The sequence below is a fragment of the Bidens hawaiensis genome, unplaced genomic scaffold (genome assembly GCF_021521415.1).
Source record: "Bidens hawaiensis isolate Kalapana, Puna unplaced genomic scaffold, B.hawaiensis_p1.1 tig00034657_1, whole genome shotgun sequence".
NCBI classification, from domain to species: domain Eukaryota; kingdom Viridiplantae; phylum Streptophyta; class Magnoliopsida; order Asterales; family Asteraceae; genus Bidens; species Bidens hawaiensis.
In genome coordinates this window covers 8049-80137 of record NW_027496009.1, presented here as the reverse complement: position 1 = coordinate 80137, position 72089 = coordinate 8049, and the positions used below count along the sequence as shown (strand labels likewise).

Here is a 72089-nt window from a genome sequence, read left to right as displayed (position 1 = left end):
CAATCAGCCAGTGTCCCAATGGTAGATTGTTATGTGCCTTATGTTCAAGGCTTGATACAAAACTACTATCGAGCCGAAGGTCTCACCGAAAGCAGTCTCTCTATTCATACGGGGTGAAGGTAAGACTGTCTACATCTTACTCTCCTCGAAACCTATCATAGTTTTGCTATTGATGAGATATACTGAGTACGATGATGATGATATCATTACATATCAATGTAAATTTTATATGTATTACACAAGTAATTAATTAAAATAAAATAAACTATGAAAATACACGATATACTTATCCTACATTGTTAATAAAAATCATTTTTTAGGAGATAATGAATAATGATTTTGTAATATAATTATTATTAACAGTAATTAATTAAAAAGATGCAATATTTAAATATGAGACATTTTAATGCATTATTAAATTATTAATTGATTTAGTATTCAAATAATTTAAAATTTGAGAGAATTAATGTTAAAATGATAAGTGTCAAAACAAGTGTTTTTATTACAAAGTATAGATATATACAGATAAAGATATAGATATAAATATAAATATATAAAACTAAATGAATTGCAACGATAGGATTGAATTTGAATAAAATTTTCTTAATTAAAAGTTAAAAAAAATAAAAATAAAGTAAATTAACCTAATTACCACTACATATAACAAAACAAGTTATAGCTATCCAGAATAATCCAAATGACACATTTAACCCGTTTTCATAAAATCATGATTACAAACATGTATTACGAAAAAGCATAATTAAAAATATAAAGATTCAATATTCATGATATACAATATTTATAAGGGATATGTATTCCTTGAAAAGGCCCGTTAGCTAGACTATATTTCACAATTCACATGACAATTGATTATTGCAATTTTTTTCTTTTAAAACGTAATATTTTATAAAACAATAAAATATGTTATTACAACATGTTTATTTCTATCTATGTTTTGGTGTCAATTTTATTTGAAACAGGGTTGTGGGTAATACCGTAATAATGTGCATTTATCAAAATACAAATTGTTTTTCACTGTTCGACGACTCGACACTGTCACCGTAACGTACACCTGTGTCTTGTCTCTCAATAGCTAGTTATCTTATAATACTTTTTATAGTTTATTCCATATAGTTTTCTTTCAAAAATCTTAATAATATAATTTAATATTTTCTTATCAAACATTTTAATCAAGTTCGAACATAATATGAAGTAATTCTATACTAAATTAACTTGCTCACTGGACAATTTACGTTCAATTGGTTTACAAGATTATCATAGTGTACATCATGACATGCATGCATGTTTGAAATTGGTGTGGACATATTAAAGTAGTAACTTTGTAGTATTATAACTATGATAATTAAGATAAGTTGTTTGAAGAAACGTGCATCGACTTACTTGTATTCGATCTACGTTCCTCGGGTATGAGTGTGCTATATCACCGATGGTTTTCCGAGATACGAGTTCTTCCACCTACAAAACGAACAGCACCGTGAGCTTACCCCTCAGAAAGGGACAGAGGGGTCCTCTTTGGGGTAACCCTCCGGTGTGAGAATAAGATATTGCAGGAGAAGATAAGAATGTGAAAATGAGTAAAGGATTCAGAATATATTTCTTGCTTGACCCCAACTGTGGAGGTGGTGTGGTATTTATAGTATTAGGGTTTCCAATGATTGGGCTCAGACCCAATTAGGGCCTTTTTGGCCTCCTCCTATTGCTTCGCGCCACGTGTACTTAGGACACCTGGTGCTTTTTCATTGATTATTCTCTGACTAAGGTATTTTACCTGACCCATGTGTCATCACGTGGTGGCACATGGGTTTTGCTGAGTTGTCCACCCTTCATTGGCAGCTGTCAACATCAGCACATTCTTTATTCCTTAAAAGATACCTTCTGGAAGGTTGTCTGATGAGTACAATCATGGTTGTCCTTATCCTGATTTGGATTAGACTATTGTCTCATTTGTTGTGTTGTCCTTTATGCGCCTATCCCGGGGATGCGCAAGGTCTTCTCTTTATTCTCACGCGCAGATGTTTCATGCGCAGATGTGATATGCGTGAGCATGTGATATGCGTAAGCATATGTAATATGCGTGAGCATATGTGATATGCGCCACGCGCAGATGTGATATGCGTGAGCATATGTGATATGCGTGAGCATATGTGATGCGTGAGCATATGTGATATGCGTGAGCATATGTGATATGCGTGAGCATATGTGATATGCGCCACGCGCATAGGTTTTGGCTTTGTGTCTTCATGACATCCTGATTTCAAGCCTCTTGCCTATATCTTGTGGGTTGACCCGCCCCGCTCGATGTTAAGGCGGGTGCATACCCCTTCAAGCCCCCCCAGTCTAATGTGTGTCTTGTCTCGCGCGAGCGAGGTAAGATAGATATTAGACTTAATAGTTTGCTCTTTTAACAGGGTTTGTCTTTTCTTTTTCATTTCTCATATGTGCGTTGGGCGAAATTCTATCCCTTTGGTTAAAACGAATCGTCAATGCACGTGGTTGGTTGATGCTGACATGCATCAGAGATGGAGACGTTATGTGTCAGACCTTTTCGCGTGCTCGAGGTGCTACAGTTGCCTTTCACGTCTCCTCATACAGTGTCAGGAACACGTGTCGCGCTTATGTTGGCCTACGCCTGCGCGTGGGGGCGCGTGAGCGTAGATCTGATTATTACTTGTTTCTCTCTCTCCCCTGGGCCTATAAAACCAAACCTTTTGAACGGTTTATTCCTCATCTCCATTGTCATTTTCAGAGCTTTTGCTTCTTCAATTTACATTCCGATTAAGAGCCATTATCTTTGCTTCCAGATTTCCGTGCTTAAAGTAACCATATTGTTCGATTCGCAATTGTATGTCTGATAACCCAGACACCACAATTTCTCCTAGTAAAGGCCGTGTAAAATCAGTGGTTATGTCTACTTTGAAGAAGACCGGCAAGGGTAAACGGGTTGCCGAGGCCTCGTCGGAGGAGGGAGGGAAGAACAAGGCGGTGAAGAGATGGGATGAGATTCCCTGCAAGTTGAAACAATCTGACTTTGATAATCTCGTCGCCTCTCAGGGTTTTCTCCCTAAGTATGGCTGTCTGCTCCCGGCGACCGGGCAAACGGCGGCGGATCCTCCCGCCGGCTATATCTCTTTATACTCTCATTTTTTCACCCACTGTAATCTTTGTCTTCCAATGACGAGGTTTATAGGTGCGCTCCTCCAGTTTTACGGGATTCATATATCTCAGGTTCATCCATGTGAACTAGTGCGCATGACTCATTTTGAGTTCATGTGCAAAGCTCAGCTCGAGGAGCCCACCCCTCGGCGCTTTCAATATTTTTATAAGCCGAAAATCCAAGATTCTTGGTTCTCATTCACACCTCGCAGTCAGAAGGTTAAGTGCTGCACTGTTTCCTTCAAAAGCCTTCATGACTTGGCTGAAAAATTCTTTTATATCAAGGCTGGTGTGATTCCCATCCGCATGACTATGCGCGTGATTACTTCCGCGCCCGCGGATGATGACGTTCTTAAGAATCCATCTGGCGCGTGGGTTAAGAAGTTATCTGCTGAACCATCCCCCGCCAGGAAAATTTGCGAGGAAGCGTTGGTGGGGGTTGGCATGAGCAAGAGGTGGATTGACAGCGGGACTGAGCCTGTCATCCATGTTGATGGCTCAGGTGGGTTGTTTGTTGTAGGTTCCCAGCCGGATCTACACGAGATATCGCGTACTACGTAGGTGCGGAATCCCTACGTAAGACGTTACGAGTATAGAAAACAATACGAGCTAACACACGATACGATAACCAAACACACGTTGTATTCCAACCGTAAACACGTGATACTATGATCACTGGATACAAAACTCTCTGACTCGAATACACGAATAAACTCTGATCTATCAATAAGCCGTATACAAGATAGCTTATATAGACACGACAACTTCGCCTGGCATGTTCAGGCGAAGTTGTCCCTAACTTCGCTTGTCTAACAAGTTCGCCCATATAAGCGAACTTGTTAGTAACTTCGCTTACATACAAAATTCAAATCTAACTAACACGATTACAGACACTCGACACTGAACTACTGACATCATGCACCAACAGACTCCCCCTTGGCAGTAGCTTCATCTCTTTAGCTTCAAACACGTGTCTTGTAATCTTCAATCTTCTATCTTCAAGCATGCACTCCTTCTCGAACACAAACCGAGACAACTCTTTGATATTTCCTCGCTTCGTCTTTCCAAGCAGGAATATAAAATATCTTCTTATCATTCAACACCTGCAAATCAGCTTGCGATAAGTTTACCAAGTGCATCGGATCGTACACTCTAAGCAGCTCTTGTTCATCTTCGTCTTCCATCACTGCCTCAGCTGTCTCACAATCTACAAACCACCACTTCAGGTCTTTAAGCACATCCTTGGGCATTAGCTTCATCGGTACTTCTTTCAAACACCGGATCGGTTTATACTTCATAATCATCCAAGGCTTTCCGTCTGCTCTCAAACCTCTAACCTTGTCTTCAACAAGCTTTCCCTTTTGTGGTTTCAACAGCTCAAATTTCTTCTCTTTTATACTCTCTTTCCACACAATTTTCCCAATGACTCTAGCCATATTATCGTCACTTCTGTTTATCAATCCCAATCTGGCTAAGTCTTTCACTTCACATTCTGGCAGTGTATTCAACGATCTTAACATCCTTTTAAAGTACTGAACACCGTCATACCTTTTAATCACGAAGAGCCTCAACTGCTCATCATATATCCAGCAAATAATTCCTTTCTTCGCTTCAGCATAGCCTTTAATGTTGTAACTCTTCTTAAACATTGTAGGAACCGCTGGTTTCTTCGTTTTGACGAACCACTGAGCATAGCCTTCATTCCATCTAGGCTGCTCTTCCCATTCAGACTCATCACTTGCCATCTCTTTACTCATATCTGCTTTCTCAACATCTGGAATGTCATGCTCAATATTTTCCTCAAATATCTCTCCCTCTTCTATCTCTGTATCAATCACAATCTCTTCACCAATCTTCTCTATCACATCACTCGGTAGTACATCATCATCCATCTCCTCTACATCCACCACCACCACATCATCACCACCAGCTGCAGTTGTCGACTCCCCCTGAGTTGTGGAAGTTCCAAAAGCTTGATCAGTTCTTGGCAACTCACCACCTGCATCTTTCGATGCATTGGGATCATCGTCTCTATCATTTCGTCTCTTGGTCCTCAACTCATCGCCTTTACAGCTCGTCTCCCCCTGAGATGCCAAGAACTCCTTGAAAGCATCTATGATTTTTCCATGTTGTACCAGTAGGGACGACTGCATCTGATTTTCTGCAACTAGGCGTTGAATAGCCTGGGTCTGGATAAGATTAATCCTTGACTGCTCTGCCACGACCCGTTCCAGTGCTGCTATTCGTTCAGAGTCTGATAGGGTTGCATCGAAATCGAACCTCATATGTGATATATCTTGAGGTACTGAGGAGGGATTTCCGATGTCACCGGGACCTCAGAAGTAGAAATAGACGTAACCGCAGGTGGTATCGTCACCGATAGCCCTGCAGTGGCCACAACAGTCGACTCTATAAATTGTGCCACGACCTCCGATGGAGTAACGGTCGGAGTCGGCAATGAAACGATCTCAAGAGTCGAAAGTTGGAAAGTAGTGGGTGGGAGGCCAAATGTAGATGAGGTAGCCACCACGGGAACAACCGTAGCGCTTGGCCCTGTAACCTGTAGTGATGAGGGAACCATTGTCATACCGGATAGTGCTGGTGGAGTGAAACGTACCACCCTAGAGCTCTCACCGGCTCCTGATCCTGCACCTATCCGTTCCCTTCTTGACCTCCGGATCAACTGTTGTACCTCTTCCTCATAATCAGACTCGCTGTCATCATCTGTTCTCTTTCTTTTCCCATGTAGTCTTTCTCGAGTTACCATAATCCTTCTTGCCTCTGCCACTTCATCATCAGAATCAGAACCAGCCATACCCGGATCTTGAACCTGATCGGTAGGTGTCTCCTTTCGTACCATGTTCAGTTCAAACGTTCTTAGCTTGTTAACTGCTGTCTCCAGGTCATAGTCAGCAAAGTCTTTGTCTTCTCTCATCAACACAGTATACATCTCCCATTTCGGTGGGAGAGCATCAAGAAGCTTTTCAACTATCTCATCTTCTTTGTAAACAATTGAATAGTTGCTGAGTTCAGTCATCAGATGATAATATCTAGTGATGATATCATCAAGTGATTCATTCTTCAGATACTTGAAGACCGAGAATTGGGTTTTTAGAAGTTTAATTTTCGAGGCACGAATTCCCACATTACCCTCAAACCGGTTCTCAAGTGCTTCCCAAAGCTCTCTAGCAGTTTTATACTTTCGGAAGGTGTGAAGTATCTCTTGTGGAAGAGCCATTGTAATTGCTGCATGAGCTTTGCTTTCTGCCTCATACATTTTCTTCTCTTCTTCTTCCATCTCTTTGTATTTCTTGATCTGATCACGACCCTCATACTCAGCAGTAGGTGGAATGTAACCATCTTGTATGCACACCCACATCTTGGCATCTTGATACTTGACATATTGTTCAAAACGATCTTTCCACGCTACATAATCAGTTTTCTTAAGCATCTTAGGTGCCTTTGTAGCCGAACCCGCTTCTACTTCCATCTTTACCAGTTCGGTAATGTTTATCGAAGACATCTTTTTCTAACTCAAAGAAATCCGAAAATAAAAAATTTTATTCTCAAACAGCACTGTAGGCGAAGTTGTGGATAACTTCGCTTAAAGCATAACTTCGAGTGAATTTGTAACTTCGCTCACTTTCTTAAATTCGCCGGATTGGCGAACTTGAGAATAACTTCGCTTAAGTTGAGCGAACTTGGGAGGTAGGCGAAGTTGTGGGTAACTTCGCTTGAGGTAAGCGAACTTGAAGAGGTAGGCGAAGTTGTGGATAACTTCGCTTAACCTTATATCTTCGCCGAAACCCTACTAACAGTGACGGCAACTTCGCCTGATGAACACGAACTTTCTGCAGATTTGATTTCTGGGTTTTTCGAGGTTTGTGAAGGTGTTATGGGTTGTTTATGATTGTAGGAGGAGAGTATAGCACAAAAGCTCAGAAAACTCGTCCCGCGAATAGTCGAACGGAACGATTTCTATACCCGCGTGATAAACCCGAACCACACAATCGAGCAAAAGCTCTGATACCAATTGTAGGTTCCCAGCCGGATCTACACGAGATATCGCGTACTACGTAGGTGCGGAATCCCTACGTAAGACGTTACGAGTATAGAAAACAATACGAGCTAACACACGATACGATAACCAAACACACGTTGTATTCCAACCGTAAACACGTGATACTATGATCACTGGATACAAAACTCTCTGACTCGAATACACGAATAAACTCTGATCTATCAATAAGCCGTATACAAGATAGCTTATATAGACACGACAACTTCGCCTGGCATGTTCAGGCGAAGTTGTCCCTAACTTCGCTTGTCTAACAAGTTCGCCCATATAAGCGAACTTGTTAGTAACTTCGCTTACATACAAAACTCAAATCTAACTAACACGATTACAGACACTCGACACTGAACTACTGACATCATGCACCAACATTTGTTCATTGCATTAATTTTGCGCGAGTATAATTCGTTTTGCTGATATCACTTGTCTTGTTTTATGCAGAAAGCAAGGAATACATCCACGCCGCCTATGACGAGCATACGGAAGGTGGCTCTGTCGCGCTGAGCGCTGGGGAAGTTGCTTTCCCTAATCGCTTCGATGATATGTTCATCCCTGTCGATTTAGAATTTTGTTTTTACAGCGATGCGCCTGGTAAGCCTTTATATTTGTGCTTAGGCCCTTAGAGTACCAAATTTGGTTTTAACATTTCTGTTGCGCGTATTGTAGATGCGCTCGCTAATTATGAGTTGGAGCTTGTGGAAGAGGAAGTGGAGGAGGAAGAAGCTGAAGCGCAAAAACTCAAGCGCAAGGCTAAAGGCAAAACTGGCGCAGGGGCTAGTAAAAAACAGAAAAAAGATGATGCCTCTGTTGCCCAGAATCTTCCTCCTACTCAGGCGAAGGGACTTGAGAAAACCAAGGGTTTTACTTCCAAGTTTTCCTCGTCTTCTTTGCCTCTAGGTGTGGGCAGTCCTCCCGTCCACACGAGGTATGGTGCCGCCACCTCGTCTCTGCGCGCGGCGGACAAGGGAAGCGGTGCTGTGCCTGCTGTTTCGTTTTCTCCAACAGGTATACTTTCTTTATTTTTTGTGGTTTTATGAGCGTGATTCTGATAGTCATTAATGAAGCTTTGTTAACTCAAATGTTTGTAGAGCCGGCAACGTTGGTGGCTCAACCTCAGGCGCAGCAAGGTGCCGAGGCTACGCCGAAGGTTGTTTTGAAGTCCCCTATTTTACCCTCGAAAAGGGGGAAATGGACTTCATGGCGATGTTTAATTCGCGGACTGCGGTGCGCCAAGGTATTTATTGCGCTTTGATTGTCTGATTTTTTCCTTTAGTTCAAGTCATGAATCATTTCTCCTTGTTGGTTTTTTAATAGGAATTATAGCTGGCACACAAGCTGCTGGTGGCACTGCTAGCGCTGGCGCCGTTAGTTCTGCTCCTGCTCCAACAAGTACTGAATCTCCTCTCATTGGGATCACTAAGGAGCAGGAGACTATTTTACGCGCTGATCTAACAGCGTCAAGACCTCCCTCACCTCCTCCTGCGCGCAGCCCTCCTCGTGAGACTATTTTTGATTTTTCCAAGTCGCAGGAGAAGAGACCTGTTATAGAGGATGATGAGAAGGTTAATTTTGAAGATTCTGATGGTGGCCGCGTAAGCCCTATAGCGCCACGAGATTTCGTGGCGCAGCCTTTTTCTCATGGGGCGGGCAGGAGCTCGCCAGCTGGCGCTAACCTTTCTGCCAGTTCTCCGCAGGTATAAGTTTATTTTGCTCCGCTGTGCAGACTTCCAAATTAGTGTTTAGATAACTAAAACCTTTCTTTGCGTTGCTTTGTGTTTGTAGGGAGCCGATCACATATACCGCCCGAGCTGGAATATCACTGAAGAGAGCTCATTCCAATCCATGGGCGTATGTGAAGACTTTTGGGCTCACTCTGTTCCTCCAGCTGAAAGGAGGTTTCAAGAGGACCGCGCTCGCGTGGACTTGCGTAATGACCACCTTTTTGCTGGGTCTGCGTTCTTTGCTGCCTCCCAAGAGCTTCGCAATGATTATATAAAGGTACGTGATACCCTTGTGGAGGCCAAGCAAAAGGCTAAGATTTCTGCTTGGAATCTTTCTGATGCCCGAGAGAGGGCTGAGAAACTCCAAGCAGAACTTAGCGAGAACCGGGCAAGTGCCAACGCTGCTTTTGTGAAGAGCGGGCTTGAGCTGCAAGCTGCGCGGGAGAAGCTGCAAGCGGCAGAGGCAGACGCAGCCAAGTACGCGCGTCGAGTGCGTGACCTGGAGTTGGAAGCAGAGGCGCGTGACCAAACTATTGCTCAGGTTAATACTGACAAATCTTTATTGGAGAGTGAGGTTGCGCGCCTGAAGAAAGAGCTCGATGCTGCGCGAGCGGAAAAGAATGAAGCCTTGGCGGCAGCGGCGTCTGACAAAGAAGAGCTAAAACAAGCCAAGGAAACTGTTGAGTTGTTAAACTCTCAGATCCCTGCTCTTGAGACGTCTGTTTCTTCCCTCGCGCAGGACCGTCAATGGCTGATTTCACAGGGTGTGACTCGTTGCGCTTATGCGATGAAATACTCAGACGAGTTTCAGACCCTTGTGATGGATTGTAATGCGGCGTCGCGCTTGGTGGGTCGAGCTGAAGGATTTAAGGATGGTTATGAATATGGCATGCTAAAGAAGAATCCATCCGACTACCCTTATCAGCTCGACGTTGTCTGCGCTGACATGGCTGAGGTGGGGGAGAAGTACCTGAATACTCCAATTCCCATCCTTGAGCAGGTATTTTAACCTTAATGATTTTACTTGACTTATTTTCATAATCTTTGTACTCATACTGTTCCTTGTGACTTGCAGATAGCCGCGCTTGCCGACCAGCCCGATCTTGGCGCTTTAAAGAAATTACTTGATGAATGTGAAGGGACTGGTGGCAATGATGATGGCGCGGGCAACACTGCTTCTGCCAGCGGCTCTGGCGTGGCCAAAGAACCTACTCCTGACACTATCATAATAGAAGACGACTATATTCAAGACGAACAGCTTGATTATGGTAAGTTTGGAGATGACGAGGAGCGGGCTGCGCCAGATGCTGAGGGAGGAAGTAATGATGAGGACGATGATGAGGCTGATATTGATATAGAGACTTGAAAAGCCCTTCTTGTTTTTTTTTTTTTGTATTTGTAGTTTTTACCTCATCATTTGTAAATTTGTAAACTTCTATGTTTGTGGAATGAAATTTTGTTTTTCCCTTATTCGCATCTTGCGCATTCCCAATTCGTCTCTTTATATTGCATGTTTGTGCTTGTTGAATATAAGGTATGCTTACACATTGAAACTTGGACAAGGCTGTAAGGAAACTATTTTATTTAATCCTTAACAGTTGTCATATTTCAAGTTATTTTGCAATATTCTGAATGTGCTGACACGTGCCTTAGCATTTCATTGTTCCTCTTTTGCGCGACGTTATCGTGCATTTATTATAGGGAATTATGAATGAGTTTTTTAGCCTTTACGTGTCAGTATGTGTTACTCTGCTTATATCCATTATAATCCCATGCGCGGCCCCGACCTGAGACCTAGACAACTATGCTTTGGCATGTGCTGTGCCTTAGTTGTGCTTAGGTATTTTTATGGTCCAGCTGCGCAATACGTAGGATGGATGCTATGAGTAATTTGAGCTAAGGCTCATATTATTGGGCTAAGGCCCTGAGCTAAAGCTCATATTATTGGGCTAAGACCCTGACGTTTTAGAGTTAAAACTCGTTAACGCGTTTGAGCTTGAAGCTCGCGCATGTATGTTTTACTTCGTTTTATTTTTAGTTTGATGTCAATACAATGTTGTCATATTGCTCAAAATTAATAAAGGGAAGTGTGAAACATGTATGCAAAAGGTAATAAAACGCATATTAAGAGAAAATAGCGCGTATCATTATTCATAATGGCTTAAAAAGCCTTGATTACAAACTTGACAACTTTTATATGAAACATTTTCTAAGTTGTGCTGCGTTCCATGTGCGCGGGATCTTCTTTCCATTTAAATCTTTTAAAGCGTATGCGCCTTTTCCCAATTCTTCCGAGACTTGATAAGGTCCCTCCCAGTTGGGAGACATCTTTCCCGGGGGTATTGCTCGACTAGCTTCATTGTTTCGGAGGACAAAATCATTCTTCTTGAAGTGGCATTCTTTCACGCGCTGATTGTAATATTTTTCTAGTTTTTTCTTGTATTTGGCTTCACTGATGATAGCCGCCTCTCTGCCCCCTTCAAGTAAATTGAGATCCAACCTCCTTTCTTGCTCATAATCTGTCTTACTCATCATGAGCACTCTATAGGATGGGCATCCAATTTCTGCTGGAATCATAGCCTCCGTTCCATAGGTTAGGCTGAACGGGGACTCGCCATTGCTGGTTTTGCTTAATGTCCTGTGCGCCCACAGGACATTAGGTAACTCCTCGACCCATGCATGGGACTCTCCCTCCAACCTTTTCTTCAGCCCATTCAGCAAGCTCTGGTTCGCGCGTTCCACTTGGCCATTCCCTTAAGGGTGGTATACTGAAGTGAAGACCTGGTTGATGCGCAATTCCTTGAGCCAACTGGATATCTTCCTGTCAGTGAATTGTTTGCCATTGTCGCTCACGATTTCCATGGGCAGGCCAAAACGGCATACGATGTGGCTCCAAATAAATTGCTTCATTACCTCGGCTGTGATTTTTGCCAGTGGCTTGGCTTCAACCCACTTTGTGAAATAGTCTACTGCCACTACCAAAAACTTTACTCGCCCTGGCGCTTGCGGCAAGGGACCCACAATATCGATTGCCCACTTGTGGAAAGGCCATGCTGAGGTCACCGGAATCAAGTTGTTCTTTGGTCGCATGGTATTTGGCGCATAGCTCTGACACGCTTTGCATTTTTGGATCTCTTTTAACGCGTCCAAGTACATGCCTGGCCAATAGTAACCTGCGTTCATTGCCTTGGCGACCACCATGCGTGGGCCAGCATGTATTCCGCAGATTCCTTCGTGTATCTCTCTGATCACATAGCTTGCTTCCTCAGCGTCTAGGCATTTCATGAGTGGTCCAAGATAAGAGTGTCGATATAACGTACCATCGAGCAGTTCGTAGTTCTGCGACTTGTGTCTTATCTTCCTCGCCTGTGCGCGATCGTCCGGTACCTTTCCCTCCTTCAAGAATTCCATTATTGGAGTTATCCATGATGAAGGTGTTGTATGAATTACAAGAACAGACTTCGCTCCCACTGACGGGTGGCTCATTACTTCCACCCTGACATCTTTGCCAAAATGATCGGAGCTGGTTGATGCCATTTTGCTTAGCGCGTCGGCGGACTTATTTTCACTGCGCGGAATGTGTATGATTCTGAAAAAGTCAAATTGTTCGGTGAGTTTCTTCGCCTGCTCTAGATACAGAGGCATGGTGTTCTCCTTGGCATCATAAAGGCCATTGACTTGTGCTGCTACCAGGTATGAATCTACATGAGCCTCTAGCTTTTTAACTCCGAACTTGTGCGCGATGCGCAAACCAGCCAGCAGGGCTTCATACTCAGCTTCATTGTTGGTGCTCTTGAAATCCAACCTGATTGCGTAGGTATACTCATGATTTTCCGGATCCACCAGTTTGAGGCCTGCGCCGGACCCTTCGTTGCTTGAAGCTCCATCAGTGAATAATCTCCAAACGTTTTCTTCATTATTGGCTTGCGGAGGGTCTACTTCGCGCTGAGCCTCTTCGACTTTTCCTTCAGGGATTTCTGCGATGAAATCAGCTAAGACTTGTCCCTTGATTGCTGGACGAGGCTTATAGGTGATCGTGTGCTCCCCTAATTCCAGCGCCCATTTTGTCAGCCTTCCTGAGAGCGCGGGACGCCGCAAGACTTGCTGGATGTTATAACCAGTCAGGACTTCAATAGAATGACCATTGAAATATCTGTGAAGCTTGCGCGACGCATGCGTTAGTGATAAAACTAACTTTTCTATGATGGTTTAGCGCGTCTCAGGATCTGTCAGCACCCGACTTACATAATAAATTGGTGTTTGGATTCCCTTGCGATCCACCAACAATACTGCGCCAATGGCGCGTTCTCCTGCTGACAGGTATAACGTTAAAGTTTCACCAGGTAGTGGAGCTGTGAGCGCAGGCAGATTTATCAGACATTCTTTTATCTCACTGAAAGCTTGCTCGGCCTCAGGCGTCCACTTGAATTGGCTTTTCTTTAAGCAATTTCTCAATGTGTTAATGAATGGGGTAGATTTGCTTGCATGGTTTGCTAGGAACCTGTTAATTGATACCAATCTACCACTCAACTTTTGAACTTCCTTCATGGTGGATGGTGAGGGCATGCTGAGGATAGCCTCCACCTTCTCTGGGTTCACCTTGAAACCATCCTTGGTGACCATTACGCCGAGAAATTTCCCTTCTTCCACGCCGAATGTGCATTTGCTCGGGTTGAGCTTCATGTTTACTTTCTTTAGGCGCCGAAGGGTTTCTTCGATGTCTTTGAGCATTTGTTTTTCCTCCCTGCTCTTAATCACCAAATCATCCACGTAGACTTCTAAGTTTTTTCCAATCTGCTCGTTGAAAATTGCATCCATGAGTCTTTGGTAAGTGGCTCCTGCATTCTTCAAACCAAAGGGCATTTTTGTGTAACAGAAAACACCCTTGTCAGTTCTGAAAGCAGTCTTGTCTTCATCCTGCGGTGCCATTTGAATTTGGTGATAGCCCTTGTAGGCATCCAGGAAACATTTGAGCTTAAATGGCGCCACAGAATCCACCTTCGCGTCAATGTTTGGGAGGGGGTAACAATCTTTTGGACACGCTTTGTTGAGGTCTTTGAAATCAATGCACATTCTCCATGACCCATTGCTCTTCTTTACCATCACAGGATTGGCTACCCATGTTTGGTATCGTATTGGGCGAATGATATTCGCGCGCAGTAGATCTTCTACTTGCTCATTCATGGCCTTTGCCTTCTCGTCTCCCATGACTCTTTTCTTTTGAGCAATTGGCTCTACATACTTGAATGTGTTGAGAGAGTGCTGCGCCAGGTCTCGCGGAACCCCAGTCATATCAGAATGTTGCCACGCGAAGACTGACGTATACGTTGTGAGCAATCTTTTCATTCTTACCCTTGTGTCATCTGATATCGTAGCTCCGATTGTGATTGTTTGTTCTGGGAATTTTGGGTTGAGAATCCATTCCTCTGGCGCGTTGTTTGCCACTGGAAGCTTCATTCTCCCTTCTCGAGGTATACTTGTTACTGCGCATAAATGATCTCGATACACAAATGTTACTCCTGTTGGTGTTGGGAACCCCAACGCGCCATGCGCTGGTGACGGTATGGCGTTGAATTGGGCAATCGTTCCTCTACCCAAGATCATACTATGGCATGAAGTGGTGGGCAAGACCAGAAAGTTGACAATTTCAGCTCGCTTGTGCTTCTCATCCCCCATAGTTAGTTCGAATTGTATCTGACCTAGGGGGTGAATAATTTCGTTTGAGACACCTGAGATTGGTGCACTCACAACTTCGAGTCTTGCTTGGTCCTCTGGATCCAACTTCCTGAAACATTGCTCATACATGATGTCTGACTCGCTACCGGTGTCCACCAGGACTCTTGACACCTCATAATGAGCGATGTGTGCAGTGATGACTAGAGGACTGCTGATAGACGGGCCTCCTCTGATTCTTGGAAAGATTACTTGTTGCTCGCGCCAATCCCCTTGGATTTGCGCGCTTCTCTTCCTCGATCTTTGCCCTTGCCTTCCTCCTTCAGCTACACAGATTCTTTTGAATTTTTTACTGGCTGAGGCTCCGTCTGGTTGTTCGTTCTCTGGTCTTGGGTTTTTTACTAGGTGAGCCAACTTGCCTGATTTCACATCTTTTTCGATCGCATCCTTCAAATGGTGGCATGCATCGGTGTTGTGCCCTGTGGATTTGTGAAACTCACAATATTTGCCACTGTTTGGTGGTCCCTTATGGAGTAATGGCCTGGGGCTTTTAAACTGGACATTCTCTGTGCTTAACACTTGCGAAGGCGTTTTGGTGAGGGGAGTCCATATTCTTGGTAGAGGTCTATTAGGCTCTCTGCCGCCTTCTTTCTTGTCACCCTCTCCGCGATTAAGAATGTCTTTTTGGGGCTGGGGTGAACTTTGTTGCGCTTGCTTTTCTGCGGGAGAATAATTGGTTTGTTGCAACCTGGACCATACGGAGTTTTGTTTGCCCCTCCTTTCATTGTTGCGTGGTGCTTCTGTTTGATGCCCTCTATCTCTTGCTCTGTCTTGGGCAATTTGTTTTTCATTTCGCGCGAAGACTCGCGATGCTTCCATAAGCTTAGCCCAAGTGGTTGGCATGCCTTCTCTGCTCACGAGAGCTCTGCGGAGCTGATCACTGCGCGCACCTTGTATAAAGGCAACGCGCAAGAGTTGTTCAGTGATGCCTCCAATTGCAAGAGATTCCTGATTGAAACGAGTTATGTAGTCCTCAATGGTTTCATCATTCCTGCGCACGCAGTGCATGATGTCATCGGGGTCGCGCGTGTGTCTGCGCTGCTGTACAAAGTGAGCCTGGAACTTTTCCAATAGCTCTTCGAACCCATCGATTTGTCCTGTCGGCAAGCTTTCGAACCAGACACGCGCTACGCCCGTGAGGCAGCGAGCAAACATGTGACACCATGTTGGCATCGTCCAGCTTTCTAGGTTTCCAGTGTTGTAAAAACCTTGTAAGAAATCATCTGGATCTGTTGTACCATCGTACTTGCCTAAACCACTTGGCATCTTGGTTTTGTGTTGAATGGGAGCCTTCGCAATGCGCTTAGTGAATTTTGAATGTTTTACCAAGATGGCTGGCCTATATGGTGTGGTTACGTCCACTTGCTCTTTCGCTTGTGGGTTGTATGGTGTGTATAGATCCATATCAGCTTTGACTCCAGGTGCTATGTTTATGTGTGCGCGAAGCTGTGAACCTCCTGCATGAGTATCTCGCGTCTTCCTCATGCTGTGCACCTCTTCCTCATCACTAATATCAGCGTGTTCGGTGTGAACAGAATGACCGTCTTCCGGCGCGCGCGCCTTTTTTGTTGTTCCCTGAATGGTTTGTTTATCAAATGCGAGCCTTTGTGTTAAGTCGGCTAACTTTTTGTGTTTTACCAGCTCATTGTATTTGTCCATTAAACGCCGTTGTTCGTTTATGAGCCATTCTTTAGGGTCATTGGTTTCAACTTCCGGACCCATTGGTCCTTTTTGTTTTGTACCAGTCAGATTTTGGAACGTGAGATCGTCTGGGGGAGTTTCAGTCTGGCTATGAGGTGTTGTGTTGAAGGGATGGTTACTGGTGGTGCGCGCAGTGTCACGCGGCGCCCTCAGAACCTGATGTCCCTCATTAACATCCTCAAGCTCATTATCCTCCAGAACTTGATCATTGTTTCGAACACCGGAAACCATGGTGAAGATTTTCAGAGAGAAAACTGATGAAATAGTGGTTTTGTTGCCGTTGTAACAGGTGATGGCGCCAATGAAGAAACGTGCATCGACTTACTTGTATTCGATCTACGTTCCTCGGGTATGAGTGTGCTATATCACCGATGGTTTTCCGAGATACGAGTTCTTCCACCTACAAAACGAACAGCACCGTGAGCTTACCCCTCAGAAAGGGACAGAGGGGTCCTCTTTGGGGTAACCCTCCGGTGTGAGAATAAGATATTGCAGGAGAAGATAAGAATGTGAAAATGAGTAAAGGATTCAGAATATATTTCTTGCTTGACCCCAACTGTGGAGGTGGTTTGGTATTTATAGTATTAGGGTTTCCAATGATTGGGCTCAGACCCAATTAGGGCCTTTTTGGCCTCCTCCTATTGCTTCGCGCCACGTGTACTTAGGACACCTGGTGCTTTTTCATTGATTATTCTCTGACCAATGTATTTTACCTGACCCATGTGCCATCACGTGGTGGCACATGGGTTTTGCTGAGTTGTCCACCCTTCATTGGCAGCTGTCAACATCAGCACATTCTTTATTCCTTAAAAGATACCTTCTGGAAGGTTGTCTGATGAGTACAATCATGGTTGTCCTTATCCTGATTTGGATTAGGCTATTGTCTCATTTGTTGTGTTGTCCTTTATGCGCCTATCCCGGGGATGCGGAAGGTCTTCTCTTTATCCTCACGCGCAGATGTTTCATGCGCATATGTGATATGCGTGAGCATGTGATATGCGTAAGCATATGTAATATGCGTGAGCATATGTGATATGCGCCACGCGCAGATGTGATATGCGTGAGCATATGTGATGCGTGAGCATATGTGATATGCGTGAGCATATGTGATGCGTGAGCATATGTGATGCGTGAGCATATGTGATATGCGCCACGCGCATAGGTTTTGGCTTTGTGTCTTCATGACATCCTGATTTCAAGCCTCTTGTCTATATCTTGTGGGTTGACCTGCCCCGCTCGATGTTAAGGCGGGTGCATACCCCTTCATTGTTTAGTTAAATTATTAAATTATCACTACTTAACTGTTCTGATTTTATAAAGGTTACACTTCAGGTCATTTCAGGTTGGGATGTTATCATGTTACACAAACAAATTAAAATGTAGGAAACTACTTTGTGCATATATATAACTGAAAAGTTACAAACTTGACATGTTCATATGCCTGAAAAGAAATTAGTCAATTACAGATTTGACCCTGAAGGTTAAAACCTTGCACACTGTTTTATTCTTCACTTATTGACCCTAAAGAAACTAGAAGGAAATAATTTAATTTAAATTGCATGCTAAAGAACGAGACATTAAGTTTCACTTAATTAGTTTTCTGTTGAACCCAGTTTGAGAAAGCTTGTAGGGTATTCATGTCAGATCTGTAATGGTTCTGAGTGAACTCAAGAAGGGTAGGCCATGTAAAATCTGGATAAATCCTTGGGTTGTTTTGGTTCACCAACTCTTCTGGTGGACTCACCACCTTATCTGCCTTTGGATTAAGAAAGAAAGCAAGCGACTTCCTAGGACATGTGTTGTTCACCACAGCTCTATGTAAGCAACTTTTGTATCTTCCATTTGTTAGTACCTACAAAAACATTGATACATAATTAAGAAGCGAATTCCAGACACCGATTGTATCTAGGTTGATACTTCTGAGAATGGAGCCTCTGAACACAGTCAAAGGTGTTACGAGGCTCTGTTTTCCTAAGTATATATTGGATCCAATTTGTTGGATCCAATAATGTAGAGAATGTTTACCATGAATGTGTCTCCTATGTTGACAACAAAGGTATTTGGAACGGGCGCAACAAGATGCCACTCGTTGTCAACAAACACTTCTAGTCCCTTGATGTTGTCTTGGTGTAGGATTGTTAAAGATGTCGGATCACAATGAGGTCCTGTCCCTAATGTAAGCTCTGGCTTTTGACATGGTGGATAGTAGTTTAGTCTCATTATCGAATCATTGTCTTCGTAATAGTCCTTGAAGTAAGCTCGGCTCACACCAAGGCTCATTCCTAGTAACTCCATGATCCTAAGCGAAAGCCGGTTCATTGCATTGCAATAATCTTGATAAACCTTCCTGCATGTGAGAATCAAATCATTTAGAAGCATGTCATTGTATATATACATATATAGTTAGAAAGTTAGAAACATAAATACCCGATTCGTTCAAATTCTTCACCCATTGTGTTCTTGATATAATCCTTAACTATGTGGGATGAGTTCTCATCAGATAAGAATTTCAATGAGAGTGTCTCTTTCCAAGGAAGTTTAGAGGAGAATCGCCCGGTAAAACTGCTTGTATATCCGTAGCTCTCGCCAACTCTTCTTTGAGCTCTTTGCTTTTTAGAAAGCGAAAGCTTAAAAAACAAGTCAAGACACTCGTGAGCTTCAGATATTAATGTTTCATCAACTCCATGATTGGCCACTAGGAAAAAGCCATGCTTCTCGCAAGCCTTGTTAATGAGGCTGGAGACTTCCTTGACGGAACTTGAACGTCCAGAAAGGAAGTCTCCTAACTCTAATATAGGAACCTCAAGTTCCTTAGACTTTCCGAAGTCGGGTTTCTCATGATCAGGCCATATGAAGTGTTGGGGAATGTTGGTTTCATGTTGAATGACCAACCCATCAAAAACGGGTGGGCTTTGTTGGTCTTCTTTGAGGGAAAACAAGCTTGGTGAGTTGTTGTTGATGCAACTTGTTGCCATTGCAATAGTTATGTTTCTTTTGGGTAAACACAGGGATGGAGAGAGCTGGGTACACTCTAAGAAAAGCCAATGTGTTTATATAGGCATGCAATAGGATAAGACATAAGAAGAAAGTAAGTAAACTCAAAAATTTTCACTATGGATAAGTGCCAATTAATTAAATGGTGAACTTTATATTTTATTATGGATAAGAGCCAATGGATAAAATTAAATGAAAAGCATGTGAAAAGAAAAATCATTGTTTTTTTAAAAAATAGTTTTACTTTTGTAAAAATGAGCTTGTGATTTGCATACATCACGTGTGCTTGCGTAGTAGTCATGTTGTGGAGGGGAAAACTAGCCCGAAACGAGAGGACACCATCACACTACTTATTTGTGAGGTTAATTTTGGGTTGGTTAGTTGTATATACAACGAGGGTGCCGTGATGGGGGAGGGTTGGGCCAATCATAAACTTTTGTCTTTTAATTTATGTTTTTATTATAATGAAAAATAAAAAATAATAATAATTGTGTAATGATTGAAATAGACATTTTACTATTATCTCACTTTCTGTAAAATTAGTCATTATTGACTAAGATAATATGTATTAGAAAACACATGGTTATGTTTAATTACCGCTACGTATATTCTGACATGCCCTAGTCTGTGAATTGACAAAGTCTCTGAAACACATGCAAATTCATTTGTCTTTTGCAATATTCATATGAAACCAAACTCATATAGAATTTTGGCTTTTCTTTTGGACTTTAATCATTTATAAATTCATAGTACTCACAAATATATAATTAAATTTATAGATTTTTTTATAACTAACTCAACTTTTATCAGGTGTTTTAATCATATATAATTTGTGTCTATACTATATTATAAAGTATGTAGCAGTATGTTAAGAATTTTATAATTTATAATTTTAAGAGCTCTACAAGTTTTGATATATATAATATAATACTTGATGTATTAACTTTAAAAATAATAGTTTTCTAGAAGGATAATATTGTCTTTTGAAACAAATGATTATTAATATATACTATTTAATGCATATTTAATTTACAAAAAAATAATAGATTTTTAAAGGGTAGTTAAATAAAATACCACCACCGCTCGCCGCCCATAATGAGATGATTCATTAATTTGTAGTTAAATAAAATAATTATACGTTTAAAAGCGTGCACATACAAAATTACTCTCTTGTTTCATTTCTTCCTCCTCTCACTTCCATTGTTCCACCACATTGTCACCTATGTTTCGGATGACGTAATAAACTTGCCAACTTGGTGTCTTTGTGACTTAAATCACCAATAAAATTATATTTTTAACAATAATCATTATTTGTCATGAAGGGAATGTATGTGGTTATTAGGATTATTATTTATTATTATCTTAAATATATATAAATGTAACCTCTAAAACAGTGGTGGACACAGGATTTTTTGTCAATGGGGTCCCAATTTTTTCGGTTTACAAAATTTTTCGGGTCGGTCGTTATTCGGGTCGGGTCGAGGCGAGGAACATAATAAAACACGGAACTATGGTGTCATTGGAAACGAGTAAGTAGAAAGAATCTAAATTACAAACTAGATGAAACATACACTTTTAATTCATACCCGAAAAACATGAACGTAATCTATATATATGGTCTTACATAATTGACCAAAACATGAAAAAATAACTCTAACACAAATAAATGATTAATTATAATATACATACACAAGGTAAATAATAAAAGAATATGCAAAATCCATGTTAACATTATATATGTTGTATGGTGATAATGACTATATGAGAGAAACTAACAAAAAACACAAATACCCTAACTGAATAACTAAGACTAGGATATTAAAAAAACAACAAAAAAGGAGTATGGTGGGGCTTGAACCTACAACCTCTCACAAGTAAAACAAGGGACTTTCCACTGTACCAGTTCAATCTTAATAGTATAGGTTCCAAGTATTAATTTTTATGGGGTCCTTACAAAATTTAATATACCGTCTCTAAGTAATTTTTAAAAAACATCGGTGTCCCGGGACCCCGATCGGACCTATGTGGGTCCGCCCCTGCTCTAAAAGCTTTCTGGTTGTTTCTCACATCCTCTTAAGACATCAAATAGTTTATTTGTAAATGGAACTCTCATGTGTTTTGACTCGAAATCCTGGGTATGAGTCTCACCAAACCCAAATAACCTTTAAACGGGTTATAACATTTCACTAAATTATAAATTAATTTCACCAAAAATTTGATATGCAAATCCTACAAAATAGGGTCTTGGATATATTAAAAATTAATATCAATTTTTTAAAAAATAATATTATTTATAATTAAGAAACAATTTTATACTTAAAAAAAATAAGCTGATCATGGGTTTTATTAAATCCATATAGATTGTAAACGAGTTATAACATCTCAATTATTTGTGAAACACTTTATATCAAACCTTAAATATATTATTAACTTTCTAATAATAGATAAAATTAAAATTAAAAAAATATTTAAATATTGAAAACGAAAATTGTAAAGCAACCCCATAATACGGGAAGATAAAAGTTAGTTTATTGTTAAATGGAAAATTTTCTTTTTATGGGAATTCAATTTTTCTATGTCTAAAACTCTAATGTGAAAGTAATTTAAGTAAGAGTAAACCGCAGTTTTCGTTCTTGTGGTATGTTCAAATATGCAGTTTTAGTCCAATAGTTTTAAATTTGTTGTTTTCGTCCCTATGGTTTCATTTCACTTGCAATTAAACCCGATCCCACTAACCTCGTTAAATTTGATCGTTAAACCCATCAACGTGCCCATCACGTGAGGCCATAAGGGGGGTTTGTGGATTAGGGTCGGGTTTATTTGGGAAGAAAAAGGACAAAACCCCCCTCATGTGAGGGACACGTTGATGGATTTAACTACCAGACTTAACGAGGTTAGTGGGATCGGGCTTAATTCGCAAATTTGAAACAATTGGACTAAAACCGCAAATTTGGACAAATCACAGGGACGAAAACCGCAGTTCACTCTTTAAGTAAATTTCAATCACGAACTTGACTTGTAACTAATTTTGCAATCACAAGCTTGGATTGGGCTTTGTTTATTTATTATTTATCCTCCCTATTACGGGGTTTGTGTTTCTTTTTCGTGTATAATATTTATAACTTTTTGAATTTTAATTGTATTTATTGTAACAAAGTTAATAATTTACTTAGGATTTGATATGGAAGAGTTTCACAAATAAATGAGATGTTATAGCTCGTTTAAAAGTTATGGGTTTGAGACCCATGTCTCGCTTATCTTTTTTACTACAAAGTTGTTTCTTAATATAAATAATATCCTTTTCTTAAAAAAAAATTGGATATTAAGTTTTAGTATATACTTATTTTATGGATTTTCATATCATATATTTGGTAAGATTAATTTTTAATATGATGAGATGTTATAACCCGTTTAAGGTTATCTATGTTTGGTGAGACCCATACCCGTAAATTCGGGTCAAATGCATGAGAAATCTTCATTTATAAATTAAACAATCTGTTAGCTTGAGAAAATGTAAGAAGCAACCAAAGAGCCTTTAAATGTTTTGTTTATATATATATATATATTTAAGATTAAGATTCTTAGTTCTATAGTTTTTCATTTCTTTTCCTTATTTTTTCTTTCATTTTCCTCTTCTTTTTTTGCGCACAACATGTATTGTAATTTATTTACACCCTCATATGTTGTTTTACATTATTCGTTTATAATATTTATATATTTTTTTGAATTTTAATTTTATTTGTTGTAAGGAAATTAATAATACACTAAGGATTTGATGATGAAATGATTTCACAAATAAATGAGATGTTATAACCATATTTAAAAGCTATTTGATGATGAGACCCATGATCCGCTTATTTTTTTACTATAAAATTGTTTCTTAAATACAGATAATATCTTTTTTTTTAAAAAAAATAGGACATTAATTTTTAGTATATCACTATTTTATAGGAATTTCATACCAAATAGTTGGTAGGATTATTTTTTAATTTAATGAGATGTTATAACCCGTTTAAGGGCTATTTGGGTTTGGTAAAACTCATACTCGTGAATTCAAGTCAAATGCATGAGAAACATTCATTTATAAATAAAGCAATTGGTAGCTTTAAAGAATGTAGAGAGGTTTCGTTTATTTATATTTAAGATTAATATTAAGCTTTAAGTTGATCTAGTTGTATAACTTTATTATATACTAAAATCAATGAATGCATGGGTACATCCACTAAAAATCATGTTTGGGTGTCAATAATAATTTTAGTTCCTTGAATCCCTCTTAGCTAGGTTTAATCGACCTATAATGGATTCCACATCATCATGTCATTATATCTTGGGAAGAGAGATGCGTAACAATTGATTAAACATTGAGCGAAGACATAATCAAAGTGATTGAAATCCTAACATAGAATTCTAGGCTTTTAGCCGCAACCAACAAATAAGATAGAATGAACTCAAAATTGTTTGCATTTTATTTATAGTGTTGCAAAATCCCCTCACTACATATTTGAATTAACAAGGCTAAAAAAAACGATGACCAAATGAATGTTTTGAACCTAGATTAGGAAATTTGTTCTACTCTAAAAATAATAATAAATTTTCGAAGTTTCAAAATTGTGATGGAAAATTCGGAATCACTTGACAATACCTCGATGGTGCATTGAGAGGGTCATAAAACCCGTTATCGTGCTCGAGTTTCGGTTGAAAGAATCTTCTATTATTGTCCCTCACTTGTCCAATAAAAGATTGATTGTCATGGGTTAGTCTTTCATTATAACTAAAACCATTAAGAATCATGGTTGTCGAAGGTGGTAGTGAAACCGGGAAATCAGATAGAGCAGGGTTAAAAGATAGTGGGTCAAAATTTCCAATGAAATTGAATGGAAGGTCATAATCATGGTAGAAGTTTGGGTTGTAACAACGATGTAGATCTTGAATTTGGGGTTTGAGTTTGGGAATTTTGGATAATGGTTGATTAGGAGTGTTGGTTGAAGCGTCCAAGGTTGAGTGGGTATGAGTACTGTTTCGGACTGCAGGTAGTTCATGGTTATGCTTGCTCTCGTAAGTTGTAAGCACTGATTTTAAATCATCAGAAACTCGTTCCACATGTTTTCTCACTGGGCAACCACTAGTTGTGCATTTGTAGTAGCTCCTATAATCATTTATACAAGAAGATTGTATTAAATTTAAAATAATTAACTAAAATAAAATAGCTAAAGACCGTTTGTAAATGCTTTCACGTGCATTTAGAACAACCAACAATAGAACAAGTATAAAAAAAAAGTGTCCGGTAAAGGTGGCAATATCAACCTATTTGCTGAATGGGTTGATTTAGGCTAAATGAAGTCAAATGGCCCAATAAACAAAACTAACTAATAAAATTGTAGGTCAAAATGAGTTGAACGAGTTGAAAGCCACCAAAAGTATATATTTAATGCATACATGACACAACATGCTAAATTGTTCTATTACACGTTCTATTATTATTCTACTAGTAGAGCGAGGTGGTAATGTTTTACGCATTATTTCTATCCACTTCACCAATAAAATCCTACTAATAGCAAAATCTACTGGTATAGTTTGGTGAGAGCGGAACGAGATCAAACATTTTTTCTATCTTAGGGTATAGATAGCTTGCTCCATTAAGATCCCCAAACCATTTTGATCCGTTTGATACCCAACTCATTCTAACACGAACTCATTGGGAAAATGTATCCAACAGTAACCAAGTTTCTCAAATCTTATGCTTAAGTCACCTAAGTCCTCTAAACCCACTCAACTTACATTAGGTGTTCCAATCGTATATAATAAATTTTAAGTGAGCCAACTAAAACATATATGTATCTTAGTTATTATATATTAACTAGCGATTTACCTGGTGCGTTGCGCCAGGACATATCAATTAAACCTAGGCGGTGGTAATACCCAAACATTAAAATGGTAAGTCGATCTAAATTCGACCGGTTTCGGTTATGTGTGTTATTGTACTGAAACTAAACCAAAAATAAATAAAAAATTGAGGCGGGCCAAGCATCGGTTGGTCAAACTCGAGCGTTGGTAAAACCCAACCGTTGTCGATCCCGGGTGTTAAGGCGACGAGTCTATGCAAATTCAGTTAGTTTCCTTCACGCTCGCTATGACACTGAAACTAAAATAAAAAAAAATTGCATTCGGTCGTTTCATTACGATACTAGAACTTAAAGAAAACGCGGTGATTTTAGTGAATTCGGCCAGTTTCCGTCACGCTTATTACAATACCGAAACTAAAAAATCAAAAAATAAATTGTCATTCAATCGGGTTTCATTACTTCGTTGCGAAGCAAAAGTAAAAAAAAAAAAAAACTTGCACCAATTAGGTGCCGTCAAATGGCTCAATAGGGTCCTTGCGACACCAAACCTTTGAATTGTATATAATAATAATAATACATGATGATTTTTTCCAATTAACTTAAGTAAAATTTACGAAGGTGAATAACAATTAAACTAAAGTCAAATTGAAAAAAAGTAAATCAATAAATAGTAAGCAACATTAATATATGCTTAATTTGTTAACTTAAATTTACATTTATAAGAAGTTACATATGATTTAACGCCCAATAGAATATTTGAATGACTTTTATAGTATATTTAGAAAACTTGGTTACTATCGGTATAGTTACAATTGGCCTTCTGGCTCAATGGCATGAGTGTGATGATTAAGACTTTGGGTCATTGAGTTAGGTTCGAAATCTGACTAAAAGGGGTTTTCTCACAGTGATGGGTTTCCTCCTTGATGGTGTTTTTGGGTGAGTTAGGTCTAGTGCGTCTAAATTAGTATGGACGGTTGACATCCCGTCTCAAAAAGGCTCATGCACTATGGTGTTGGCGGTGGATCCAAACGCTATTAAAAAAAACTATTGAGTATAGTTACCCGAACCATTTTAAAATAAATTACCTCGGATTAGGGTTCCCTTTAACGACTTTTTGGCCATACTTCCTCCATCGATAACCATCATCAAGTATGTCGATTTCACTCTCGATTTGTATCACCACTCGTGGTTCACGCATAGCTCATGTTACCAAACTTGAATCCAGCAAAAAAAAATCCTTTTCCCTAAAAACAATTCATCAAAACATTAAACTAAACTTGCCAAACTTTTCATCCATCAACAAAACAAATAAAAAAATTAAGTAAATCTACATTTCTGAGAATTGAAAGAACACCTCCTTTTCAAATCTGATCTATCTTCATCTCCAATGTGAGTCCCATCTTCATTAACATCATAATCATTGTTTAAATACGAAAGCTCAGGATAATCAAAAGCACCCATGGATGTCCCTTGTGACATATGTGAATTAATTAAACCAGAATGATCATGAAGTGATGTTGGATCATTAATGTCATCTGGCTTAGTGTTGTCCGTTGAATCGCGTTGACCTTGGTGGTTATGAGTACCTTTATAAATGATTTCGGTTATATGACCATCATGGGATCGTTCAATTTTTTTTCTAACTTGACATTTTGGATGGGTACATTTGTAGTAACTTCTAGGGTACTCACTGCCTTTGACTTGTTTTTGAGCATATTTTCTCCAGTTATATCCATCTTCTGAACTCCTCATCATATTTGTTTCTTTCATAGGTACTAGTGTTTGGTTCTTAGTATGGGAAGGTTTTGCAGCAGTAAGGTTTGTATTTTTTGGATATTTAAACGCCTTGGAGGAGTGTAAATCTGTAGTAGACTCTTTTGTGACTGTTTCTTTAGGTATTGCCACTGGAAATTCAGATGGTACTGGTGGCTGCATGGTGGAGATCCAAGTTAAATGTTATTTACAAAGCTAGAAAAAAACTGGAAATTAAATGCGTAAAATGAGCTATATTCATATATAGGTATTGGGATATAGTATTAGGGTTTTAGTGTTGTGGCGCAGTTCTGGTTCATCGGCATATATTATAGAGATAAACCGGCCCAAGCTTGTGACAAAAAGGTGTGTTTAACACCACCCCTTAAAATTTTCTGTGTACTTTTAGCATATTAAAATATTTTGATAGGTAAATGTTATTAGGACACCACCTTTGATCCAGAGACATCATGTGGCTCTTATGCCTATATGACTCATATCAGTCCAACCCATCCGACAATTCCACAGAGCTGAAACATCAGTCGTATCATTGACTGATACGAGCCGTATATGTCTTTAGGACTCGAATCAGCTTCTAGTTTTGCGTGCTAGTTCAAGCTTTTAATTATTCGAGATACGTACCAGCCAATTACTTGACACGATACAAGATTCAACCACTTATTTGACACGATACAATATTTCGTCTATACATTTTGATTTATTTAGTTTTGTGTATTTTGATATGTAAACTTATATTTGCTTTCTTTTTAGATGTTTACTTATCTTATTTGTTTACAATTTTGGTTGTTACTTATCTTGGTTATCTTGTTTTTAACAAATATGACGATAAAATATTATTAACAATAAAGAAAACAACATGATTATATTAGCCAACCACACATTGAAGACTGTGGACCACAACATGATGGTCTTAATATCAAATAATCAACACTATACATGTATATGTGCACCAACTTAAATCTCACTAATCATGTTGATCTACTGACTCTATAATAACCTAACAAGTAACAACATGCATATGATAGGGTACGGGTATACTAGTATATGAACATCTATATATATTCACCTGATTTGGTTGAATGCATGGCCATGATAGTGAAGGCTGGTAATTAGTGAAAGAATTACTGTCATCAAATGCTGAATTCATGCTTAAAATTTCTTGACTCACAAATGGGAATGAAAAGGTTCCAGTTGTAGGACACCCCTATATATATAAAATTAAAAATGAATAATCACAAAATAGTAAGTAAATCTAGCATTTCACTTTCCATAGGAAACTAATATACAAATTTAGAAATTCAAAATATATAGACATAACCATCCCATAATTCTAGTCATACAACATATAATTAATAGTTTGTTACAATGTTATAAAATGAAACTTTTTTCGTTAATTAATAAGATTTTATCTGTTTGGCTTAAGGTTTGACCTATAAAACTAGATAACCAACAATCATAAGGATTTCACCTGTGAATAAGGGAGCATAGTTAGCGACTCCGAAGCGGTAGCAGTAACACTCGAATCATTGCAATCAGATCCACCATTTTCAGCTGCAATAGTAACCATTTCTTCAGCTTTCAAAATAAAAAACTTATCAGGAATCAAAGGATTGGGAGTTGTAATGAGATCTCCCCATTCATCATCTTCATTCTCACACATTTTTCTCCAAAGCCTCTAATCAGATTAATCACAAACCATCAATTCATATAACTGAACTGACTGACTGGCACATTATGAATCTACACACAAAGTGGACTAAAATGAAGCACTTGTTGATCATATTAATCAGACTTTAATAAGGAAGTAAGAGAGAGACTGAAGTGATCAGTTAGCGTGAAAACTGGAACAATCATGGTTGGCCGAGAAGTATTGAGGGGAGGTTTTAGATTCATGCATTAATATTAATCCCTAGTGTGATTTATAATTAAGCATATTGTTTTTCTTTATATAAAAATTAGTATTTAAAACTTAAAAGGATATTGTTGTCAACTACTATCTAAGGTTTCCTGTAGATACATTTTGCTGACGTGGCATAAAAGATTATAAGCATGTAAGGGCAGAAATGTTTATCGGATCGGTTTCGGGTTATTTGAGTTTCTAAAGTTTAAAAATTAATTTAGAATTCAAAAAACCTATTCAAATATATTACACCCAATAATTATTTCTAAATTTTTGATGTGAAAAAACAAATTATAAAAATATATGAAAGTAATTTGATGTTTTAGAGTACTTGATCGTTATAAAAATGGTGCATAATAATCCTGATTTGGGAAAATCTGGTATCGATCTTACAAAGGCTAAAAAACAGAATAAGGGCCCCAATGAGTGGCGATTATGATTAGAGGAGTGTTAATAGTGTGAGGGGTATGAACATGTATGCGTTAACCGGAAACAAAGTACACTCGTCCGGGCTTACTTTGTTGTTTTTATAGCATCATTTAAATATATTTGTGGGTTGTCAATCTAAAAGTGTTAGTATGGGAAATTGGATATGACCTTAAACATTAGTAGTATTAATGGTGATAATTGACATACATATGATGAAGGTTGATGTTTACTTTAGAGTTTGCTTGAGGGCAAACAAAAGATGGTGTGGAGATGCGATGGTTAGGTATTTTGTGTATATATTAGTGTGTTAATTATGTAGTTTTATTGAGTATATTGTTAGAACTTTGATATTTCATACGTGCTTTTGTATTTTAGATAATTGATCGTTAAAAATGCTAAATTGGATACTTGTATGAGCATGTAATGATATCTCAGGAAGACCGGAGCATAAATTGAAGTCTTGGGAAGTGTTAGAAGGATTCGGGAACAGTTTGGATGAGAAACCTAAAGCTGATGCTAAAGCTGAACAAGATGGGTTGACAAAAAGCGACCAAGAAGTAAAACGAGCATATGTTAGGCGATTTTGGGTGAATTCCAGGGCTACCAATCATCTCTTAATCAATCCTAATGGCATTCCTCATCATAATTGAAGATTAATCGATGGCGATGCTCGGCTAGTCTCTTCAAATCATACCCGAGATGTAGAGTATTGTATTTTTCAGTATTTTCTCATGTATTAGAAAGAATGATTTGTAATTGTTATTGATTAATATATGAGAATTGATATTTAGTATTGTTGTGCATTCAGTTGGTTTAGGTTTATATCAATCAAAACGATTAGTTTTTCGGTTACCATAATAATTTTTATAGGGTTGTTTAATTAGTTGAATACAATGAAGCATACAATTGTCCTTTATTGGTCACACTGACAAGTACTGTTTGATAACCAGTTTCGTGTGTTAGCGATTGTGATGCCTAAGGTTATCTCGTTAGTCAGTCTGTGTTGGTCTTTGATAAATAATCTGTTAGTGTTACTGGTATGTGTTTACTTGAACCCCGTGTATGATTTGTTTCTATTAGTTGTTTGAAAGATCGTTTAATTGCTTGCTTAATATTAAAACCAAAACTTGTTACTTGTGTGATCAGCACTATAAATTGTTACTTTATAATCGTATAAATCTGTTGCACGTTACATTGATCACATATTACTCGTGGTTCGACACCCTACTTACCCTAGCTTGCTTAGATGATTAGGAACTGATTTGAATTATTTTTTACCAGATAACGACGATCTAGCATCAATTATCCTCCTTAAAATTATATAAGTCTAGTTACAAAGTTGAAACTTATGACTTATACACTTACAATCTTTAACTTTCCCAAACACCAATTAATTATAACTTATAGGTTATAAGTTATAAGTCATAAGAAGAGAAAATACGCAATCCCAAACACCCTCTTTAAGTATGACCAAAGTAATTATAGTTAACTGTAACCAATATTTCCTAACAAACATGTCATAGCACGCGGTATTCTGCCCGCAAGTAGGATAGATCTTTTGTGTAGGGAACAAGAGGCCTCACACATGATAGTGAGTCTTACATATGCATGAAAATGACATGATGAGTTGGATATGCTCAGAGAAATTTATGAGTGTAAACAGAAATATACAGCCGTAGAATTTAAGATTAAGTGTATTGGCATCTAGGCCAACACCAAGTTAGGATGCTAACAACTAAATTTAAGACAAGTTAATGGTTAGGTTGGTTTGGTTTGTTAGATTCCTCATACTTAAGTTTGGCATCTAAAGATCCTTTCTTGAACTTCCCGAAGCATCATCATTTAGACTAATGTTAATGTTAGGTTCAAAACTTCTAACTCAACTTGACAATTAATATCCGTTTCTTGTAAAAGCATCTCATATATACCACCTGGCGACAAGAATTGTCGAAACTTTCCATGAATGATTATATTCCTTATTTTGCTTTATAAACTACCATTCCTCTTCTACAATTCTTCATTGTCACACCCTCAAAATCCACTAACGGAGTTTTACCGTCAGAGGGTGTGAACTAACAGGATCGGAATCATTAGTTATAATCAAACCATAAAAACGTTTAAATGAAATTAAGTGCGGAAGCGTAAAAACCAAAAGACAAAAGTTGCGTCACGCAGGACGACTTAAAAACCAAAGTAATAATAGTTAAAAACATGTTTGCATATCAGAATGTTCAAAAACCATGCATGATCCTATACCGCGCGCCCGCCTTGGCTACCTGAGAATAACATACTAAAAGTGTCAACACGAGGTTGGTGAGTTCACAGGTTTATATATAAATAAAGAGTTTAGCGTTTGCGTTCAGCGTTTTGCGTTACCAGATAGTGTTATGTCAATTATATATCTATAGGTAGCTAGCCTATAAAACAAATATTACTAAGTGTTCGACACCGAAGCTGACTGTTTATCATTTGCCTTGCCACCAGGTCTATCCCGACCATGGTATGTGTTTAGCCAAGATTACACCCACTCGACGTCCAGTCGAGTTTAGCGTTGGGTGGGGTTTGTCAAACCCAGTAGTACTACTCAACAATGACTCGCTATTATCCAATATTAAACGGTTCGATGTGAATGAAGGACTTTAGTTATTGCGTTTGCCACTTAGTCTTTACAAGTGATATATAATCTATATTAACAAAATCTTAAATGCGTTTTCGGAGTATGTTATCTCCCCAAGTGAAAAGCGTTTAAAACAGTTTAAAAGGGGTAAGTGAACTCACTGTTTGCGAAGAATTTCCCAAAATAATTCACCAAAGGATGTGCGTCACCGAAAAACTCTCTCTAGCGTTCTAAAACAACAAAGAGATTTTCTAAGTGTCGGAACCATTATCGAGTCTCTAGACTCGGCACATAATACCTATGCACACAACATGTTTCGTGTTTCGTTTGTGAATCGTGTGTGACTTTAACAAGTGTATTTGTGATACGTTACATGTGTGAGCAATTATTTACGTGTCATGTATTCATAATGTACATCACTAGCAATTACTTCCCGTAAGGGCAATCTGGTCAACACATAACAATTAACTAGCAATTATTCCCCGCAAGGGCAATTTGGTTAAATCATGACAATCAATTAGGAATTATTCCCCGCAAGGGTATTTTGGTCAAAATACGACAATTAGTTAGCAATTATCCCCCGCAAGGGCAATTTGGTCAAAACACGATAATAAATTAGCAATCACCATGTTTCATGCAACTTTCACAAAATTCAGCAACTAGTTTCTTAATGACAGAATTCTACTTGTAAAACTAGTCTATTCCACCGATCATAGCATCTCAATTAATTTACCAAAAATCATCACAAAAGCATACATGTATTAGGTTTCCAGAACATATTTTATTTTATTTTTATTCCACATATGTTTCTCACAATGATCAAAACATTACAGCAACTCATAACAGTCAAATTCATGCGCAACAGAATGTTATTTGAAATTCCCATTAAACTAAAAATCCAACAAATGCAAGACTACTTGGGTTAGGTTCCTAACTCAACAAGTCAACTTCCAGAAGTGGAACCAACCCAATTGGTCTCGTAGTTCATGAGATATAATATTTACAAAACAACCTAACAGCAGGTCTAACAACTCAGCTTTGCACAACGTTTTTGTAAAATCATAAAGGTTAACTTTTACATGTCCAAAAATTGCAAATTTATATTCTTTAGAAACTAGACTCAACCTAGTTTACTGTAGTATTAATAATCTCAACCAATTTTCACATTTACACCCCGATACAGTCAATTGAACATCAACAGTACAATCTGTCCAGAAACTGTTTGCAACAAAACTCAACATATTAACCATCTATAGACCACAATTCATTCATATAACATTCTAGACCCCATAACCACTACCCATGCATATCAATTACACCATTCATACATGGTTAGGGTTTTATTTGATCTCAAAATCAAAGACACAACAATTAACATGTAACAATATCAATTCTAGTCATCAAATCATCATCAATACATCATCAAATCAAACAAATCATATGAGCACATTATATGAAGATTTTCGGAATCTAGGGTTCACAAATATACCTTCAAAAACACCAACACAAGCAATAGGAAGGTAGAAGATGGCTAGAAACGGACGTAGGATGCTTCAATTGTGAAAAACAAGATCAAACAATGGTAGTATGTGTGTGTATGGGGGCCGATCGCAAGGAGAGGGGGAGCAAGGGGCTGCCGATCGGGTTTGGGGAGAGAAAGAGAGGCTAGGGTTTTAGCTTAATATTATTTAATAACAATCATGTTACATCTAGGTCCCTCCACTTTCAAATGTTACTTTTCTAGCTTAATTAACTAGTTCTAGCACATTGAGTTAACGTTTATAACAATGTTATCACATAACACATAAGTCTAACACATAATTATCACATAATTATTGTTTTGACGTTTTTCGTTTATTCCCCAATTGTTTGCGTCAACTCGTTTGCGTTTCGGTGCAATTCCCGAAAGACTACACATGTAGTAAGTGTCAAGTGTCATTTAAACCCTAGTTTAAATGTAATGAGGTGTGCGTTATAGATTCAATGATCTTTAAGTTTGAATTGACGGAGTTGAGTTAACGGAGTTAACCTGAAATTGACGATTGTCACATCATTCCCATGTTAAAGAATTTTCGTCCCGAAAATTTGAGTCAAGTCGCGATGAGTGTCTGAAAAAAAAAGCAAGAAAAATTTTTCAGTTTGTCATATCATCCCCTAGTAGAAAGAAATTTCGTCCGAAATTTAATTCATACCTCCGGTGATTTCTGACGGTTTGCCGGGTTTCGCGGTTTTCGGTGTTTGGTCAGCCCTTCAAAAAGGTGAGGATACTTTTTCATCATTTGATCCTCGCGTTCCCACGTGAACTCCGGTCCACGTCTTGAGTTCCAACGAACCTTAACGATTGGAATTTTGCTGTGCATGAGTGTTTTGGTTTCCCAATCCAAAACTTCAACTGGTTCTTCAATGAAGCGTAGCTGTTCATCAACTTGTAGTTCGTCCAAAGGGACTACTTAGGTTTCATCAGATAGGCATTTCTTCAAATTGGATACGTGAAAAACATTGTGTACGCTGCTGAGTTCCGTTGGTAAGTCCAGTCGGTACGCCACCGGACCAACGCGTTCCGTTATCCGGTAAGGACCAACATATCGGGGGTTGAGTTTGTTTCGCTTTCCAAAGCGAATCACACCTTTCCAAGGTGAGACTTTGAGTAACACTTGATCGTTCACTTGAAATTCGAGAGGTTTTCGGCGCTTGTCTGCGTAACTCTTTTGGCGATCTCGTGCCGCTGCCATGCGATTTCGGATTTGAACAATTTTTTCCGAAGTTTCGAGTACCAGTTCTGGACCAGTGATTTGGCTGTCACCCACCTCTGCCCAGCAGAGAGGTGATCGACACTTCCGTCCGTACAGTGCTTCAAACGGCGCTGCTTTAATACTTGCGTGGTAGCTGTTATTATACGAAAACTCTACCAAAGGTAAGTGAGGTTCCCAACTTTTTCCGAAATCCAACACGTATGCACGCAACATGTCCTCTAAGGTCTGAATAGTTCGTTCACTTTGCCCATCCGTCTGAGGATGGTATGCTGTGCTCATATCAAGGCGTGTGCCTAAGGCACTCTGTAGCGACTTCCAAAAGTGCGAAGTGAAACGGGAATCTCGATCAGAAATAATTGAGACAGGCACTCCGTGTCTAGACACCACTTCTTTTATGTAGACGCGAGTCAGTCTTTCCATTTTGTCCGATTCCTTAATCGCTAAAAAGTGTGCCGACTTAGTCAACCGGTCAACGAAAATCACCCAGATGGTATCGCATCCCGTCGGTGTCTTAGGTAATCCCGTGATAAAATCCATTGAGATGTGTTCCCATTTCCACATTGGAAGTTCCGGTTGTTGCAGCAAACCAGATGGTTTCTGATATTCTATTTTGACTCTGGCACAAGTCAAGCATTTGCTCACGTAGGTGGCAATGTCGGCTTTCATGTTCGGCCACCAGTGCCTTTAAGTCATGGTACATTTTATCTGAGCCAGGGTGGATAGAATATCGGGACTTGTGTGCTTCGTCCATCACCAGAGTTCTCAACTCTCCGTACCGTGGAACCCAAATCCGGTTCTCAAAATATCGAACCCCGTCCGATTTGGTTTCAAGTTGTTTGTTCATGCCCCGCATGAGTTCCGATGGAAGATTATCATCTTTCAAAGCTTCGAGTTGGGCATCGCGAATCTGATCGGGTAAGTTGGCATGAATCATGAGTTGCAGTGCTCGCACTCGCCTGGGTTTATCGGTTTCTTTTCTGCTGAGGGCATCGGCCACTACATTGGCCTTGCCAGGGTGGTACTTGATGGCACAATCATAATCCTTAAGCAGCTCGACCCAACGACGCTGTCTCATGTTCAGCTCCTTCTGATCGTAGATATGTTGGAGACTCTTGTGGTCGGTGTAAATGGTAAACTTGGTACCGTACAAGTAATGCCTCCATATCTTAAGAGCAAACACCACAGCTCCGAGTTCCAAGTCATGGATCGTCTAGTTCTTCTCGTGAACCCATAGTTGTTGAGAGGCATAGGCTATAACCTTCTCGAGTTGCATCAGCACACAACCGAGACCTTGTATCAATGCGTCACAATGTACCTCAAAATTCTCTGTTCCCTCGGGGAGGGCTAGAATAGGGGCGCTACAGAGTTTGGTTTTCAACAATTGAAAAGCGGATTCTTGTGCGTCACCCCAATTGTACTTAGTTCCATTGTGAGTCAAAGCGGTGAGGGGTTGAGCAATCTTTGAAAATCCCTCGATGAAACGCCGGTAGTAGCCGGCCAGTCCTAGGAATTGCCGCACCTCAGTCGGAGTCTTAGGTGCTTCCCAGTTTTTTATGGCCTCTACCTTACCGGGATCGACATGGATACCGTTCTCGTTGATCACATGTCCTAAAAAGCCTCGCGAAGCCAAAATTTGCATTTCGAGAGCTTAGCATACAGTTGCTCCTTCTTCAATAATTCCAGGATATCATCAATAAACACAATCACAAACTTGTCGAGGTACGCCTTGCATACTTGATTCATGAGATCCATGAATACGGCTGGTGCGTTGGTTAAGCCAAAAGGCATAACCGAAAACTCGTAGTGACCATACCGTGTTCTGAAAGCCGTCTTTGAAATATCTTCCTCGCGCACTCTTAGTTGATGGTAACCAGACCGCAGATCGATCTTCGAGTAATAACTCGATCCTTGGAGCTGGTCAAACAAATCATCAATTCGAGGTAGAGGATAACGGTTCTTGACCGTCACCTTCTTCAACTCCCGGTAGTCGATGCACATGCGGAAAGTCCCATCCTTCTTTCTGACAAATAAGACAGGGGCTCCCCATGGCGATGAGCTAGGTCGGATAAAACCCTTATCCAACAAATTTTGCAACTGGGTGGACAACTCCTGAAGTTCCGCCGGTGCGAGCCGATACGGGGCTCGAGCTATGGGTGCTGCACCGGGGGTCAATTCGATTTGGAATTCGACTTGTCGTATAGGAGGGAGTCCAGGCAAATCCTCCGGGAAAACTTCCGGAAAATCTCGCACAATCGGTATATCTTCGATTCGTTTCTCCTCCGCTGGTTTCTCGACAATATGCGCTAAAATTGCCGGATGACCCTTTCGTAGATACTTCTGCGCCTTCATGAGGGTGATAACGCTGGTGGTCATACCGCTTCTCTCGCCCTGAATCGAAATGATCTCGCCGGAAGGGGTAGTAATGTGGACTATCTTGTCGTGACAAATAATCTCCGCTCGGTTCTCGGATAACCAGTCCATGCCGACAACGACATCGAAACTACTAAGCGTAAAAGGAATAAGGTCAATATCAAAAACATGACCTGACAGTTTTAACTTACATCCCGCAAGTACATGAGTCGTTACTATAGTCTTACCGTCAGCTAATTCAACAGGAAACTTAGCATCTAACGGGGTTGGAGTTAGGTCTAAGAGTTGACTAAAGGCTTTCGACACAAAACTCCTATCAGCTCCAGTGTCAAACAATACAGAAGCAAAACAATCGTTCACAGGGAACTTACCAGTCACCACGTACGGATCATTGCGGGCTTGACCCGATCCGATAACAAAGGCTCTTCCTTTACCATTGTTTCCATCACCACTGCTACTTCCATTACCTCCATTGTTGTCGTTTTGTTTCAGCTTAGGGCAGTCTTTCTTAAAATGTCCCTCTTGTCCACACTCAAAACATCCCTTGGTCGTCATGGGTGGTTTAGGAGCACCCTTTTCCGCAAGGTCTCCTCTACATTCCTTTGCCTGGTGACCCATCTTTCCGCATCTCTGACACTTGACACGGTCACACGGCCCAGCATGATGATAGTTGCACCTGTTGCACTTCGGATATTTCCCAGCATATCCGCTCGAACCCTGCCCGCTACCGTTGTTATTGTTGTTGTGACCCTGATTGTTGAAGCTCCGGGTGAATTCGGGCTTTCGGTAGTGTTGCTGCTGTGGGGGGTTCGAGGATGAGGATCTGGTATTGTCAAACTTTCTCTTTCCGCTGCTCGGGTTGTTGTTGTTGTTGTCCGTGTTCGGGTTGTCACGGGCTTTAGTGGTTGAACCCCTAGGTGGTCACAGAAACTTGCTACCTTTAACCAGCAAATTTCCTTAAAATCAAGTATGGTCACAGAAACAATATTACTGCAATAATAATCTAGTGTCTTGAAGTAATTTATGCATTAGAAATACATTGAGTGTTATTAAGCTATATTATAAGACATCAGCTGCATACATATGTACTTGGCTAATTGCACTTGTAGGTTACACGCTAACTTTTACCTTTTGTTTTGTTGCAAAACAGAGAAAACTACAAAAGGAACAAAATCTATAACTGCATTTTTCTCTAAAAGGTGTCTGCTGCCTTCTGGTAAAACACAAAGCCATAATCAAGTCTCTCAACCAATGGAAAAAACCTCACCAGCCGCAGAACAAATGAGCAGTACCTACAACAATGGTTAGTAGTGTTTTCATGTATGTTTTGTGTTGCCTATGATATCGTGGTCCACTCATGTAAAAAGTCAACCTGCGTGGATTATATCATCTATTGGGTTTATGCGTTTATATTTTGTTTTGCAATATTTATGTTTACAACTATTGAAGATTAACTCGCTAAAATCTAAAATCAAACTAAAATGAAACAAGCTCGAGCCTGAACTCTGGTTAGTGGTTTATATTGGAGCTCATTTGGTAGTCAATATTGACCCTAAGCTTCTTATATGTTTTATTTAGTATATAAATAATCAAATAAAAGTTATTACTATAGAAGTTTTGATAAAATATTTATGTGTCTGCCAATAAAACAAGTAATAGACATAAAGTGAGTGAGGCACAAGTCGAGTTTGATCTTGAAAACGCATTTAAGAGGCGAGCTTGAGTTTAGATCATAGAGCTTGAAACGAGTTTGATGTTGAACTTGACTAGACTTGTTTATTTCAATAAAATAAATCTAATAATCTGTTTATCTAAAATATATTTTACTCACAAATATTTATATAACAACTTTAATATGCAAATAAAAGCAGTTTACAATAACAATCTCAAGATGCAAAGCACCCTCTAAAAGGCACATAATAAACCTCAACTATATACATGACTTTAGCTTCAATGTTTACTTAAAAACATATTGATATAGTCATGTCTTGAAGTACATTACTCTTTTAGGTACTTCCATTATATATGCTTCATTATAATATCAAACTTAGGTACTTCTATTCACCAAGTGATTAGGCCAACAACTTATGAAACAAAGCCTCAAATTTTTCCATTTCTTTGCTAGGCAAAGCCACCAATACATTCACTTCGTTATCGTTACTTGCGCCAACAATATCCGGAAAGAGTAATATTATATCTTTCCTATGAAAAACCACGGGGCAGCTGTACCGTGGTTTCCCCCACGGGTATGCCACATCAGCAAACCCTAACCGCCACCACGATGATATCAGAAATTCCCCATTTGGAAAACCTTTATTCACCTCTCCCCAATCAATCACCGATTGAGCATACTCAGCCGTTATTCTTTTAGCACCTTCAGTCACTAGTTCCACTAGTTTTACCAATGGTGCTTCTTCAATCTCTTTGCAATGAGCCGATGCATATGCACTAAGAACCGCGTTGCCTACTAAAGATGATGGTATGTTCAATCTTGACCGGATGTCCACTGCGTATAAAACAGTGGACACCCTTTCAGGGTCATACTCTGATCCTGATGACAAAGCTTTGCACCGCCACACATGGGCCGCAACCACATTGAACCCGGTTATTTTGGCATTGGGTGAGTACGGCCCATCTTTGGCTTTCTTTTTGAGATGGGCTATGTCATTTGAGGTCAAGTTGAAGATCTTGAAGTCAAGTTGACCTTCAGGGGAGTCAAAGACGGTGGGATTAGGGAGGTCTACTCCTGCAGGGATTTTGAGTAGCTCCGGGTGGTCGAATTGGATTTGTGGCGGTGATCTTGCCGCCAAGAGGTGGCGGTCGTTGCATGGAACGGTGGCGAGTGGTTTATCAGCCGCTAAAGAAGCGAGATTTTCAAGAAATTTTTTGAAGCTTAAGCCATCAAAAGTTGCATGGTTTGTTGCCACACCTATTGCAAATCCACCACACTTGAAGGATGTCAACTGTTGCATTTACAACACACACATATAACTGTTAGCAATTTTATAGGAATATGTTCTAACCATAATATGTGCAAACTTATGTGATCGTATCAACAATCATGAACGTTAAGCGATCATGTATCATGTTTAGACCAAACCAAGCCCGAAACAAGTGAATGTGTTAGATAACATATCACAATTGATTTATCATTAAATGAGTCGACCCGTCAGCATTCTTTTCAGCTTTTCGATTTAAAAAAAATATATTTATATACATGTAACGAAAGAAAAATATTTTTGTTAGTAATTACTAGATTTTCATTTATTTATATTAATATAAAACAATTTGGTGTACATAAGATGTATATTTAGAAACAGATTAGTGAACTTATGAGTGAGCCTTTTTCTTAAAAAGATAATAAGAATATAATATGAATAAATTGTTTCACACATTTGGCTCATGCATGTGAAGGCACTTAATTTGGGCAGGTAGCTATTTAATCATGTATGCATTGTTCGTCAAGCAATATTTATTGCGGACCTAATTGTGCGGTTGTATATACCTTTCTTTAAAGGCCATTGTCCATTATTAAACACTTAACTTATCTCCTAACTTTCTTAAATCAATAATGCTTTTCATTTTTTGTAATGGCGAATTTATTTTTAATTTTTTTTCATGGGCTTCAACCCAAGACCAATAATGTTGTTCTAAAAAAAGAATTTGACAAAAATCTACATATGTACTTGAAGAGGTAGGTCCCAGCAGAGCCCAGTTGGACCCGCAAGACTCACCTGGAACAGGGACGTCTGCGCAACGACCAACTGCTCCCGCAGGACCCACCATGCTCAGAGAGCCTTACGCGCAGTACGCCAGCTGTACCCGCAGGGAAAGCCTCCCAATGGTGAAGTACCCCGCTTGTTCCCGCAGTTGCGGATACAAGCCATCAGGGAAGGCTACCCGCATTGACAGCAAGGCTACACGCACAAGGCACTAGCTACTTCAGTAGTCACATGAAGGAATGAGCAAGGCGGGAATACTCCCGCCTAAATGAGCCAGTCCGTATGCTTCTGGAAGATCTTTTGTACTATACCTACTAAGGTATTGGCAGAACAGACGATCTGACCAGAACAGCCCATGAACCAATCACAGGGTGACAGCTCACCGACAACAGTACGAGGAGGAGCACCCTCTAGTACTGTTTGTCACTATTAGCCGCTGCCTACTCACCAACCCTTACTATGGGACGTGCGCAGCCTACAGTTGGTGGAACAGTGCATAGCCGGCAGTAAAGGAACAGTATACAGCCGACCTTGTTACTGTCGGCCGTAACCTATCCACCAACCAGCATGGCCTGTGCATAGTCCACTGTTGGTAGAACATGAATACTATTCAGCCGGCTGTACCTTCTAAGAAACCTACCTTCGGCTATAAATACTCCAACACCTTGGAATGGTAAGTACATCATCTGATATCTCATTCTTATCTAGCAATCTCTTAATATACACTTATATTCAGAGCAATCTAGTCTGATTCTCACGCCGGAGGGTGGTCACAAGGAGGAACCCCCCCTTCTCAGTGACGAGCTTACGGTGTCTGTTTTGCAGGTCACCTGAAGAACAACCTTCTCTGCTGGACCTCATCCTTGTGGAAAACATTACTTAACCCCCAGATTATCCATAATCTGCCCCGGGTCACTTAGTGTTTCTTCAGTACTATATCAATAATTCTTTTTCACCATTTTATACGAAAATATTAATGTGAGATAAATCTTTACCCCTAGAAAGAAAGAAAAGGAAATCAGTGTTAAGCATTCACAAAGCACTTAATTTCATAAATCGTCAAGATCCATGTTTTATTTATATTTTTTACGATCGTGGATAGTTTTTTACGAAATTATATAAAACAGAAAGTATACATTTGCAAAGCATTTAAGAACAAAAAAAAATATTAGTCAAATGTTTCATGATTAATTGGATATTTGTGTCATTTATAATCACAGTACTACAATATATAAATATATTTAAACTTTAATCACTTTCACTACAACAGAAAGCCTCATCAATGAACCTCTTTATTAGGTTTGGCCAAATTTGGAGATTTTGCAACGTACATAGGGGTTGGTTTATGTTGGCATCACCATGTTATTCTCAATCAATGATAATTATGCTTTGAACAATCTTTATTTCCTAATCCAGTAACATGAGTTTTTGACTACCCATATATATTCATATTCAAAACCATATATGTAATTCTTAAATATATCAATATCACCACATCAATATATTATAAAAAAGAATATATATATATATATATATATATATATATATATATATATATATAATCAATCACAAAGGGGTGTGATCAGGGGCGGACCTACATAGTAGCCGTCGGGGTCCCGGGACACCAATGTTTTTTAAAATTTATTTAGAAGCGATATAGAAAATTTTTTAAGGACCCCATATAAATTAACACTTGGACCTCATATCAATATTACCATTCTAGTCTGGTGGAAACCCCCTTCCAATACCACACGAATGACCCGAGTTCGAGCCTTGCTCTTTCCCGTTTTTTTATGTATTTCGTTTTTTAAAAATTTACTTTATATTAGTTTTAGTTTTGACTTTTGGCCCATGGGTTTTAACATATCCCAACCCAACTCATCAGACGTAACACCCTCCACACACATCTCAACCCCACTGCTTATCCCTAACTCACGCCTCTCTCAGTTTTTCCGGCCAGACTCCGCCCATCTCCGCCCATATCCGCCAGCCTCCGCCTCACTCCAGCCACCGTTCACGGTTCACCCCTCTTTGGTCTTATAAGTCTTTGTTTCCTCTGATTTTGTCTCAAACTAAAGGTAATTTTAGGGCTAATTAGTTGATTGATTTTATATATAATTATACATTTATACTCATGTTGGTTATTGTATGTTGTATATTGTTGTTAGATTGTGACTTAGTTTTCTTAAAAACTTGAACTTTAGGGTTAATTATGCAAGAATCATTGAAAAGAAAGTTTGAGCCCTCGCCTTCTTCAAGTAATACATCTAAGAAAATTGATTTGGAAGACCTTCCATCAGATTACGTTCATGTTTTTCGGGTATGAATTAAAAGTGTATGTTTCATCTAGTTTCTAATTTAGATTCTTTCTACTTACTCGTTTCCAATGACACCATAGTTCCGTGTTTTATTATGTTCCTCGCCTCGACCCGACCCGAATAACGACCGACCCGAAAAATTTTGTAAACCGAAAAATTGGGACCCCATCGACAAAAAATCCTGGGTCCGCCACTGGGTGTGATACGATACAAATAAGATTAACCTAATAAACACACAAATAACTAGAGTAATTGCGGTTTTGAACTAAAGTAATTATGTTATAAAAAATAAAATAGTGTAATAATAATTATTGTAGTTCAAAAGTTAAAGAATAATAATAATTAACATGTAAAAATTACATACCTGAAAAATACATAAGGGTCGATCATGCATAGCCACGTCATCATAGCTCTTTTGAACCAACTGTCTAAACCCGGGGTTCGGATACACCAAGTCAACAATCTCACCCAACTCAAACTCACTCGAACCAACCACGAACTGAACACCAGCCCCATTACAATCAAACTCAAGGCGTTTCGAGTCAGGGTTCAACCTCAACCTCCCAGCCAAGAAATCATAAGGCACCAACGCCTTACTCAACGCGGATTTAAGCTTTTCTGCCACTAATTCAGGCGGGAATTGAGGGTTCGAGACAAAGAAATGAACCGTTTCGACGTTAAAGTTGAGAACTTGGTCGATATTGGATAGAAACATAGACCGGTTTTCGGTCGGGTGAGGTGGGATGATGGTGATGGTGTCATGGATGGTTACTTTGAGGTCTTGAATAATGTTGGGAGTTTTGGTTTGGTAAAGGGTGGTTCCCATGGTGTTGGTGTGTATGATTTTAGTTTAAGGGTTTGGTTGTTTTTGGTTTTTATAAGATTGGTTTTCTTTTCTACGTACGAAACAACAGTAACATCGAGATAAGATTTTACGTAGGTTAGTATAAAGCAAAATACTACGAGAGAAGTTATGAGTTTGAAGCTGGAAAAGGTGGGACCAGGAGTACTTGGTGTCAGTGTTTCTGCATGATGGAACTTGTATTGTTGGTGGGAATGGTGGCTTTAGGTACAACCGTATTTACTCACTCTTAACTAGTACTTTAGCTTTGTTGTATAATAAATATAAAAATTAGTATTATTAGATACGACTATGAGTGGTTAATCTTAATATGCTACTAAAAAAAACCATCTATAGTCACATGTTATTCTCTAGCTCCTTTCGATCATATGTGTGACAACTTTCTAATCCTTCAAATTATCATGCTAAAAAATTAAACCTTTGGAGACTCCATATTTAGTTAGCATTAACATTAACATCTAGATATAAACTCTCATTTCAAAACTTATTATGTGTGTTTCCAAATCCAAAATCTAATATGATATTGAAGAAACACAAATCCACCCCTCAAGGTCTAACAAGTTAGTCCGAGGGTAATGATAAGTATTCCTCACGATGGGATATAAAACCTTCTTGGCGCATATGAGTATTCCCTGCAAAACAGAATACCGTGAGCTCGTTACGAGGAATGGGGGGATTCTCTCGTAACCACCATCCGGCGTGATAATCAGTACTTGATCGTACAAATAGAATATATTGAGAGAGTTGTAATATTCGATTGTGAATGTTTTACCGTTTTGGAGATGCATTGGTATTTATAGCCGGATGAGAGGGGGTATGGTCAACTACCCTGTCAGACTTTCCACAAATTATATTCTCCACCCGTGCGGTCGTGGAAGTTGGTGGACATCATGGCCTTTTGACATGGACATGTTGTACTATTTTGTACCGCCCTTTATGCGTTGTCCGATCCCCATTTGTTGGGTGGTATTCCCTATGTTAATTCTTCCTTTTTGTCCCACTGTTTGTCCGCTTCTGCTAATTAAGCTATGTTTAGGACGCCAAGTGTACCGCTCAGCGCATGATTTTATCCCCTCATCGGGTGTTGTATTTACTGAATGGTGGGTTTAGTACCCTACCTCTATAGATATTGGAAACATTGATTAGATGAAGATTACTTGATGATTAAATGCTGAAATAAACTTGTCATTATTAAAAAATCACGTTTACTTCATTTACCACTTGATAGGGACTGAAATTTATTTATTAAAAGATTCTCATGAGAATTTTTGGTAGATTAATAATTCAATCTACAGATGACTTAAACAATATGTTAGATCATTTTACTAAATTAATAAGTCAAACAAAGAGTCACAAATGTTTGTATGACAAGAATATATATTGTAAGTATATTTTATTATGTGCCTTTGTAATGTAAATTTTACATAACATAAATAATTAAACTTGTAATGTAAACTTTGCATTACATAAAGAACTAAATCTCTTTTTACGCGTGCACTCTTCTAAAAACGTGTCACTCACATGATAGCCTTACTTATATATGTTAAACATTTGGTTTGGTACTGCAAACTCCAAAGTTACTTTAGGAAAATGCCAACATCCATCTTTCTGCAAATTGATAATATGGGTAACGGCGTTTTTTTGTCGTAATTTTGCACCTTGCTTGAATGAAGCATAACAAAAAAATATGTTATTTGTAATTTTATATGAATTGAAAATGCTTGTAATTATTTATGATGTATTTTTATTTATTTATTTTATTGTTTTCGGTTTATTGCCTCCCCGTGTAGTACACGGGATCTGACCTAGTGTGATAATATTTTTGGGTGTTTTAAAAATTTTCTTATTAGTTATGTTTTAGTGTTTTTCAAAGTGAGTTTTAATGGTTTTTGGGTTAATTTTATTAACCCGACTACTTGTTGTCGGTGGTTTAATGATAATATAGATACAAAAAAGCTGAAAAAGAAACATTAAATGTATTATTACAAATTTGAAAAAGGAACAAGCAATGAGTTATGAGTGTGTTTTTTTTCCGCGTAGGTAAGGTACTGATATTTTTATTTATCTAGTTTTGTATTGAATCGTATTGCTAAAAAAATTTGGTTTTAAAGATGAGTCCTAACTTAAATCTTTATCATACATACAAGTTCATGTCAAATCAAATGAAATCAAATGAGATAACAATCTTAAGATTCAAATCAAATCAACTAATAATCAAAACATTCAAATCAAGTGTTCAAGATTCAACATTTATGAATCATACTTCTAATTTCAAGTTTTAAGTGTCCGATTAATAAATTAGCACCGTACTAGTTGTTGCACTTACACAAAAACAATACAAAAAAAAGCTAGTAGTTTATTTTATTTTTATTTTTTTTAGAACGGTTACTACACGGTTTGTAATTCTACACCTTTATCAATCATGAGATTTCTACCATCAATCTCATTGACAAAGACGCGTTTCCTTAAACTTGGTGCTAGTAGGCCGGCCACATGCTTTTTAATAAATAAAGATACGATGAGTAGGATATGAACACTTGGATTTTGATCATTCAATCCTTACCAAGCTTGATGACCATCAACAATTTCACTTAATGATTATCTCATCATGAAATCAAAGATTCACTCCGTTTTGATGCTTGATCCTAAATCTATGTCAACAATGTTCTAAAAGAAACTCAAGTAGTTAAGAATAAAGGGAACTTCGTAAATTATATCAAATCTAGAAATATGTAGTATTAAAACAAAATTGATGTTGAAGAAACGTGGATCTACTCACTGGTAGCAGATCTACTTTCCTCGGGTGTGATTATACTATTTCACCGATGGTTCGTCTGGATCAATGTTCTTCCACCTACAAAACGAACAACGCCGTTACTTACCCCTCAGAAAGGGACAGAGGGGTCCTCTTTGGGGTAACCCTCCGGCGTGAGAATAAGTACGTGTAGGAGAAGATAATAATGTGTGAGTAATGGAATTGGGAGAGTATTGCTTAATAGCTGAATACTGTATGTTACTCTGTATGATTATCTGATTGTCTCTCTGTGTATGAGAAAGTAACTGACAAGGGCTGCCTGTCAGTGAATGTAATTGAATATGCTTCAATGTGAATCAATGTCCTCTGTAACTGTGTACGTTATGATGTATTTATAGTGCTAGGGTTTCCACTGATTGAGCTGAGACCAAATTAGGGTTTTGTTGGCCTCCTCCAATCGATTTGCGCCACGTGTCCCTGGAGACACCTGGTGCTTTTTCGTTGGTTATGATCACGTGGTAACCCATGAGTCATGCTGAGCTGTCCACCTTTCACTTAGCAGCTGTCAACATCAGCATATTCTCATTCCTTAAAAAGATACCTTCTGGAAGGTTGTCTGACGTGCACAATCAAAGTTGCCCTAATCCTGATTTGGATAAGGACGAGGTTGACTATGTGCATGTGTGATATGCGCCCATCCTGAGGATGCGCGAGGTCTTCTCTTTATTCTCACGCGCAGATGCGATACGCACAAGCATGTAATACGCGTCACGCGCTGCGCAACTGTGATATGGGTGGGCATGTATGATGCGCGAGCATGTGATATGCGCCGCGCGCGGATGCGCCACGCACGATGTGATATGCATAAGCATATACGATGCGTGAGCATGTGATACGCGCGAGCATATGTGATGCATGAGCACATGTGATGCGTGAGCATATGTGATGCTTGAGCATATGTGATATGTGAGGCTTGAGCATAAGTTTTGGCTTTGTGCCTTGATAATATCTTTGATTTCTAATGCCTTGTATATATCTTGTGGGTTGACCCGCCCCGCTCGATGTTGAGGCGGGTACATACCTCTTCAAGCCCCCCCAGTCTAATGTGTGTCTTATCTCGCGCGAGCGCGGTAAGATAGATATTAGACTTACTGATTTGGTCTTTTAAAAGGGGTTTTGTCGTTTTCTTGGTTGTTTCCATCATTGCGCGAAGTTCTATCCATTTGGTTGAAACGAATCGTCCATGTACGTGACGGTTGCTGACGTGGGTCAGTGATGGAGACGTGTCAGACATTTCGTGTGCTCGAGGTGCTACAGTTGCCTTTCGTGTCCCCTCACAAGCTGTCAGGGACACGTGTCGCGCTCGTGTTGGCCAAGACCTGCGAGTGGGGGCGCGTGAACTCTGGCACCCGCCGTATTTTTCTTTTCGTGTCCTCTCACACAGTTGTCAGGGACACGTGTCGCGCTCGCGTTGGCTATTACCTGCGAGTGGGGGCGCGTGAAGTCCGTTCAGCACCCAAATTTCTCTCTCCTCGGCCTATAAAAGCCAGCCCTTGGAGTTCTTTATCCTTCATCTTCTTGTTTTCTCTTCTGAGTTTTTCTTTCTTTGTCTTCTGAAATATCTGTTCTTCAGAAGTTTCCGTTGTTAGATTTGTCAGTTGTATGTCTGATAGCTCGGACTCGTCGAACCTGTCGATCACCTCAATCGTCTCCCGAAAACGCCGCGTTAAACCCGTAGTGATGTCGACGTTGAAGAAGAAAGGCAAGGGAAGAAGGTTGCTGAGGGCTCATCGGAGGAGGTAAGGACGACCAAGGTGGTGAGGAGGTGGAATGAAATCCCCTGCAAATTGAGGCAGGCTGATCTTGACAGCCTTATCGCCTCTCAGGGCTTTCCCACCCTGTTTGGCTGCATGTTGCCTGAGGCCGGGCAATCGGCGGCGGACCCGCCTGCCGGTTATATATCCTTATATAGCCATTTTTTCACCCACTGCAACCTTCGTCTCCCGATGACAAGGTTTGTGGGTGCACTGCTGTAGTTCTTATGGGATTCATATATCCCAAGTCCATCCTTTTGGACTTGTGCGCATGACTCACTCTGAGTTCATGTGCAAATCCCAGCGCGAGGAGCCTACCCCTCGGCGCTTTCAGTATTTTTATAAGGCCAAGATCCAAGACAATTGGTTCTCTTTTATTCCTCGCAGTCAGAAGGTGAAGTGCTCCACTGTTTCATTCAAGAGCCTTCATGACTGGTCTGAGAGGTTCTTCTACATTAGGGCTGGTGTGATACCCATCCGTATGACCATGCGCTCCATCTCTTCTGCGCCTGCGGATGTGGGTGTCCTCAAGAACCCAACTGGCGCCTGGGTTAAGAAGCTGACCGATGAACCATCCCCCGCGAAGAAAATTTGCGAGGAGGCGCTGGTGGGGGTCGGCATGAGCAAGAGGTTGGCGGACAGCTCACTTGATCCCGTTATCCAAGTCGACGGGTTGTGTAAGTTTATTGCTTTATTTCTTTTTCTGCGCGAACATAATTCTTTTTCTTTTATCACTTGAATTGTTTTTGCGCAGTCACCAAGGATTATATCCACGCCGCTTATGATGATCAAGTGGAGGGTGGCTCCGTCGCGCTTGGCGCTGGGGAGGTTGGTTTCCCAGATCGCTTCGATGACATGTTCATCCCAGTGGATCTGGAATTTGACTTTGATGGCGACGCGCCTGGTAAGCCTTCGCACTTACGCTTATTCCTTTAGAATACCAAATTTTGCTAACACTTGTGTTGCATGTATTGTAGATGCGCTGGAGAACTACGAGCTGGAGCTCGCGGAGGAGGAGGAGGAAGAGGAGGCGCCCCTACTAAAGCGCAAAGCTAAGGGGAAATCTGGCGCAGGGGGCAGTAAGAGACAGAAGAAAGATGACACCCCTGTCGCTCATCCCCATGCTCAAACGAAGGGACCTAAGGAAACCCAGGTGTTTACCACCAAGGGTTCTTTAGCTTCCCTGCCTGTGAAAGTGGGCAGACCTCCTGTCCACTTGAGGTATGGTGGCGTCACCTCCTCCGTTCGCGCGGCTGAAGAGAGAAGCAGTGCCGCGCCTGCGACAGGTATACTTTGCTTATCTTCATCTGATTGAATTATTATTAAACCTTTGCTCATTTGAATGTTTGCAGGACCGGCGACGGTTGCAGATCAGCCGCAGGCGCCACAAGGTGCTGAGGCTGCGCCGGGGTCTGCTTCGAAGTCCCCCGTTCTACCCTCTGAGAAGGGTAGAATGAACTTTATGGCGATGTTCGCCGCGCGAACAGAATTGCGCCAAGGTATGTTTTGCACATTTGTCTTCTGAATTTTTTCTTTTGGATCCAGTCATAAACCAATTTTCCTTGTTGATTTGTTCATAGGAGTTGTAGCTGGCGTACAAGTTGCTGGTGACACTCCTGGCGCCGTTTCCGGCGCCGCTGGTTCTGGTCCTGCTCCTGCTAGTGCTGAGTCTCCCCTTATTGGGATTACAAAGGAGCAGGAAACCGTATTGCGCGCCGAATTGGCGGCGTCGAGACCTCCCTCGCCTCCTCCTACACGCAGCCCTCCCCGCGAGACTGGTTTGGAGTCCTCCAGGTCGCAGGAGAAGAGGCCTATTGAAGAAGATGAGGAGGCTGAGGGGGCCCAAGCTGAGGACTCCTTGGGAGACCGCGCCAGCCCTGCGATGCCACAAGTCTTCGCAGCACATACTTCTGGTGGGGCTGGCGCTGACTTTTCTGCTTCATCCCCGCAGGTATGTTTTAATTTGTTGCTCCGCTGCGCGTACCTCCATATAAGTATGTTTTATGACTTAGAACATTTCTTGTGTTTTGCAGGAAGGTGACCACGTTTACCGCCCGAGATGGAATATTAATGAAGACAGTTCCTTCCAATCCATGGGCGTATGCGAGGACTTCTGGGCTCATGCCGTGCCTCCTACTGAAAGGAGGTATCAGGAGGGGCGCACCCGCGCTGACTTGCTCAACGATCACATTTTCGCTGGGTCGGCTTTCTTTGCTGCCTCCCAAGAGGTTCATCGTGATTATATTAAAGTTCGCGATGCTCTTGTGGCAGCCCAGCAAGAGGCTAAGGTGGCTGCCTGGAACCTTTCTGATGCTCGCGCACGAGCTGAGAAACTCCAGGCGGAGCTCAGCGAAAACCGAGCAAGTTCCAACACCGCCTTTATTAAGCGCGGGCATGAGCTCCAAGCTGCGCGGGAGAAGCAGCAGGTGGCGGAGGCTGAAGTTGCCAAGTACGCGCGGAGAGTGCGTGTCTTGGAACAGCAGGCGGAGGCGCGTGACCAAGCTATCGTCCAGAGTATCACTGAGAAATCATCACTGGAGAGCGAGGTTGCGCGCCTGAAGAAGTATTTGGCGGCCGCGCAGGCCGATAGAGATGAGGCCCTGGCGACGGCAGCGTCTAGCCAGGAAGCACTTGATGCTACGCAGGCGGAGAAAGAAGAAATTTTGGCGGCAGCAGCGTCTGATAGAGAGGAGCTAAAAAAGACCAAGGAAACTGTGGAGTTATTAAACTCCCAGGTTCCTGCCCTCGAGACGTCTGTTGCTGGCCTCGCGCAGGATCGCCAATGGCTAGTGTCACAGGGCATGACTCGTTGCGCTTTGGCGATGAAATATTCTAGCGAGTTTCAGGCCCTTGTGATGGACTGCAATGCTGCCGCGCGCTTGGTGGGTCGAGCTGAAGGGTTTACGGATGGGTACGAATATGGTATGTTGAAGAAGAATCCATCCGAGTACCCTTACAAGAGCGACGCGGCCTGCGCGGACATGGCCGCGGTGGGGGAGAAGTATATGAGTACTCCCATCCCCATCCTTGTGCAGGTACCTTGTCCTTAATGAGTTTTTCTTGATTAATTTTCTAAGTGTTTTGTACTCAATACTTTTCTAATGATTTGCAGATAGCTGCGCTTGCTGACCAGCCCGACCTCGGCGCGCTAAAGAAGTTGCTCGATGAATGCGAGGGGGCTGTTGGCGATGATGTTGGCGCGGGGGGTGTTGCCCCTGCCAGCGGCTCTGGCGCGGCGATAGAATCTGCTCCTGACACCGTCGTGATAGAAGACTCCAATGAGGAGGAAGAACTTGACTATGGTCAGTTAGGAGATGAAGAGGAGCAGGCTGCGCCAGATGCCGAGGGCGATGATGAGGATGATGAAGAGGCTAGTGTCAACGTGGAGACTTGAGAAGCCCTTCATGTTTTTATTTTTATTTGTAATTTGTAACTCATCATACTTGTAAATTTCAACGCTATGGAATGAAATTTGTTTTCCCTTTTTCACATCTTGCGCATTTCCATTCATCTCTTCCTGTTTGCTTGTATAGATATAAGATATGCTTGCACGTTAAAATAAGAACAAGGCTGTAAGGAAATTATTCACTTAACCATAGTCCTATTTTGTAAGTGGTTTCGCAGTATCTTGTTTATGCTGACACGCGCGATGACTTTTCACTATTCCTTTTTTGCGCCTCGTTGTCGCGCGTTTTTTATATGGAATTATGAGTTTTAGCCATTACATGTCAGCATGTGTTACTCAGATATCCACTATTATTCCGTGCGCGACCTCGACCTGAGACCTCAACAACTATGATTTGGCATGTACTTTGCCTTAGTTGTGTTTAGGGATTTTTATGATCAGGCTGCGCGGGATGTAAGATGGATGTTTGTGAGTGTTTTGAGCTAAGGCTCTTTGTTTTGGGCTAAGGCCCTGACGTTTTTAGAGTTAAGACTCATTAACGTGTTTGAGCTAAGGCTCGCGCATGTATGTTTTACTTCGTTTTATTTTGGTTTGAAGTCAATATAGTGTTGTCATATTGTTCCAAATTAATAAAGGAAGTGTGAAACATGTATGCAAAGGTAATAGAACAAATATTGAAAGATAGCGCGAATCATCATTCATGATGGCTTAAAGGCCTTGATTTCATATTTAAATTTTTACATGAAGCATTTTCTAAGCTGTGCCGCATTCCATGCGCGCGGTATCTTTTTTCCATTCAAATCTTTTAAAGCATACGCGCCTTTCCCCAATTCTTCTGAGATTTGATAAGGTCCCTCCCAATTGGGGGACATTTTTCCTGGGGTTACAGCGCGGCTAGCTTCATTGTTTCGAAGGACAAAATCATTTTTCTTGAAGTGGCAATATTTTTCCAGCTTTTTCTTGTATTTGGCTTCATTGATGATAGCCGCTTCTCTGCGCCCTTCAAGCAAGTTGAGGTCCAATCTTCTTTCGCGCTCGTTATCAGTCTTGCTGATCATGAGTACCCTATGGGATGGGCATCCAATTTCTGCTGGGATCATAGCCTCTGTCCCATAGGTTAGGCTAAACGGGGATTCGCCATTGCTAGTTTTGCTTAATGTCCTGTGCGCCCACAGGACATTAGGTAACTCTTCGACCCAAGAATGGGATTCTCCCTCCAACCTTTTCTTCAGCCCATTTAACAAACTTTGATTTGCGCGTTCCACTTGTCCATTCCCCTGAGGGTGATAGACTGAAGTGAAAATTTGTTTAATGCGCAATTCTTTGAGCCAGCTGGAAATCTTCTTGTCAGTGAATTGCTTGCCATTATCGCTAACAATTTCCATGGGCAAGCCAAAACGGCATATGATGTGGCTCCAGATAAACTGCTTCATTGCTTCGGCTGTTATTTTCGCTAGTGGCTTGGCTTCAACCCATTTTGTAAAATAGTCTACTGCCACAACCAAAAATTTTACTCGCCCAGGCGCCTGCGGTAGGGGACCCACAATGTCGATTGCCCATTTGTGGAAAGGCCATGCTGAGGTTACCGGAATCAAGTTGTTCTTTGGCCGCATGGTGTTTGGCGCATAGCTCTGACATGCTTTGCACTTTTGGATCTCTTTTAAAGCGTCCAAGTACATGCCTGGCCAATAGTAGCCTGCGCTCATTGCCTTGGCAACCACCATGCGCGGGCCAGCATGAATTCCACAGATTCCTTCGTGTATCTCTCTGATCACATAGCTTGCTTCCTCAGCATCCAAGCATTTCATGAGCGGCCCAAGATAAGAGCGTCGATATAATGTATCGTCAAGCAGTTCATAGTTCTGCGCCTTGTGTCTTATCTTCCTCGCTTGTGCGCGATCATCTGGTACCTTTCCCTCCTTCAAGAATTCCATTATTGGAGTTATCCATGATGAAGGGGTTGTATGGGTTACCAAGACAGACTTCGCCACCACCGACGGGTTGCTCATTACTTCTACCCTGACATCTTTGCCAAAGTGATCAAAACTGGTTGATGCCATCTTACTCAGCGCATCTGCAGATTTGTTTTCACTGCGCGGAATATGAATGATTCTGAAGCTGTCAAATTGCTCAGTGAGCTTTTTCGCCTGCTCTAGATATAGAGGCATGGTGTTCTCCTTGGCATCATAAAGGCCACTGACCTGTGCTGCTACCAAGTACGAATCAACATGGGCCTCTAGCTTCTTAACTCCAAACTTGCGCGCAATGCGCAGACCAGCCAGCAGGGCTTCATATTCAGCCTCATTGTTGGTACTCTTGAAGTCCAACCTAATAGCATAAGTATATTCATGATTATCAGGGTCCACCAGTTTGAGGCCCGCGCCGGATCCTTCGCTATTGGAGGCTCCATCAGTGAATAGCCTCCAAACATGTTCTTCATCATTTGCTCGCGGAGGATCTACCTCGCGCTGAGCTTCTTCAATCTTTCCCTCTGGGATTTCCGTGATGAAATCCGCCAGAACTTGACCCTTTATTGCTGGACGGGGCTTATAGGTGATCGTGTGTTCACCTAATTCCAGCGCCCACTTTGTCAGCCTTCCGGAGAGCGCTGGGCGTAGCAAGACTTGCTGGATGTTGTAACCAGTCAGAACTTCAATAGGATGACCATTGAAGTATCTATGAAGTTTGCGCGACGCGTGTGTTAGTGACAAAACTAACCTTTCCATGATGGAATAGCGCGTCTCAGGGTCTGTCAACACCCGACTCACATAGTATATTGGCGTTTGGATCCCCTTGCGATCCACCAATAATACTGCGCCGATTGCGCGGTCTCCAGCTGACAAGTACAATGTTAGGGTTTCGCCAGGAAGTGGAGCTGTGAGCGCGGGCAGCTTTATGAGACATTCTTTTATCTCACTGAAAGCTTGCTCAGCCTCAGGCGTCCACTTGAATTGGCTCTTTTTCAAGCAGTTCCTCAAAGTGTTAACGAATGGAGTAGATTTGCTGGCGTGGTTCGCTAGGAACCTGTTGATTGACACCAATCTACCATTCAGCTTCTGAACCTCTTTCATGGTGGATGGTGAAGGCATGTCAAGGATGGCTTCCACCTTTTCAGGGTTCACCTCGAAACCATCCTTAGTGACCATTACACCAAGAAATTTCCCCTCTTCCACGCCGAAAGTACATTTGCTCGGGTTGAGCTTCATGTTAACTTCCGTTAGGCGCTGAAGAGTTTCCTCGATGTCTTTGAGCATTTGTCTCTCCTCCCTGCTCTTGATCACCAAATCATCAACGTAGACTTCCAGATTTCTTCCGATTTGCTCATTGAAAACCGAATCCATAAGTCTCTGATAGGTGGCGCCCGCATTCTTTAAACCAAAGGGCATTTTTGTGTAACAGAAAACACCCTTGTCGGTTCTGAAGGCAGTCTTGTCTTCGTCTTGTGGTGCCATTTGAATCTGGTGATAGCCTTTGTAGGCATCCAGGAAACATTTGAGCTTGAATGGCGCCACGGAGTCCACCTTTGCGTCGATGTTTGGGAGGGGGTAACAGTCTTTCGGACATGCTTTGTTGAGGTCCTTGAAATCAATACATATCCTCCATGACCCGTTGCTTTTCTTTACCATCACAGGATTGGCTACCCACGTCTGGTATCGGATCGGGCGGATGATGTTTGCGCGCAACAGGTCCTCAACTTGCTCATTCATGGCCCTCGCCTTTTCATCCCCCATGATTCTCTTTTTCTGAGCAATTGGCTCCACCGACTTGAACGTGTTAAGAGAATGTTGCGCCAAGTCTCGCGGGACCCCTGTCATATCGGAGTGCTGCCACGCGAAGACTGACGTGTATTTTGTGAGCAACTTTTTCATTCTCAATCTCGTTTCGTCTGAAATGGTAGCGCCAATTGTGACCGTTTGCTCTGGGAATTTTGGGTTTAAAATCCACTTCTCTGGCGCATTGTCCGCCATTGGAAGTTTCATTCTCCCTTCCCGCGGCGTACTTGTCACTGCGCACAAGTGATCGCGATAAACAAATGTTACGCCTGTTGGTGTCGGGAACCCCAATGCGCCGTGCGCTGGCGACGGTACAGCATTAAATTGGGCAATCGTTCCCCTACCCAGGATCATATTGTGGCATGACGTGGTGGGCAAGACCAAGAAGTTGACAACTTCGGCTCGCTTGTGCTCATCATCCCCCATAGTTAGTTCAAACTGAATCTGACCAAGGGGATGGATGATTTCATTTGAAACACCACAGATTGGTGCGTTCACAATTTCGAGCCGCGCTTGGTCTGCCGGGTCTAACTTTCTGAAACACTGCTCATACATAATGTCAGATTCACTTCCAGTGTCCACCAGGACTTTTGACACTTCGTAATGAGCAATGTGTGTGGTGATGACGAGAGGACTGCTTATTGAAGGGCCTCCCCTCATCTCTATCGGCCTGCGCGGCCGCCAAATACTTCTTCAGGCGCGCAACCTCGCTCTCCAGTGATGATTTCTCAGTGATACTCTGGACGATAGCTTGGTCACGTGCCTCCGCCTGCTGTTCCAAGACACGCACTCTCCGCGCGTACTTGGCAACTTCAGCCTCCGCCACCTGCTGCTTCTCCCGCGCAGCTTGGAGCTCATGCCCGCGCTTAATAAAGGCGGTGTTGGAACTTGCTCGGTTTTCGCTGAGCTCCGCCTGGAGTTTCTCAGCTCGTGCGCGAGCATCAGAAAGGTTCCAGGCAGCCACCTTAGCCTCTTGCTGGGCTGCCACAAGAGCATCGCGAACTTTAATATAATCACGATGAACCTCTTGGGAGGCAGCAAAGAAAGCCGACCCAGCGAAAATGTGATCGTTGAGCAAGTCAGCGCGGGTGCGCCCCTCCTGATACCTCCTTTCAGTAGGAGGCACGGCATGAGCCCAGAAGTCCTCGCATACGCCCATGGATTGGAAGGAACTGTCTTCATTAATATTCCATCTCGGGCGGTAAACGTGGTCACCTTCCTGCAAAACACAAGAAATGTTCTAAGTCATAAAACATACTTATATGGAGGTACGCGCAGCGGAGCAACAAATTAAAACATACCTGCGGGGATGAAGCAGAAAAGTCAGCGCCAGCCCCCCCAGAAGTATGCGCTGCGAAGACTTGTGGCATCGCAGGGCTGGCGCGGTCTCCCAAGGAGTCCTCAGCTTGGGCCCCCTCAGCCTCCTCATCTTCTTCAATAGGCCTCTTCTCCTGCGACCTGGAGGACTCCAAACCAGTCTCGCGGGGAGGGCTGCGTGTAGGAGGAGGCGAGGGAGGTCTCGACGCCGCCAATTCGGCGCGCAATACGGTTTCCTGCTCCTTTGTAATCCCAATAAGGGGAGACTCAGCACTAGCAGGAGCAGGACCAGAACCAGCGGCGCCGGAAACGGCGCCAGGAGTGTCACCAGCAACTTGTACGCCAGCTACAACTCCTATGAACAAATCAACAAGGAAAATTGGTTTATGACTGGATCCAAAAGAAAAAATTCAGAAGACAAATGTGCAAAACATACCTTGGCGCAATTCTGTTCGCGCGGCGAACATCGCCATAAAGTTCATTCTACCCTTCTCAGAGGGTAGAACGGGGGACTTCGAAGCAGACCCCGGCGCAGCCTCAGCACCTTGTGGCGCCTGCGGCTGATCTGCAACCGTCGCCGGTCCTGCAAACATTCAAAGGAGCAAAGGTTTAATAATAATTCAATCAGATGAAGATAAGCAAAGTATACCTGTCGCAGGCGCGGCACTGCTTCTCTCTTCAGCCGCGCGAACGGAGGAGGTGACGCCACCATACCTCAAGTGGACAGGAGGTCTGCCCACTTTCACAGGCAGGGAAGCTAAAGAACCCTTGGTGGTAAACACCTGGGTTTCCTTAGGTCCCTTCGTTTGAGCATGGGGATGAGCGACAGGGGTGTCATCTTTCTTCTGTCTCTTACTGCCCCCTGCGCCAGATTTCCCCTTAGCTTTGCGCTTTAGTAGGGGCGCCTCCTCTTCCTCCTCCTCCTCCGCGAGCTCCAGCTCGTAGTTCTCCAGCGCATCTACAATACATGCAACACAAGTGTTAGCAAAATTTGGTATTCTAAAGGAATAAGCGTAAGTGCGAAGGCTTACCAGGCGCGTCGCCATCAAAGTCAAATTCCAGATCCACTGGGATGAACATGTCATCGAAGCGATCTGGGAAACCAACCTCCCCAGCGCCAAGCGCGACGGAGCCACCCTCCACTTGATCATCATAAGCGGCGTGGATATAATCCTTGGTGACTGCGCAAAAACAATTCAAGTGATAAAAGAAAAAGAATTATGTTCGCGCAGAAAAAGAAATAAAGCAATAAACTTACACAACCCGTCGACTTGGATAACGGGCTCAAGTGAGCTGTCCGCCAACCTCTTGCTCATGCCGACCCCCACCAGCGCCTCCTCGCAAATTTTCTTCGCGGGGGATGGTTCATCGGTCAGCTTCTTAACCCAGGCGCCAGTTGGGTTCTTGAGGACACCCACATCCGCAGGCGCAGAAGAGATGGAGCGCATGGTCATACGGATGGGTATCACACCAGCCCTAATGTAGAAGAACCTCTCAGACCAGTCATGAAGGCTCTTGAATGAAACAGTGGAGCACTTCACCTTCTGACTGCGAGGAATAAAAGAGAACCAATTGTCTTGGATCTTGGCCTTATAAAAATACTGAAAGCGCCGAGGGGTAGGCTCCTCGCGCTGGGATTTGCACATGAACTCAGAGTGAGTCATGCGCACAAGTCCAAAAGGATGGACTTGGGATATATGAATCCCATAAGAACTGCAGCAGTGCACCCACAAACCTTGTCATCGGGAGACGAAGGTTGCAGTGGGTGAAAAAATGGCTATATAAGGATATATAACCGGCAGGCGGGTCCGCCGCCGATTGCCCGGCCTCAGGCAACATGCAGCCAAACAGGGTGGGAAAGCCCTGAGAGGCGATAAGGCTGTCAAGATCAGCCTGCCTCAATTTGCAGGGGATTTCATTCCACCTCCTCACCACCTTGGTCGTCCTTACCTCCTCCGATGAGCCCTCAGCAACCTTCTTCCCCTTGCCTTTCTTCTTCAACGTCGACATCACTACGGGTTTAACGCGGCGTTTTCGGGAGACGATTGAGGTGATCGACAGGTTCGACGAGTCCGAGCTATCAGACATACAACTGACAAATCTAACAACGGAAACTTCTGAAGAACAGATATTTCAGAAGACAAAGAAAGAAAAACTCAGAAGAGAAAACAAGAAGATGAAGGATAAAGAACTCCAAGGGCTGGCTTTTATAGGCCGAGGAGAGAGAAATTTGGGTGCTGAACGGACTTCACGCGCCCCCACTCGCAGGTAATAGCCAACGCGAGCGCGACACGTGTCCCTGACAACTGTGTGAGAGGACACGAAAAGAAAAATACGGCGGGTGCCAGAGTTCACGCGCCCCCACTCGCAGGTCTTGGCCAACACGAGCGCGACACGTGTCCCTGACAGCTTGTGAGGGGACACGAAAGGCAACTGTAGCACCTCGAGCACACGAAATGTCTGACACGTCTCCATCACTGACCCACGTCAGCAACCGTCACGTACATGGACGATTCGTTTCAACCAAATGGATAGAACTTCGCGCAATGATGGAAACAACCAAGAAAACGACAAAACCCCTTTTAAAAGACCAAATCAGTAAGTCTAATATCTATCTTACCGCGCTCGCGCGAGATAAGACACACATTAGACTGGGGGGGCTTGAAGAGGTATGTACCCGCCTCAACATCGAGCGGGGCGGGTCAACCCACAAGATATATACAAGGCATTAGAAATCAAAGATATTATCAAGGCACAAAGCCAAAACTTATGCTCAAGCATCACATATCACATATGCTCAAGCATCACATATGCTCACGCATCACATGTGCTCATGCATCACATATGCTCGCGCGTATCACATGCTCACGCATCATATATGCTTATGCATATCACATCGTGCGTGGCGCATCCGCGCGCGGCGCATATCACATGCTCGCGCATCATACATGCCCACCCATATCACAGTTGCGCAGCGCGTGACGCGTATTACATGCTTGTGCGTATCGCATCTGCGCGTGAGAATAAAGAGAAGACCTCGCGCATCCTCAGGATGGGCGCATATCACACATGCACATAGTCAACCTCGTCCTTATCCAAATCAGGATTAGGGCAACTTTGATTGTGCACGTCAGACAACCTTCCAGAAGGTATCTTTTTAAGGAATGAGAATATGCTGATGTTGACAGCTGCTAAGTGAAAGGTGGACAGCTCAGCATGACTCATGGGTTACCACGTGATCATAACCAACGAAAAAGCACCAGGTGTCTCCAGGGACACGTGGCGCAAATCGATTGGAGGAGGCCAACAAAACCCTAATTTGGTCTCAGCTCAATCAGTGGAAACCCTAGCACTATAAATACATCATAACGTACACAGTTACAGAGGACATTGATTCACATTGAAGCATATTCAATTACATTCATACTCAATCATTGACAGTTACAGGCAGTGATATCATATTCAATCATATTGAATTACATTCACTCACAGTCAGTTACTTTTCTCATATACAGAGAACATACAGTATTCAGCTATCAAGCAATACTCTCCCAATTCCCTTACTCTCACATTATTATCTTCTCCTACACATACTTATTCTCACGCCGGAGGGTTACCCCAAAGAGGACCCCTCTGTCCCTTTCTGAGGGGTAAGTAACGGCGTTGTTCGTTTTGTAGGTGGAAGAACATTGATCCAGACGAACCATCGGTGAAATAGCATAATCACATACTCACTGGTAGCAGATCTACTTTCCTCGGGTGTGATTATACTATTTCACCGATGGTTCGTCTGGATCAATGTTCTTCCACCTACAAAACGAACAACGCCGTTACTTACCCCTCAGAAAGGGACAGAGGGGTCCTCTTTGGGGTAACCCTCCGGCGTGAGAATAAGTACGTGTAGGAGAAGATAATAATGTGTGAGTAAGGGAATTGGGAGAGTATTGCTTAATAGCTGAATACTGTATGTTACTCTGTATGATTATCTGATTGTCTCTCTGTGTATGAGAAAGTAACTGACAAGGGCTGCCTGTCAGTGAATGTAATTGAATATGCTTCAATGTGAATCAATATCCTCTGTAACTGTGTACGTTATGATGTATTTATAGTGCTAGGGTTTCCACTGATTGAGCTGAGACCAAATTAGGGTTTTGTTGGCCTCCTCCAATCGATTTGCGCCACGTGTCCCTGGAGACACCTGGTGCTTTTTCGTTGGTTATGATCACGTGGTAACCCATGAGTCATGCTGAGCTGTCCACCTTTCACTTAGCAGCTGTCAACATCAGCATATTCTCATTCCTTAAAAAGATACCTTCTGGAAGGTTGTCTGACGTGCACAATCAAAGTTGCCCTAATCCTGATTTGGATAAGGACGAGGTTGACTATGTGCATGTGTGATATGCGCCCATCCTGAGGATGCGCGAGGTCTTCTCTTTATTCTCACGCGCAGATGCGATACGCACAAGCATGTAATACGCGTCACGCGCTGCGCAACTGTGATATGGGTGGGCATGTATGATGCGCGAGCATGTGATATGCGCCGCGCGCGGATGCGCCACGCACGATGTGATATGCATAAGCATATATGATGCGTGAGCATGTGATACGCGCGAGCATATGTGATGCATGAGCACATGTGATGCGTGAGCATATGTGATGCTTGAGCATATGTGATATGTGAGGCTTGAGCATAAGTTTTGGCTTTGTGCCTTGATAATATCTTTGATTTCTAATGCCTTGTATATATCTTGTGGGTTGACCCGCCCCGCTCGATGTTGAGGCGGGTACATACCTCTTCAGATGTCATGACAATTACTATATTATAATGTAGTGATTAAATAAGAAAATAGAAAAATGATTAGTATCGAGAACTAAATTCCGCTAATAAATTAACTGTCAAATGATTGGCCAAAATGGGACTACGTGAAAGAGGTAGAACTGAATTCTCTCATGATTCTAGAACAGTGACGGCCCAACCATTTTTGAGACCTAAAGTGAAGAAAAAATCGAGACCCTTACCGAAAGTTACAAAGATGAAATTTCATACATATTTTGTAAACTTTTATTTTTATAATTTATATTGTCGTGTTTCATATATGAAATTACAAAATGTTATGTTTTTGTTTTGAGAAAGGATTTTGGTGCAAATCATAGAACAACCACCTTTTGTTTACTTTTTTCAACAACAATAGAAAATGTTATATTTACCAAGGGAAGAAAATAGAAACAAAATGGGAAAAAAATATATAAAAAGACTAAAAAAAGAAGGGGAAAAAATAAAAAAGAAGAGCAATCCTATACATTCGAACCTGGGTAGAATGTTAGTTAATTTACCCAGAAAAAAAATAGAAAAAAATGGAAAAGAAAACATAAAAGAAAAAAATGAAAAGCAGTCCTAAACACTCGAACTTGGGTAGGAATATTATGTTAGTTAACAGTAGATGACTATTAACTAAACCACCCGACCATCATACATTGTTGGATTAAGCATCAATTACATGGTTTTAGGTTGTTTTTATGCAATTATATAAATATTTAATTTTTTAAACGAGGCCTTATTTTTCCGGGGGCCTCAAGCCCTAGCTTCACCCGACAATACTATAGGGCCGCCCATGATCTAGAAGTGTTCGAAAAAATAGTCCATACAACTAAAAAATATAAAATGCATTTGATATAAATAGTCTTTGTACGTGTGAAAACATATTAGAAAACATGAAATTATGCAATAAAGGTACAATTAGTGGCACCGGAATTTTGTAAGGAACTTGTAATTGATTATAACAATACATTATTCAGTGGTGGATGCAACAATAATTTAGTCTGATAATACAAGAGAGAACTATTATGCGTCTAAAGGATATTATTATATCCAAAATATATTATAATAAAACGTACAAAAAATCCGCAAAGGACTTATGTATATAAATAATCATGTCAAGTAAGTTCTTGAGAATGATATGGTTGTTGTATACATGTTCAGATAAGAATATGTTTTGTTTGTTGTATACATTAGTGATTTAAAATAAAATTTAATAATTTAATGAGTTTCCTAAGGTATCTAAGTGCTATAAAACTGAAACAAATTAATTAAGGATGTAATTCTTGTGCATCAATAAGCACATAATGGTCCTTTCCAATGTGGTGTAGACGTGTAGTGGTAGGGAGTTTGAGTTTCTCAATGGAGACCTAAGTTCAATTCACACTTACAACATTTGAGGGACATGAGTGGCTCAATAAAGGAAGACTAAGATCTTTGTGATCTTCAGTTCGATCCTAAGGCCATCCGGGTTTTTCTTCGGGCGGGTGAGTTTTCCCTAGAACTGGAGATAACTTGGAGGCGCTTAAGGGCTCCGTACGGCTGGGTTGGGCCAACTAGCAGTGGCCTTTAGCCATTGTGTCATCCCGTATGGGGTACTTAGGCATTCTATGTTTGTTGACTGTTAAAAAAAACACATAATGGTTATATATCCAATAAACTATGCACAAAAATGAAAAGAAAATTTGTTAACAAAATCTATGAATGTGAATAGAAAAATGATGTGCTAAATAACAAAGTTTGTGTTTGAAAACTCCTGAATTGTGAAGCCATAAGGATTAACAGGCATGAAGTATTAAAATTAAACCTTAAAAACATATTATATGAAGCAAACGCTTTATATATTTGGACTAAAATAGTCATGTCGAGTGTGTATAATCGACTTAGTTATTATCTTGAAAAAGATATAAATAGATACAATGTTGTTGATCTATGTGTTTTTATTAAAAGAACGACACAAGGTATACAGATATTATAATATAAGCTAATATCATTGTATCTTGTGTTTAGATTAGAAGAGGTTCTTAAAAAGAACTTGAAATGGTAGATGGTATACAAAAATGTTTAATATGAATAAATCTCATCCTTAAATTACGTTTTATTGGTTGTTCAAACACTTGATATAGAATAAATTTGCCTTATCGTCTCCACTTAATTAAGTAAATACATAGTTGTCAAATGCATTGATGTTTCTTGCTAGATGCAAACAACTAAATTCTTGATAAGATATAGTTTGTGTACGATAAGATTGGAGTGAACAAGATATAGTTTGTGTACAAAACAATTGTTCCAATACCTTTAAGGTAATAATAAGTAATAACTATGAGTTTGTCTTTTACTAACTTATCAAACTTATCAAAACAAGTTTATTTCAACATAATGTTTGTATTAACATTGACCTATTTATATTTTTATAGTGTCATCTTAGTCACAGTAAGTACTGAAGGTCAAAGGGTATAATAATAATAATAATAATAATAATAATAATAATAATAATAATGTTTGGGCAGTTGGCTTCTTAATGGCAACCTAATATCACGGCTGCTTGGCTTTCCAATCAACAAAGAAATTAAAAGTCATCAACACGTATGTGACAACCCTAATGGACCCTAACTTTCAGAAAAAATAAATAAAGATAATATCTATATATCAAGCAAGATTTTTACATAAATAACTACTGTATAAAGTTTGTACACATTTTATTTACGCATATTAGAAAAAAAAATTACAAATATTAATAGGCCCCTCAACAAAAAAAAATCATGTATGGTATAAAAGCATTAAATGTATCATTTGTGTACATTAAAAGACAAATATTTCAATAATGCACAAAAATAAGATAAATATGTGCATATATTATAATGATAGACTCAAGGGAGTACGTACCCTAGTGTTATCGGGTTAAACGAACCGACCCATGTGAGTATATAATGATACTATAATAGTAAATTGAAAAAAAATATCCGACCTTTGTGAAAAATTTATGGGTCCACAATTAGATAAACTCGAATAAAGTTACAATGAGCATACATATATAATGTTTTGTTTTCCTTAATTTAAAGTTAACTTAATTTGAGTCAAATATGTTTTTATGTACTTAGGGCGGACGGGGCGGTGCGTGGTGGCCTCCCCGTCACGCGTGATGGCATATTCAACACCGCCGCCGCCCCCTTGTCACACTAAAAAGATATGTTTGCGTGATGGTTGTCACGCGTGAAGGGGTGTTTTCCAAGAAGAAATGTAGCCGTTGGTGGGGATGTAGCCGTTGGAGGAGTGGAGGGGTTTAAATAAAAAAAAACCAATATAAAACCAAAACAAAAACATAAACCAAATCCAAATCAAAACCAAATCCAACTCAAAAACACTCTCAAACTTCCCTTCATTCACAACAAAAAAATATGGAATTTCCGAAACACTCGATGCCCTTAGACACCGATAGCTCTTCGTCTTCGGACGATGACATTCTCGAATGGTTCCCATTGCTATACAAAGAACTTGAAGGCCCGAGCCGTCCAAAGAAAAAGGTGGTGGTGCGTGATCGTATACATGCCCACGACGTGCTAATGAACGACTATTTTGTGGAGGAGTCGAAGTACAACGACGAGACGTTTAGGGAACGCTTTCGTTTGCCGAAATCTTTATTCTTAAAGATTGTAGCCGACGTCGAAGCAAACGAAGAATGGTTTCAAGAATCTTACGACACGAGAGGCAAACGAAGTTTTACGCCGCTTCAAAAATGCACATCCGCTATTCGTCAACTAGCGACAGGTAACCCACCCGACCAATTCGATGAATACTTAAAAATGTCTGAGAGAACTTCACGTGAATGTCTACAATTCTTTTGTAACGCGATTATAAAATTGTATGCCAAAGAGTTTCTACGAAAACCAACAAGACACGACATTACACGTCTTTACGCCGCACACGAGGCTAGATGACATTTTCCAGGGATGCTCGGTAGCATCGATTGTACACATATCGAATGGAGGAATTGTCCACGGGAGTTGCGAGGGGCGTATGTTAGGGACGATATCAAACGACCGACCATCTCACTAGAAGCGGTTGCGTCAAATGATTTATAGATTTGGCATTCTTATTTTGGTGTTCCCAGCTCAAACAACGACATCACTGTTCTGTACACATCACCGTTGTTTCAGAGCGTAACAAATGGCACCGCACCTTTCTGTCCGTACTTTGTCAACGAGAGATATTACAGACGTGGCTACTATCTTGTCGACGGTATCTACCCGCAATGGTATGTTTTTGTGAAAGCCTTTTCGTTTCCTGTCGAGACCAATGAAAAGGCGTTCAAGAAGTTGTAAGAATCGGCAAGAAAAGATGTCGAGAGAGCTTTCGGTGTTTTAAAGGGTAGATGGTGCATACTCAGTCGACCGGTTCGTGCAATGAAAAAACCGACGTCTAGCTACGTGTATGCATGCATCATATTACACAATATGTTAATAAAAGAAGATAGAAATGCAATTTCTCCAGCTGTATAACATATTATTGTAAACTTCATATAAGTGATCAGAATTCGAATTTCAAAATAGTTTATATACATATATTTTATTATTCAAATTTAGGAATAAATATATTAAGGGATTTAGTTGAAATCGACATTAAATTCATAATAACTTGAAATATTTTGAAATGGTTATTAAAACTAAAATCTTATTTATTTTAGGCATGAATATTGAAAAATTATGAAATGGGTTTATAGTTATGGATAATATTAAAAAAATTAAAATGTTTTCAAAAAATTAGTCAAATTCGGAATAAGAATTAGGTTTAAATATGTAAATGTTATTTAAACATATTTAATATAAGTGGTCAAATTAAGTCAAATGGTTAATATGAAATTTAGTAAAATCTGGTTTTTAAAAACATAGTCAAAGTCAAACTGTATAAAATATTTTTGAATTTGAGTCAAATAATTAATTATTAAATTATTAAAATTATAATAATGTACACATTGTTGCCAAAATTAGAGTCATCATTAATTATCAAATAAAACCCAAAATAATATACTAACACTGTATAACATATTTCTGTAAAGTATTAAAAAAAAGGGTTGAAATCATTATTATGGATCATTAATTATAAAATAAAGATTTAATCATATAACAAAGATGTATACAATTAACGTAAAGTTAATTTGAAATTGAATTGGGGAAAATAAATTGAAATTATTTTATATTTCGTTAATCAAAGAACTTTATCTTTTATTAAGGAATTAATATAAAATGAATTAGCAAAATATAAAAACGATTTAGTATGAATGGTCAAATAGTAAATCTGGACGGAAATTTATTCAAGTTTTAACAAAAAGGAAAGTATAACTATATAAATTATAATAATGAGATAATTAAACTAAGTCAAACCATATAAAATAAAATATATATTTAATTATTTAGATTGGAAAGTTTAATTAATTGTTCATTCGGTTATTTAAATAAATAAGGAAATTCAAACTATATAAATTGTATTAATGGGAAAATTAAATGTGTATATAATTTAAATTAATGTACATTATAATCTTACAAATATAGATTATACATGAATATTCAAAAAAGAAAAATACAACAATATAAAAAATATATATAAATCTTAAAAACTAATTATTAATCCAGAAAATAGGTCATATGAGTCGGGACAATAACCTGAAATGATAAAGTCGAATATTAATTCATATTATGCAAGATTTGAATTATAACTTATAAACGGAAAATTTGAATGGTCTTACCGGAAAAACGAAATAGAATGACCATGGTATCTCGGATTTCTTTTTAGAATTTAAAGTGAAATTAGTTTGTATCAGTCGGGACATTGACCTGAAATTATAAAGTAGAATATTAATGTTGATATTATGGAACATTTGATATTTAATTTATAACCGTAAAATTTGAATGTATTACCGGAAAAAAACAAATAATGATAATAACCATGGTATCTGTAAGGCTCCGTTCCCGGTAGCCCTACTTTAGCGTCAGATTTACTCATAAACACAGTTCTTACAAATCAGAGTTTATTTAAAACTTTCGCGGAATATAAAACTTATCCGTTTATTACAAAACATTTAATCTTTTCTTTAAAACCAACTTAAAACATTAATTTTAAAACATCATTTCTTTCATCTTCATATGCCAGTCGTTCAGTCCATAGCCACGTGCCATCCTCATGCTAACTCTTCAGTCTGATCACCTGCGTGCATACTGAAAGTCAGCTACGCTGAGTGAGTTCTAGTTAATCAGGTAATCATACATTACATACACATATCATACATACTTACGTATCCGAAGATACATACTCATACTTAACTAGTTACCCTTCTGTTCTACATACATACTTACTACCATACATATCTACAATCACAATCCTCAGTCTACCGAGAGTACGTTCATAGTCCGCCGTCTATACCTGTACTCAAGGTCGTGAACATGTAAAAGGTCCGCAGTCCTTACCTATGTTCACCGATTATGGTACGTGCAAGGTCCGCAGTCCTTCCCTATACTATCCTATATTAACAACACGTACAAGGTCCTCCGTCCTTCCCCTTGTTCCAACCTAACCATAGCACGTACGGAGTCCGCAGTCCTCCCTATGCTATCACAACACAAATGCAGCATGTGTAAGGTCCACAGTCCTTTCCTATGCTGCCACAACACAAATATAGCACGTATAAGGTCCACAGTCCTTTCCTGTGCTGACGCCTATCTACAGTACGTATAAGGTTCGCAGTCCTTATCTACATTGACGTCTATACCTATAACACGTATAAGGCCCACTGTCCCTTTCTACGTTTACATCTATCATCTATATCACGTATAAGGCCCACAGTCCTAAACTAAGCCATCACCTGCCAAGTCCATGTCCAGCGGGAGTTAGAGGGATTTGCCATCCTAACTTGCTACGTCGGACGTAGAACTACCATACCGTTCCTGTACCTGCATACACATTCTTCACATATACAATTTATAGCATAAGAACACCCTAGGCGTTCTTCACATCATTCAATTAACAATCATACTCCTTGTCGGCACGTGCAATATCCGAAGATCGTTCACGCCCCGACAAGCATTCATTCATAACAATCATACATCATCCATATATAATATTTATATCTTTATTTATAACCTGACAGTACGCGCAATATCTGAAGATCGTTCGCGTACCGACAAGCAATCATTCATATCTATCACATATATCACATATGGCATACACTTATCACTTAGGATAAATGTATTAACAAACACATCGAGTATGCACACAGCCCCGAAAACATAACAAGGAATGGGGCTAGAAACTCACCTGAACTCGATTACTTCTTCCGCTAACGGTTACTCCTTCTCGAGCTGTGCGCGTCTAACTGTTTAATAATTACAGTATTAAGTACCACTCTAGTCATCTCATTGCTACTTAATTAGTCTTACACGTCTAAGCTGTTTTACTTCATTAAATCATTATCTGGTTAGTTAATCGTTACTCATTAACCTTTAAAGGTATCTTTCATAAATTGCCAAACTCCAAGGGCTGTTATGTAATTATATAATTCTTTTCTAAGTCCAGGGGCCATTCTGTCTTTATATTAAACTCCTAGTTCGTTACTTTGCCCTTAACGAATTGGGTAAAGAATCACCATCTGATTCGCTAAGCTCCCATAACGAACTAGCTAACGAATCACCCTCTGATTCGCTAAGCTCCCATAACGAACTAGATAACGAATCACCCTCTGATTCGCTAAGCTCCCATAACGAACTAGCTAACGAATCACCCTCTGATTCGCTAAGCTCCCATAACGAACTAGCTAAAGAATCACCCATAACGAATCACCAATAGTTCTTATCCATACTTTGACTCAAGGGTCAAAGTCAAAATCGTCAAGAACAGCAAATAGTCAACAGATTTTAGATCTGCAATTAAACCTTCGTTTCTTAACCAAAAATCACGATTTTGGTATCAACGGAATCCTCTGATCAGCGCCTACAAACCCCAACCATCAAATCGGCCTAACATCGATGTTTAAGGGGTGAGATTTAGGCATATAGGTTACGGGTTATTTTAGGTTAACAATTAACCTATCAAATGCTAATCAATTCCAGTAATATTTGTTGTTTTGGGTTCGTTTATAACAAACTAACACAGATCTATGATTTCCCAAATCAAACCGAACCTATACGAACGATTTCTAACTATAAACGTACCTTAAACGAGTCGAACTACGAACACGGTTAAGCCTTGATGTTGTTTTGGTTCTTCACGACGATCTAGCACCAACAAACTCCGGTTTTCACCTTCGGATTTCGGCTCGAGTTTTAGGATGGTGTGTGTGTTTATCAAGGTGTAGGCTATGGTGTAGAGATGGATAAAAATGGAAAGGATTAGGGTTTAAGGGGTATTTATACTCCCTTAAGCCCATGGACCTAAGGCCCATCTTTCCCTTTTGGTCTATAATTAAGTCCATCTAAAAGCCTACTTATCCTATCATATTTTATTATTATTATTACTATCCGAACGAAAAATTGGGATGTTACAGTATCTCAGATCTTGATTTAGAAGGTAAAATAAAATATTCCTTACAACAGTCGGGACAAAAATAATAAAGTTTTGTTATATCATTGATATTATGGAAGATTTGAATAATAATTTCTAACCGGAAAATTTAAATGGCCTTACCGGAAAAACAAAATAGTGATAATGTCCATGGTATCTCCTATTTTTATTTAGAACCTAAAAGAACAATATGTATAACAAAAACATAGGAAAATATAAAATTTCAAATAAAATATAAAACAACCATTGTTATAGATATAACACATCACCGAAAAACTTACCGGAAAAACGTAATAACGTTCACATATCAATTACATCGTCGTTTTTAATTTACAACAAAAACTGATTATAATAAAATCATATAACAATGAAAATCAAGATAAAGGTTAGAGGAAAATATTACCGGAAAGAAGTATAGTCTTGCTGGAAAAACATATATTAACAATCGGAAGTTTATTATAAAATATAACCTTACCGGAAAACGATTAATACAAATCTAGATCTAGATGAAAAGAATATATGAGATGGTGGAAGAAGAATCCATCTAGTAGAGAAACAGAGAAAATATGTTTAGGGTAAAAATTTGTTAATTGTTAACGTTTAAATATAGGGTAGGTGATGATTTGGCAAGAATATGAAAGGAAATAGGTGAGTTGGCAATGATGTGGCATCCTATGTGGACACCCTAGAATGGTGACATGCGGAAATTGCTCATTGCTTTAATAGTATGTATAGATAGATTATGTTGTTGATGTGTGAATAATGAAAACAAATTCAATTTATATCAATCAAGCAAAGCGATTACAATAAAGTGGCAGGTAAACGGGCAACAAGCTGCGCCGCAACCCCCTTTTGAATAGCAAAGTCAATCCTACTAAAAACGAAGCTTTGGGACCTAGGAGCTGAAGAGGTTCCGTGTACGACACGCTGAACTCTACTCAAAAAATTCACAGCCTGTGGGGCCAGAAAACCAAATGTATCAAAAGCAAATGGGAGGAAAACATGTTGATTCTCTAAACAAGTTTTCTCGTGTTTAACAACTTTAAAAACTATATGTGTGAATATATATATAATTAAGTTAATTAATTATTAACATTTAAAAACTCGGTTTTAAAAGGGATTTGGTAACCTAAACTTCACGCAACGACAAGTTTAACGGTAGTGTGATACTAAAGTCGAGTAAGTCTGGATATTTGAATCTGTGAATACCAAGATGGACAAACAGTACTAAGTCTGAAACTAACAAGATTTTTAAAAGATGATATTGAATTTGATACTAAACGAACTATTATATATATAAAATCTAAACTAGAAACAGAGAGTCAAACGAGAACGAAATTGACACGAAAGATATCAAATGGGATAAATAACTACTTAGGCTAGAAATTCTGTTGATGACTTAGTTACTCTCGAAACTGACTAATCAAATGGCATCAGATCTAAAGATACAACTAACTCGGGGAACACTCGGGTTTGCTAGATCTCCTTCCAGACTCACAAGTTCAACTAAATGAACTTAAGGGTTGTGTAAAGTTCACATGGATAATGGAATGTTAAGAAATTCTAATGAAGTCTCACCTTCCGGTCTCAAAAACACAATATCCTCACTGGTACTAGCAACCATCTATCAGAAGGATATTTTCGTCAAACACGATCTATGACACAAAATCACA

At 40.2% G+C, this 72089-nt stretch overlaps 2 protein-coding genes and 1 pseudogene across 2 annotated transcripts; all 3 read right to left on the bottom strand.

Annotated features, from left to right (window-relative positions):
- Positions 1 to 17992: 17992 nt before the first annotated feature.
- Positions 17993 to 19589, bottom strand: LOC143586445 (gibberellin 20 oxidase 1-A-like). Its single transcript, XM_077067990.1, has 3 exons — positions 18832 to 19589; positions 18430 to 18751; positions 17993 to 18256 (listed from the first exon to the last, which is right to left on the bottom strand). Exons 1-3 carry the CDS (start codon positions 19377 to 19379, stop codon positions 17993 to 17995), a joined length of 1134 nt encoding a protein of 377 aa, XP_076924105.1. The 5' UTR covers positions 19380 to 19589.
- Positions 19590 to 23981: 4392 nt separating this feature from the next.
- LOC143586443 (WRKY transcription factor 1-like) lies at positions 23982 to 28674 on the bottom strand (annotated as a pseudogene).
- Positions 28675 to 38915: 10241 nt separating this feature from the next.
- Positions 38916 to 44204, bottom strand: LOC143586438 (acyltransferase GLAUCE-like). The gene is made up of 2 exons (XM_077067985.1): positions 43488 to 44204; positions 38916 to 40046 (listed from the first exon to the last, which is right to left on the bottom strand). The coding sequence occupies exons 1-2, from the start codon at positions 43947 to 43949 to the stop codon at positions 39156 to 39158; spliced, it is 1353 nt and encodes a 450-aa protein (XP_076924100.1). The 5' UTR covers positions 43950 to 44204; the 3' UTR covers positions 38916 to 39155.
- Positions 44205 to 72089: the final 27885 nt, after the last annotated feature.

Bases quoted from the DNA above. Each gene is read 5' to 3' on its own strand.
- LOC143586445 (XM_077067990.1), bottom strand. From the start codon at position 19,379: ATGGCAACAAGTTGCATCAACAACAACTCACCAAGCTTGTTTTCCCTC. The intron at 18,752-18,831 runs GTATTTATGTTT...TCTCACATGCAG, and splicing joins GAAGAATTTGAACGAATCGG to GAAGGTTTATCAAGATTATT. The intron at 18,257-18,429 runs GTAAACATTCTC...ATGTTTTTGTAG, and splicing joins ACATAGGAGACACATTCATG to GTACTAACAAATGGAAGATA.
- LOC143586438 (XM_077067985.1), bottom strand. From the start codon at position 43,949: ATGGGAACCACCCTTTACCAAACCAAAACTCCCAACATTATTCAAGAC. The intron at 40,047-43,487 runs GTATGTAATTTT...TAAATGCAACAG, and splicing joins GACCCTTATGTATTTTTCAG to TTGACATCCTTCAAGTGTGG.